Below are 72,089 nucleotides of genomic sequence, written 5' to 3'. Positions count from 1 at the left end.
ACTAATTCACAACTCTGGAGTTGTTTGCACAAAAAAACAATGGATGGTAACCGAGCAGAGCTGAGTGGCCAAACTGTGGTATTAGGCCAAAACTATTGGCTGGGCTAGATGCAGAAAAAAATTATTTTTAATTTGCAACCTGATGGAGGTCAGTATAGATGGACTAATAGAACAAGTCCCACACGCTGCTAGAAGCCCAAATATTTTTTCAGAGATAAATGAAGAAAAAAATTATTTTTAATTTGCAACCTGATGGAGGTCAGTATAGATGGACTAATAGACCAAGTCCCACACACCGCTAGAAGCCCAAATATTTTTTCAGAGCTAGATGCAGAAATTTTTTTTATTCAATTTGCAACCTGATGGAGGTCAGTATAGATGGACTAATAGACCAAGTCCCACACACTGCTAGAAGCCCAAATATTTTTTCAGAGCTAGATGCAGAAAATTTTTTTATTCAATTTGCAACCTGATGGAGGTCAGTATAGATGGACTAATAGACCAAGTCCCACACACTGCTAGAAGCCCAAATATTTTTTCAGAGCTAGATGCAGAAAAAAATTATTTTTAATTTGCAACCTGATGGAGGTCAGTATAGATGTACTAATAGACCAAGTCCCACACACTGCTAGAAGCCCAAATATTTTTTCAGAGCTACATGCAGAAAAAAAATATTTTTAATTTGCAACCTGATGGAGGTCAGTATAGATGGACTAATAGAACAAGTCCCACACGCTGCTAGAAGCCCAAATATTTTTTCAGAGATAAATGAAGAAAAAAATTATTTTTAATTTGCAACCTGATGGAGGTCAGTATAGATGGACTAATAGACCAAGTCCCACACACTGCTAGAAGCCCAAATATTTTTTCAGAGCTAGATGCAGAAAAAAATTATTTTTAATTTGCAACCTGATGGAGGTCAGTATAGATGGACTAATAGACCAAGTCCCACACACTGCTAGAAGCCCAAATATTTTTTCAGAGCTAGATGCATAAAAAAATTATTTTTAATTTGCAACCTGATGGAGGTCAGTATAGATGGACTAATAGAACAAGTCCCACACGCTGCTAGAAGCCCAAATATTTTTTCAGAGATAAATGAAGAAAAAAATTATTTTTAATTTGCAACCTGATGGAGGTCAGTATAGATGGACTAATAGACCAAGTCCCACACACTGCTAGAAGCCCAAATATTTTTTCAGAGCTAGATGCAGAAAATTTTTTTATTCAATTTGCAACCTGATGGAGGTCAGTATAGATGGACTAATAGACCAAGTCCCACACACAGCTAGAAGCCCAAATATTTTTTCAGAGCTAGATGCAGAAAAAAATTATTTTTAATTTGCAACCTGATGGAGGTCAGTATAGATGGACTAATAGACCAAGTCCCACACACTGCTAGAAGCCCAAATATTTTTTCAGAGCTACATGCAGACAAAAATTATTTTTAATTTGCAACCTGATGGAGGTCAGTATAGATGGACTAATAGAACAAGTCCCACACGCTGCTAGAAGCCCAAATATTTTTTCAGAGATAAATGAAGAAAAAAATTATTTTTAATTTGCAACCTGATGGAGGTCAGTATAGATGGACTAATAGACCAAGTCCCACACACTGCTAGAAGCCCAAATATTTTTTCAGAGCTAGATGCAGAAAAAAATTATTTTTAATTTGCAACCTGATGGAGGTCAGTATAGATGGACTAATAGACCAAGTCCCACACACTGCTAGAAGCCCAAATATTTTTTCAGAGCTAGATGCAGAAAAAAATTATTTTTAATTTGCAACCTGATGGAGGTCAGTATAGATGGACTAATAGACCAAGTCCCACACACTGCTAGAAGCCCAAATATTTTTTCAGAGCTAGATGCAGAAAAAAATTATTTTTAATTTGCAACCTGATGGAGGTCAGTATAGATGGACTAATAGACCAAGTCCCACACACCGCTAGAAGCCCAAATATTTTTTCAGAGGTAGATGCAGAAAAAAATTATATTCAGTTTGCAACCTGATGGAGGTCAGTATAGATGGACTAATAGAATGATGCTATGCCCAAAAGATTTTACTTCACTAGGTGCAGTAAAAAAATTGGTATTCTATACACAGGTGGTATATCTTGCAACACAGATAGGCTACTCCACTGACTAACACACTCTGCAATAGGCCAGAAAGGATTAGCTTTGCTAGATTCAGCCAAATGCTGTGAAAAAAACTTGCACAGCACTGGCACAGACCTGCCTGGCAAAAACTGATAGGAACTGATGTAACCTAGTCCTGAAAAGGACTCCAATTACAATTAGTCTTTACTCCCACAATCTATCTATTTAAGAGCACAGACCTGCCTGATAAAAGTCGTAGGAAATGCTGTAACCTAGTCCTTAAAAGGACTGCAATCACAACTATTCCCTACTCCCAAGCTATCTGTAGATTTGTGCGAAAATTGGCTTGAAATTAACAAGGTATAGCGCACACAGCAACAGCGGTGCCGTCTAACACGCAGCTGCAGCAGTGAGAAAATGGTGGCGACGGGGAAAATGGCTTGGTCTTATAGGGCAAGGACATGTGACATACACTGCCAATCACACATGCCCTTGCTTGTGTGAAAAAAAGCACTTCGCTCCGTGTGTGCGCTGCTGATAGGCTGACAGATTGCACCTCCCCACTGGAAATGCGGGAAAGAGAAAAAAAAATGGAGATCTTCATTGTTCCTGCAGAGATCCATCCCCTGCCCCTCCCCCCGCCCCGCTGTACACTCAAACTGCGTATTAACATTAATTTTCATCATTACTGAGAAAAAATCCAGTTATGATTTTGGTGCACGAACAGTTATCGAACATAACCTCGAACAGCCGAATTTTTCTCAAATTGTTCGTGTTCGCCGACCGGCTCGAACACCGCCCAAAACAGCTCGAATTTGAGATTGGCGAACAGTTCGAGTAGAACAACGCTCATCTCTACCAACCACTACTCTAACCGACCAGGCATCCTCAATAGGTGATCAGACAATATGTAATGAACATATATAAATATATACAATATAGATACTAGTGGGCTGAGGGGTATATATCAGAAATATTATTCAACAATCTGACCAGAAAAAAACCCTAACAAAGTCCAAGAAGAAACATATATTATATCCTTGTTAAGCAAAAAATAATCCTCGGATCATAACTGGCCGGTCAAGTGGCAGTGCAAATAATACCACAACACATCCATATACCACAGTCACGGTTCTTTGGACTATCTATCTACTGTATATATAGTGGGTACGGGAAATATTCAGACCCCTTTAAATTTTTCACTCTGTTTCATTGCAGCCATTTTGTAAATTCTAAAAAGTATTTTTTTTTTCATTAAAGTACACTCTGCACCCCATCTTGACTGAAAAAAACAGAAATGTAAAAATTTTTGCAAATTTATTAAAAAAGAAAAACTGAAATATCACATGGTCATAAGTATTCAGACCCTTTGCTCAGACACTCATATTTAAGTCACATGCTGTCCATTTCCTTGTGATCCTCCTTGAGATGGTTCTACTCCTTCATTGGAGTCCAGCTGTGTTTAATTAAACTGATAGGACTTGATTTGGAAAGGCACACACTTGTCTATATAAGACCTCACAGCTCACAGTGCATGTCAGACCAAATGAGAATCATCAGCTCAAAGGAACTGCCCAAGGAGCTCAGAGACAGAATTGTGGAAAGGCACAGATCTGGCCAAGGTTACAAAAGAACTGCATTACTCAAGGTTCCTAAAGGCCCCGTCACACTAAGCGATGCAGCAGCGATCCCGACAACGATACGACCTGTCAGGGATCGTTGCTGCTTCGCTAATACATCGCTGGTGAGCTGTCAAACAGGCAGGCTCACCAGCGATCAGGGGAGCAGCGATATCGTGGAAAGAATCGTTCCACGATGTCCTGCTCCCGTTATCAGCCTGCTGCTTAAGCAGGAGCAGGCTGGTAACTATGGTAAACATCGGGTTACTAAGTGCGCGTGTGCCCCTAGTAACCCGCTGTTTACCATGGATACCACTCTGCTACGGTGTGCGGGAGGTTACCATTCACCTTAGCAGAGTCGTATCCATGATAAACATCGGGTTACTAGGGGCATATGCGCACTTAGTAACCCGATGTTTATCATGGATACGACTCTGCTAAGGTGAATGGTAGCCTCCGCGCACCGTAGCAGAGTGGTATCCATGGTAAACAGCGGGTTACTAAGTGCGCGCGTGCCCCTAGTAACCCGATGTTTACCATGGTTACCAGCCAGATCGTTGGTCCCGCTGGTCACACACAGCAATGTGTGCTGGCCAGCGGGAGGCCAACGACCAAAACATGGTCCAGGACACTTTGCAGCGATCAGCGACCTCACAGCAGGGGCCTGATCGCTGCAAAGTGTCACATATAGCGACATCGCTGGTGAGGTCGCTGGTGAGTCACCAAAACCGTGACTCAGCAGCGATCTCGCTAGCGAGATCGCTATGTGAGACGGGGGCTTTAGAGCACAGTGACCTCCATAATCCTTAAATGGAAGAAGTGATGAGGGTTCTCACACAGTGATAACTCTCTGAGTACAGATAATGCACCCCATAGACATCCATTGTAGTATAATGCACCTGATAGACATTCACAGTAGTATAATGGACCCCATAGACATCCATAGTAGTATAATGCACCCCATAGACATCCATTGTAGCATAATGCACCTGATAGACATTCACAGTAGTATAATGGACCCCACAGACATCCATTGTAGTATAATGCAACCCATAGACATCCATAGTAGTATAATGCACCCCATAGACATCCATAGTAGTATAATGCACCCCATAGACATCCATTGTAGTATAATGCACCCCATAGACATCCACTGTAGTATAATGCACCCCATAGACATCCACTGTAGTATAATGCACCCTATAGACATCAACTGTAGTAAAATGCACCCCATAGACATCCATAGTAGTATAATGCACCCCATAGACATCCACTGTAGTATAATGCACCCTATAGACATCAATTGTAGTATAATTGTAGTATAATGCACCCCATACACCCCATCCATAGTAGTATAATGCACCCCATAGACATCCACTGTAGTATAATGCACCCTATAGACATCAATTGTAGTATAATGCACCCCATAGACATCCATAGTAGTATAATGCACCCCATAGACATCCATAGTAGTATAATGCACCCCATAGACATCCATAGTAGTATAATGAACTCCAATATTTAAAAAATAAATACTCACCATTCCTTTGCTCCTGCGCAGCGCGCTTCTTTGTAAAGCCAGCAGGACTCGGTGTGCGACGGGAGCGTGACGTCACTGCCATGTGTGAGTCACTTCAGATTTTGAACAGACGCGCCCGCCCTGTGTATGCTGGGTCCAGCACTGCCTGACGTCATTCGGCAGGGCGGGCCCAGCATCATCGAAACAGCGTGCGGCTGCGGGCCTGCGGCAGTGACAGTTTAAACAGGCGGCCGGGGCATTAAGCAGGTGGCCTGCCCCCCAGATCTTCGGGCCCCTGGTGGTAGCCCAGATTGCCCTCATCATAATTTGCCAATGACCACTGGGCTCAATGTTCTTAACTCTGATGCAATCTGTCTTCCATATGGTAAGAGAGTAGGGGAGAGGGTTGTGCAGCTGCTATGAAAGACTCCCGTATTTTAGTGGATAAAGTTAGCTGAACCCACTGGTATTGGTCAGAAGCTTAGTGTGTACGGGACCCTCCTGACTAATGGAGAGAAGTTCAGGATTTTTTTTGCCTTTCCAATCCCTTGTTCTCTGGGATGCAAATTACTGCCAGCATTGGCCAAGTATTCTGTGCATTCAGAGCTAGCGAAGATAATAATAATAATAATCTTTATATAAAGCCACTATACACATTAAATGGCTGATGGCTAAAGAGGACCTATGACCTCTACATATAACATGGTATATTAGGGTATATCACAGTAAGGAGAATGTAAATAGAAATAAATTACCTTTGGGAGAATTCCTATAAGAGAATCACAGTTATGGGAGCGGCCATCTTGGGATTGGCAGCTCAGCTGTTTGCTAGGCAGCGCCTCTGGTCATCAGCAGTGCAGTCACCCTAAGAGCTCATTTATCAAAATGGCACAGTTATAGAAAGAGGGAAAGTGTGATATTTTTCCATATATCTCTCCGTCCTCCTGATTCCTGTCCTCCTCCGTCCTTAAGTGCATTAAGACATATAATAAATTACATATCAATAATCCAATGCAAGAGATATAATCCAATTCATCATTAATTACTTACATGTTTTCTTAGTACATTACTGTGTATATTACATTTAATTGAGTGGCAAACACAGGTGTCGATAATTACCATGATTAGGCACTTAATGCACGATGAAAAACACAATAGCCCACATATTGAGATTCACACTGAGGTGGTGTGGAAAAATTGCCACTCACATCCCATATCTGTGTCGCCAACTTGAACAAAATATAAGTAGACAGGAGAAAAAACAAGTATATTGGCATACAAAAGTTTATTATTAATACATATAAAATTCCATTAATAGATGGCAAAAGGTATATATCATAAAGTGCAGACATGCAGATCAGAAAAAAAAACCACTAAAATATATAACCCAAAGGGAGGGTAATATAGATAAATACAAGAAGTGGCATAAATGTCATAAACAATACAAAAATAACAAAAATTACTAAATTTACACAGATATCCTCCTAAAAGGAGGAAATGCAGTGAGTATTGAAAAATAATGACAGAACAATAGAAGTAAAAAAGAGAGAGATAAAGCAGGACAAAAGGAGGTTGTATACATGGACAAAGAACATGGCACTTAGTGTGTGGGGATCACATATACCATAGTCCTGTACAATTAATCCATTGCCATAGTGTATATCATGTACCGGGCACTGGTGACTCACCCCAATAATTGTCACACGTGAGGAAGGGACCAAATGAGGGCAGGTGTCTGTCAAAGAGGGCAGCCTCGACGCGCGTTTCGCGGGTGCTTTTTCGAGAGGCGTAAATATGAAAAGCTCAAGGGCCTTTTTAAATACGTAGCTCCGCCCCCTCAGGTCATGTGATGATTCAAGATGGCCGTCAGTGGAATGATATGGACAGCGCATGCGCCGGGATAGTCAACACCCCCCCGGGCCCCGCACCGCCCATGACGTGGGCGCAACCCGGAAGCGTCAGAGAGACCACATCCGGGAAGCGCGCCGGCGCCATAGAGATAGACGACGCGCACAGCAGCATTCCACTGGACGTTCCCTCTATCACAGTGCAGCGAGCTGCAGCTCCATACATAGGCTGTCATGTAGTAAAAAACATAGGGAGTAACAAAGTATAATGGGCACTGTGGTGGAACAAAATAACTTATGGATGGAAATAATACAATGAAAGAAGAATATAAAAAAGAAAAAGGGGAGAAAGGGAAGGAGGAAAAAGGAATACACAAATTAATACATATAAATAGGGCAAATTTGAAAGAAAACAAATAACAACAGACTGATGAACAGACAAATATATCGTTGTGGATCACTCCTCCAAAAAATAATAATAATTGCTGTTGAGGAAACTCCGATAAATCTGATATCTGGATATCAGAATAAAAGAATAAAAGTCAGGTGGGGTTCTTGAAGAGAAATCACAGAAAAACAAATAAGAAAAATTAAAGAAACAATAAAAAAAGATTAAAAGGACAGAAAACCAAATTAGCCCCCATATGAAAAAATATTCAGCAGAGGTCACAGGAGAGCACATCAATCAGTACCATCAGGTATCCGATTGTCCAAAATAGGACATGGAATAAATGGTGGATATTGTATAAAATGCAGAACTTAGATAAGTCAAATCAAAGAAATGGCGCAAACCCCAAGCTCTTATTCAGACCCCGTGTCGCCATAGTATCCAAGGTAATGATCCACCTCGCCTCCTTTAGTGCCAGGAGGCGTTTGGCATTCCCACCCCGAGAGCCCAGACCAACCACATCAATGCCCCGTATTTTCAGTGATCGCGGATCACAATTATGAGCAGTCCTGAAATGTCGAGGCAGTGTCTTGAGCTCCCGGGGATCAGTGGCCGACCGGGCCGCACCAATGTCCCTGACGTGTTCACGGACCCTGATGCGTAACTCCCTAGATGTTAAACCAACATATATTAGCCCACACCCACATGTGGCGTAATACACCACATGTGTGGTGCTACAGGAAATATAGTGACGGATATCAAAGTGGCGGGAGCCGTCAGAGCTCGTGAACGACGTACTGCGTAGGACATTGGTGCAGGCCACACAGTGTCCACATGGAAAAGTACCCATCCTAGGGCCACGGGATCTGAAAGGATTGGATATAGGAGGAATGTAATGACTAGTGACTAGTAAGTTCCTTAGAGTGCTCGACCGTCGTGGTGTCATACACGGAGCTTCTCCAATGTATTCCCGAAGGGAAGGCTCCGCATTCAAATTGTTCCAATGCCGAGAGAGGATCCGCCGCATAGCCCCCCACTCATGATTGAATGTGGAGATGTAGCGGATCCTCTCCGGTGCCCCATGTGCGTGTCTGGGAGGGGGATGAATGAGATGGTCCCGGGAGGTATTACGGGCCCTCATATAGCCATGGCCAATGCATCGATTGCTGTAGCCACGTTGTCGGAAACGTTCAGCCAAATCAGAGGCCCGTTTCTCGAATTTAAAGTTTGTGGAGCAGATCCGCCTCATCCTGAGGAACTGTCCAACAGGAACGGCCCGAATAGTTGATGAATCATGTGCAGAGGCAGCATGTATCAGAGAATTCACTGAGGTAGGCTTTCTGAATAAATCAGTCTGGATCCGAAGTTCTGAATCCACTTCAAATGTGATATCCAGAAAATCGATCCGCTTAGGATGGTAAGTATACGTCAGCTTCACAGCACGATCATTAGAATTTAAACGTGCCATGAAGTCATCGAGCTCCTCCACCGTCCCACGCCAAAAGAATAGAATATCATCAATATACCTCATCCATGACACGACATAGTCCGCGCCCTGGGTCCCCTCATCACCAAAAATCTCCCTCTCCCACGCTCCCAGGAAGAGATCGGCGTACGAGGGGGCTCAGGCCGCCCCCATTGCCGTGCCACGGATTTGGAGGTATATTCTATCTTTAAATAAGAAGTAATTATGGCAAAGGACAAACTGGAGGAGCTCGAGGATGAATTCTCTGGAAGGGCTGCTCAAGTTGGAGCCCCCCAGGAAGAGGCGGGCCGCAGACAAACCAAGATCGTGGCTAATACAAGTGTAGAGGCTCTCGACGTCGGCCGTGACTAGTTGGGTGTCGTCCGCAACCAGGGCGCTGTCAACCCGGGTAAGGACGTCCATTGTGTCTTTGATGTAGGATGGAAGATTTCCAACTAATGGGCGTAGGTGGCTATCAATGTACTGAGAAATAGGGCCACACAAACCGTCCAATCCAGACACAATCGGACGTCCGGGCAGGTTGAGGGCGTCCTTGTGAATTTTGGGAGTAAGTAGAATGTGGCAGTTTTCGGGAAACAGACCGTCAAAGCCTCAACGGTCCGTTTATCAATAATGCCCGATTCACATGCCAGGCCCAAAATCCCCTGGAGTGCGTCAGAGAAGGAGGCCGTAGGATTAAATGATAATCTTTTATATGTCTGGGAATCTCTAAGTTGGTGTAACGCCTCTTTCTCATATTGGGAACAGGGCCACAGAACAATGTTCCCTCCCTTGTCTGCTGGTTTGATAACTGTGTCAGGCAAGGATCGTAATTGGTTAAGAGCCGTGCGCTGGGAGAAAGTGAGGTTATCAAAACGCCTCCTAGTAGGGAGACACCTTAATTCCTCAGCCACCACACGCACAAAAATCTCAATTGCAGGACATAGAGACAAGGGAGGGAATTTTGTAGACCTAGGTTTTCTTGTTTGTGGCAACCCACCTGTGGTCAATGGTTGAGCCTGCTCTTGTAAGAGGTCCTCCAGATTATCCAAGGCCTCCCTCTCTGCCGCAGTCACGGGGTCCCCCTCACCAGACACTCTAGAATGTAATTTTTTAAGAATTAGCTTACGTGCAAACAGATGGAGGTCCTTAAGGGCAGTAAAATAATCAAAAGCATTAGTGGGCGAAAAAGTCTGGGCGGTCGCGTGACCTGTCACATGACTAAATGACGTCATGGAAGGTCCTTTTACACCACCGCGAGCCACCGGGGAGCCAGGACGCACTGGAGAGAAGACCGGGGCCATCAGAAGGTGAGTATAATGTATATTTTTTATTTTAAATTCTTTTTTTTTTACAGGTACCATGGTAACGGGTCTGGATGAGAGTCTCCTCTTCTCCAGACCCGGGTACCATCCGCACATTGAATCGCTTCATATCCGCATGCGCACATGTAGTGATGCGGATATTAAGCGATTCAATGCAAGTCAATGGCGGCAATTACGCTGCGTGTCCGCAAAAAAAATGGACATGCTGCGTTTTTTTCCGCAATGATAATCCACAGTGGAAATTTCCACAGCATGTGCACAGCACATGCGGATTATCATTGGGGACCATGGGGCACGTATTACCAAGCGTTTTTTAAGTGTTTTCGCTGGAGAAATTCCGCGGCAAAAATGCATGAAAAACGTATAGTGGGCACGCAGCCTAAAAGCTGACCCCATCTCATCACCGTATGAATTTATGAAAAGGTGATACATTTGCGCATCCAATAACCGGTGAGAAGTTTATGATCAAGCATTTTTCTAACGTGTGATTCAGAATTTGTCGTTTACGTTTTACACTGTCTCTGCAAATTCCTGTACGTGGGTGAAACAACCTGGTTGAATCACCACAGGTACACCATACGCAAAAAAAAATTGGATTTGCCAGTTTCAAAGCATTTTGCAGAGGCCGGACTTAATGAGAAACAGATACAATTTATGATAATTGGTCATGTACCGCCTCTGAGGAGGGATGGTGGTCGGGTGAAACTACTCAAGATTAAAGAGTTACAATGGATATGGAGGCTAGATATGTTGAGACACCCAAGGGCCTCAACGTAGAGTACAAAATTGAATTGTCAGCTTGGTGACTGTGTTGTTCGTAGGTCCCTCTTTTGATTTTACTTCTTGTCGGATATAGTATATGATGGAAATGATTATAATGGATTTCTAATCTTTTTCTGTGTATTTTCTACTTTTATAGAGATATTGAAGCATGGATTACATGCATGATGGAACTTATCCCCACATCATCTGTCATGCTAGGTGTGGGAAAGACTTAGTGCAACACAGAGGGAAAGGGAGCCCAGACACTAGGGAAAGGGGGAAGTGGAGACCTCCTAGTCTGTTCTAGTGTCACCCTGTCTCAACTACCATCCCTATATTGGCTCTTCACGCGTGCCTCGCCCTGACTTTCCCTGGCGTATGGCTAAAGCTAGAGAAAGGAGGAAATGAGCACTAGTCGATCTCCACTAAACTCTATAGACAACAAGGGTAGACAAACAGGAGGAGAATGCTTAGCTTTAGACGACTCCAAACAAATGCCTATCGGCCTCAAGCTCCAGAGAGGACGAAGTACTGCTCTTGCTAAAGCCACACAAGTAGTAATGAATATCGCCGGCACCTCCCTCTTAGACACACCAGGTATTTATACACCCAGGCCAGGGAGCTAATTATCAAGAGGGAGGTAGCCGCTAGGTCCTAGAGACAGCCAGCCTCTAAGAAGATGTCTGTAATGCCAAACGTAGAGATCTCCTGCAACCAACTACAGGCGACTGTCACTTCTGTCACACCCGTGACATCATCATATGGAGTTTTATTATACTTATAAATTTATGTAAAATACATGTCAGTGTTGGAGCAGTGTGATAATATTTGATGGCAGCACATGGAAGTCTATGTTTCTTTTTTTTTTTATATATATATATATATATATATATATATATATATATATATATATATATATATATATGCTACTGTAAAAGTCAGAAGGCCGGTAAAACCTAGGATTTACCGGTCAATCTGGACATTTACCGAGGCCGTCGGTAAAAGCTCAAAATGAAAAGTAAAATTGGACTTTTACCTGTGAAGTCTTGGTAAATGTTAACATTTACCGTCGAGCGTGGTAGAAGTCAGAAATATCAGGTGTGAAGATGGAACATCTGACTTTAACCAAGCGCAGTTGGTAAATGTGCACATTTACCACGGATTCTTGGTAAATGTAGCTGAGAAGGGTTGTAAGCGCAGTTTTACCAACACATGCTGGAAAATGAAAAGATTTACCAATTCGCCCAGGTAAAAGTCCAAAATCGTTCGTTTATATGGAATACATCTGACTTTTACTAACGCTGTTTAGAAATGTTAAGATTTACCAAGACTTCACCGGTAAAAGTCTAATTTTACTTTTCATTTTGAGCTTTTACCAATGGCCTCGGTAAATGTCCAGATTGACCAGTAAATCCTAGGTTTTAAAGGCCTTCTGACTTTTACAGTAACATATATATATATATATATATATATACACTGCTCAAAAAATAAAGGGAACACTCAAATAACACATCCTAGATCTGAATGAATGAAATATTCTCATTGAATACTTTGTTCTGTACAAAGTTGAAAGTGCTGACAACAAAATCACACAAAAATCATCAATGGAAATCACATTTATTAACCAATGGAGGCCTGGATTTGGAGTCACCCCCAAAATTAAAGTGGAAAAACACACTACAGGCTGATCCAACTTTGATGTAATGTCCTTAAAACAAGTCAAAATGAGGCTCAGTATTGTGTGTGGCCTCCACGTGCCTGTATGACCTCCCTACAACGCCTGGGCATGCTCCTGATGAGGCTGAGTATTGTGTGTGGCCTCCACGTGCCTGTATGACCTCCCTACAATGCCTGGACATGCTCCTGATGAGGCTGAGTATTGTGTGTGACCTCCACATGCCTGTATGACCTCCCTACAACGCCTGGGCATGCTCCTGATGAGGCTGAGTATTGTGTGTGGCCTCCACGTGCCTGTATGACCTCCCTACAACGCCTGGGCATGCTCCTGATGAGGCTGAGTATTGTGTGTGGCCTCCACGTGCCTGTATGGCCTCCCTACAACGCCTGGGCATGCTCCTGATGAGGTTGCGGATGGTCTCCTGTGGGATTGTCGCAGAATGCATCTTCTTACAGTCACCACTGTACTTACGAGAGCTTCAATCAGCAAGATATCTTGAGTAAACAGTATTTACTTCATACTGGTTAAACATGAGATACAATTCAGTGTCACACAGTCCGTGTGCTGCTGACATAACACATACAGGAAAAGAAAGAAAAACACAGGAAGTAAAAACAACCAACAATTGAGAGCTTTCCTCCCACATTTTACAGCAAGCATATATCTTTAAACACTATCGCCATCTGCTGTCTGGTTAGTATAAAGTTCTCCTTTCACTTATAATAAGTCCTAATCTGTTGTACATGCCAACAGGGATCTTCTCCCAGACATGGACTAAAGCATCCGCCAACTTTTGGACAGTCTGTGGTGCAACGTGACGTTGGTGGATGGAGCAAGACATGATGTTCCAGATGTGATCAATCGGATTCAGGTCTGGGGAATGGGCGGGCCAGTCAATAGCTTCAATGCCTTCATCTTGCCGGAACTGCTGACACACTCCAGCCACATGAGATCTGGCATTGTCCTGCATTAGGAGGAACCCAGGGCCAACCGCACCAGCATATGGTCTCACAAGGGGTCTGAGGATCTCATCTCGGTACCTATTGGCACTCAGGCTACCTCTGGCGAGCACATGGAGGGCTGTGAGGCCCTCCAAAGAAATGCCACCCCACACCATTACTGACCCACTGCCAAACTGGTCATGCTGAAGGATGTTGCAGGCAGCAGATCGCTCTCCACGGCGTTTCCAGACTCGGTCACGTTTGTCGCATGTGCTCAGTGTGAACCTTTCATCTGTGAAGAGTAGTGTTGAGCCACCCCCGTAGTGTTCGAGTTCGGTTCGGTTCGTCGAACACCCATGTGTTCGCCGAACTGTTCGTCGAACTGTTCGTCGACCACCTTCGAACACCGTTAAAAACAATGGCAGGCAAACAAAAACACATAGAAACACATAGAAAACACCTTAAAAGGTGTCCAAAAGCTGACAAACTGCTCAGAAGACATAACTAACACATGGAAAAGTGACAAGTACATATAGTCATGCGAAAATAAAAGAGGTGGAGGAGTAAAAGGAGGGGGAGACACAGATATAGGCATGTCATGCCCTTCTAAAATCCAAAAAGTGAGAAGCCGACACGGCCAGTCCGCTCCTGCCCGTGCCACCTCCGTGTCGCCGGGTTTGTGCCAGAGCCGCGGTGAACCCTGACGGCCAGCCCCCCTCTCCCAATAATGGTGCCTGGCCGCTGGTGGGTCGAGCGAGCCCCCCTGTGGTGGAGGCAGCTCTAAGCTTTTTAATTTAAATTGTCTCTCTAATTTGAATGAATACACTTTAAATCCATTTACAAGGATCTATTGGAGGGCAAGTCTCATGCCAGCAGCCGCGTAATTCCAGCTCCAGTAGCGTCCACTAAAGCTGCTGCAGTTAAAAAGCTTTTATAAGGATCGAGCTCGGCTGTCCACCGCAAGGCATCCTAATGCCAGTCCCAGCCCCTATGGCTTGGGGTGCCTCCTGATGCTCTTCACTAAGTATCCCATGGTCCCGAATCATTTCCTTTGAAAAAATTAAGTGTCTAAACTACAGGTGGTGTAGCTTGCTTAACAGCCGGGAAAATCCGCTGACTAGCAGACACTGCTACTAGGTACAAAGTATTTCCTGGGCTAGATGCAGTTAAAAATTTGTAATTAGATACTCTCGTTGGATGCTGAGAAAGCATTCCATAGAGTCTCCTGGCACGCCATATATGATTCTCTTAAAAAGCTTGGGGTAGGGGTCTAGGGGACCCTTTTATAGCCAAAATCACGGCCCTGTATCGCAATACGTCACCTAGGCTGAAGATAAATGGAACTGTAGCACCCTGAGGGCTCGGTTGCTACAGACGTATTGCACCTCACCCAGAGGTGTGATATCTAACTCTCAGGTAAGGATGGAGTGTGGATCAGGACCCGACACCTGCATGCATTACATCACATTGCCGTGGGGCAGGGCGACCAATATGCCCCTGAGATGGGCACGACAGTCCCTGTCCCTGGCTGGAGTGGGGGGAGGGAACACTGAGGAAGGGGAACCCTGTAGTGCAGGAGCAGGGAGGAAGCAGTTCCTGGGTGCATTGAGAAGGGAGTATAAAAGGTGGGCACCATCTTAGTTCAGTGCAGAGAAGTCTGAGCAGAAGTGGCAGGGAGCAGGGGCTCTGCATGAGCTCTGCTCCCGAGGCGGGCCTAGTAACAGAGGCCCAGGCCTGGAAGAGGGAGAAGGAAGGAAGAGGAGCGGAGAAGGCTCCAGGAACGAGGAATGAAGGGATCCCAGGGGTGCGGACGGGCGAGTCGCCACCGCACGCCTGAATCCACCTGCGTGGAGGGGTCAGGCCAAAGGGGGAGACCGGTCCCCGAACTAGTGGAGGCAGGAAACGACCCTCAGCTAGAAACCGGAGGCTCTGACATTTTATGTGGCGCAGCCCCTCGCTACACCCACTAGGAAGGCACCACATAGGGTCAGGGAAACTGGCGCCAAGTTTACCAAGAGGAGGCCCGAGGCAGCCGGACAGAAGTGTTGGTAAGAAAGGCCAGACAAAGGACACACAAAGGGGGTCCTGTGAAGTGCTCCAAAGTTATCTGGGAGTTGTCTGAGCCCCTCACCTGGTGAGCACAGTACGACGTGGGCAGCCGTTACCTGCAGACATGGTCTGGATAATAAGAACTGTGAGTAAAGGCCCTGGACTGCATCACTGACTCCGTATCGTTACTGCTGCTGCCCTGCACCATCACCCCCATCCTCCGCATACACTGCCCTGAGGCTATACTCCTCCCGTGGGGAGTTATGCTACGCTCTGCTGCACCCACAACACCAGCCTCAGCGGTCTGCCCTGTAGCAGCGGTTCACTCTGACCGCAATCCACGGGTGGCGTAGTCGGACATTTAAACATCAAAACCACATAAATAGTTCCGCCACTGGTTTGACCGCCCTGAGCCACGAAGACTACAACCACCAGCATCCACCAAAAAGGGTCCGGCTCCGGGTGTCCCAAGGCCCAGGGGGTGCGTCAGAACATTTTCATCACCTTTCACAATCACCAATGGGACAAGGCAGGGATGTCCTCTGTCCCCTCTCTTATACATCCTAGTGACGGAGCACCTGCTCTCATCAATTCGCCATAACCCCAATATTAGGTGGATTGAGGTGGGAGGCACCGAGTACAAGTGCTCTCTATTTGCTGATGATGTCCTAGTATATATCACTCAATCACATATATCCATCCCTGCTGTTATGGCTGAAATAGATCACTTTGTTACATGGTCAAATTTTAAAATCAATGCAGCGAAGTCTGAGGCCCTCGATGTCTCCCTCCCCAAATCCATATAGGATTCCATCCAGTCCAACTTTCCCTTTGCCTGTCCCTCACAGGGTATCAAATACTTAGGAATTCCTATTCATAGAGACCTCTCCCATCTATGTTATCTTAATTTTGGGCCCTTTATTGAACAACTCCATACAGACCACGGTTGGCAAGTTAGAACTGTAAGATTCACTACGTGAACCGCTGGTGTTTTGTGGAAAAGCACATGTACACTGCGTTCCAAATTATTATGCAAAAAGTGTTTAGGAATGATAAGGGAAGAATTTGTTTGTTTGTCAGTTAAACTCATTGATGGTGATGTGTGTCAGGGCTCTTTATATCACTGTAAGCAATTGCAGACACCTGTGCTAATTAGTTTGGCAGGTGTGTCCAATGAAAGGCAAGACTACTTAAGAAGGCTCTCTCACATTATTAAGCAGCCTACATTTTCTGCCAAAATGGGAAAGAAAAAGGATGTGTCGGCTGCTGAGAAGCAACAAATTGTGGAGTGTTTAGGTCAAGGCATGACTACAATCAACATTGTGCGATGATCAGGATGAAGTGTCTTGGCAATCAAGAAGTATGTAGCTGATTCACAGTACACACGTGTGCGTGCTGATAAGGGAATATTGAGGACTCTTTCCTACAGGCAATTACGTCAGGTTGAAAGAGCAGCGGCCAAAAAGCCTTGTCATAGCAGCAGACAAGTTTTTGAAGCTGCTTGTGCCTCCAACGTCCCCCGAACAACAAGATGCAGGGTCCTTCAGAGGTTTGCAGCTGTGCATACGCCATCCTGTCGACCTCCTCTATCCACTTCACACAAGCAGAAACGGCTCCAGTGGGCCAAACATTACATGAAGACTGATTTCAAAACAGTTTTGTTCACGGATGAGTGCCGTGCAGCGCTCGATGGTCCAGATGGATGGAGTGGAGGATGGCTGGTTGATGGACACCCCACGCAAACACGGCTACAGCGCCAACAAGGAGGAGGTGGAGTAATGTTTTGGGCTGGAATCATGGGGAGAGAGATTGTCGGCCCCTTTAGGATCCCTGAAGGCGCTAAAGATGAACTCCATAATGTATGTGGATTTTCTCAAACAGCACTTCCTGCCATGGTTCAAGAAGAAGAACCGTGTATTTCACAGCAAGATCATTTTTCTGCATGATAATGCACCATCTCATGCTGCACATAAAACATCTGCATCTCTGGCTGATATGGGCATAAAAGGGGACAAACTTATGGTGTGACCCCCATGCTCCCCTGACCTCTACCCCATTCAGAACCTTTGGAGCATCATTAAAAGGAGTGTCTATGATGGCGGGAGGCAGTTCACATCTAAGCAACAGCTCTGGGAGGGTATTCTGTCCTCATGCAAAACAATTGAAGCAGAAACCATCCAAAACCTGACAAATTCAATGGACGAGAGAGTTCAGAAGCTCCTTTCGAACAAGGGGTCCTATGTGAAAATGTAACATCACCTAGAATAAAGTTTTGAGTTGAAAACTGTTTGATTTCAGTTTCTAACAACCTGCTAATGCTTATAATTTCAAAAATGACCATTTTTTTGGTCTTTATTAAAATGAAAAGGTTGATCGAAAAGTTTGGGGGATCTAAGAGTGTGGCAACCCAGTAGTCATGATTACTTCGAATTCTGACAATATGAGGGTCATGCTGCAGGTAGTGCAGCAAGAAGGCACTTATGTGTCTTGCGCATCTCGGAGCCCCAAAATTATTTTCCGGGCTAGATGCAGCTAAAAATTATTTTTAATTTTAAATCTGGTGAAGCTTTAGTATAGATGGCCTAATAGGATCAGTGCTGCACACTGCTACAAAGCCCAAATTATTTTCCAGTCAAGATACAGATAAACATGATTAGTAATTTGAAAGCTTAAAATGGTTGGTAGGGTGATTTTAACCAATCATCAAGCTTTTACTCTCCCCAGGATGACACAGGGGTAGAAAAGTCGTTTCGGATCCATGATTTGTTCATCTTTATGAACGTGAGTCTGTCTACATTATCAGTGGAGAGCCGCGTGCGCTTATCTGTCAGCACACCACCAGCAGCGCTGAACACACGTTCAGACAGAACGCTGGCTGCGGGGCATGACAAGATCTCCAAGGCGTAAGTGGCTAGCTCCGGCCATTTATCCAGATTGGAAGCCCAAAAAGAGCAAGGGTCCAGTGACACAGTCGTGGCTTCAATGTTTACTTGGAGATACTCCTGTACCATCGTCTCTAGGCGTTGACTATGTGTCAGACTTCTTGTCTCCTGTGGCCTTGCAAAGGATGGGCTAAAAAAGTGGTGAAATGATTCCGCAAAATTGATGTTACCAGCAGATACTGTGGTTCTGTTACGGTTTGAGTGCTGAACACTTGACGGTCCCACGGTTGGCAAGTTGGAACTGTGAGATTCACTACGTGCACCACTGGTATTTTGTGGAAAAGCACATGTAAGATTCTGCAACAGTCTCTGCTGATACTCCTGCATGCGTGCATCCCTTTCTATGGCAGGAATAATTTCTGCAAATTTACTTTTGTACCGGGGATCTAACAGTGTGGCAACCCAGTAGTCAGGATTATTTCTAATTCTCACAATTCGAGGGTCATGTTGCAGGTAGTGCAGCAAGAAGGCACTCATGTGTGTTGCGCATCCAGGAGCACCAAGTCCCTGTTGTGTTGGTGGCGAGGTAACAATCATGCTTCCTTCCTCTGTCCTCTCCCCCCAACCTCGCACAACAGAAATGTGATCAAGGTCTCCCTCATCTGATGAGTCTTCCATCAGTTCGTCCTCCACTTCTTCCTGGGCTCCTGCACCTTCCTCACTAGTTTGGCTGCTACCATGCGCCCTGGAAAAACCATCTCCCCCACCCTCACATGCCTGCCGCCTTGGTGCTGCCGACCATCTGGACCTTGCAGATGTTAGCCCTTCCGCATACAACTCCTCCTCCTCTACTTCCTCCACCTCCTCTTGTGCCACCACCTGACTCCGAATTCTGTTTAACATGTGCTCCAGCATGTAAATCACCGGAATAGTCATGCTGATAATGGCATTGTCAGCACTAAACATCTTCGTCGCCATTTCAAAACTGTGCAGAAGGGTGCATAGGTCCCTGATCTGAGACCACTCCTCCAGCGTGATTTGCCCCACCTCTGAATCTCGTTGGCCCAGGCTATATGTCAGAACTTATTGCACCAGGGCTTGTCGGTGCTGCCACAGTCGCTGCAACATGTGCAGAGTTGAATTCCACCGGGTAGGCACATCGCATTTTAGCCGGTGAAGTGGCAGGCCCAACGACTTCTGTAGAGATGTAAGTCGCTGAGCTGCGGGATGCGAACGGCGGAAGTGAGCACACAGCGACCGTGCCCTCTGCAGAAGGCCATCTAGTCTGGGATAGTGGGCTAAAAATTGCTGGACAACCAGGTTCAACACGTGAGCCATACAAGGCACGTGTGTGACATTGCCCCGGCGAAGGGCCGCACCCAGGTTTGCAGCATTGTCGCACACGGCCTTCCCTGGTTTCAGGTCCAGTGGAGACAACCATTCATGAAATTGGTTCTCCAGAGCTGACCACAACTCCTCAGCTGTGTGACTCACATTTCCCAGACATTTCAATGTAAAAACCGCCTGATAACGTTGAGCCCTACTGCCAGCATAGTAAGGAGGTGTGCAGGATCCCTTCTGCGCAGTTAGAAAGCTTGTGGCATGACCAGACAGGCTTTGGGTGCAGGTGGAAGACCAAGAGGAGGTTGAGGAGGCAGAAGCAGTGGAGGAACTTTGACATAAAGAGGATTGACGCACAACTCGTGGGGACGGCAAGACTTGGACAGCAGCCCCTTGTCCTGCTGTCACCATAGTTACCCAGTGCCCAGTCAGCGACATGTAACGCCCCTGTCCATGCCTACTCGTCCAAGTGTCTGTGGTGAAATGCACCCTGTCACACACAGAGTTTCTCAAAGAAGCGGTGATGTTGTGTGCGACATGCTGGTGGAGCGCAGGCACACCTTTCTTTGAGAAGTAGTGCCGACTGGGCATCTACTACTGGGGCACTGCGACGGACATAAGGTCTCGAAAATCCTCTGTGTCCACCAGGCGGAAAGGCAGCATTTCTGTAGCCAAGAGCTTGCAGATGGTGAAATTCAACCTCTTAGCTTTCTCATGGCTAGGAGGAAATGGTCTTTTACTTGTCCACATCTGAGGGACCGAGGGCTGGCTATTGTGCTTAGACGGGGTTGATAAGGGTGTCCCCGGCAAACTGCCGGTCTGTGAGGAAAATGCAGGCGGACATGTTAGGTTGCCTTGATCCAAAGGTGGTGCTATCGATGTCGGACAGCGCTCAACACCAGCTGGTGTTCCCACCTCCAAAGAAAATGATGACCTGCCAATCACGCTGGCTGTTGCGGGTAAAGAGGTGGCAGGTCTGCGCCCCAAAACAGGTGTGACTGCTGTCCCCCCAGTCACAGAGGATGAAGAGGCCGCGGATGCACAAGATATGGCAGACGGTGGTTGGCCCGGCCGGCTAGGCCGCATTGTAGCACACTGAGCTTCCCACTGCAACTTATGCTTCATGTCCATGTGCCGGTTCATGCATGAAGTACTCAAACTCTGTATTTTTTGGCCTCTACTTAGCTTTTGCTGACAAATGTTACAGATAACACGAGTTGGGTCATCTTTATCGATCTGAAAAAATGCCCAGGCTATGCAAGGCTTAGCACCCATGCGACCTGAAGAGCCACCACGACTTGTGGTGAGAGGCAGAGTTGTGTTTGAGGATGCAGTTGTTGACGTGCTTCCAGTACTACGTCTCTGTCCAGGAAGGCGCAACCTGACCTCGTCGTCACTAGCATCTTCCTCCACCTCCTCTGCTGACCTCATCTCTTGGCTGACTGTGGGTTGACAGTAAGTGGGATCTCCAACCTCATCATCATCACCCTGTGCGTTATCACACCCGTCGTCCTCAGAGCCAACCTGTTCCTGCCCTGACAAAAAACTAAAGTTGTCGCTCCAATCAGGTATTTGAGTCTCATCATCGTCTTCCTCATTGTCTCCACCAACAGGAGTTACAGTTTGGGAATGAGGGTCTACATTATGGTCAGAACCTTCTGCGTCTGGTTCTGGATCCGACTCCTAAAGATTCTGGGCATCAGTGCAGATCATTGAGTAAACAGCTCTGCAGACTCAACCATCTGTTCTACCTCATACTCAGACGGGCAGCTGGAGATTTGGGAGCTGTGAGGAAGCAAGTGCGATTTGGGTGACACCTTTGAGGACTGGAGTATTTGTGATGTTGAAGTTGATGTGGAGGAGAGCCCACTTAAAGGAGCACTTGATATCCGTTGAAGCACCTGCTGTTTTTGTGCCTCATCTGGAATTTGTAGCGATTGGCGTAGCCGTAAGAAAGGGATCTTATCACATTGTCCGCTAAAAGAAGTAGACATTTTAGTTTGGCTGGAAGATGGTCTTTCTTCTGCAGATGTTACTGTTGCTTTAACACCTACCCCACGGACACAACCTTTTTTCCCCTTCCCAACACGCCTATTCCCCTTTCCACCAGCAGCAGGCCTTTTTCCACTCATTTTGGTGGTTAACTAATTCACAACTCTGGAGTTGTTTGCACAAAAAAACAATGGATGGTAACCGAGCAGAGCTGAGTGGCCAAACTGTGGTATTAGGCCAAAACTATTGGCTGGGTTAGATGCAGAAAAAAATTATATTCAATTTGCAACCTGATGGAGGTCAGTATAGATGGACTAATACAACAAGTCCCACACACAGCTAGAAGCCCAATATTTTTTCAGAGGTAGATGCAGAAAAAAATATATTCAGTTTGCAACCTGATGGAGGTCAGTATAGGTGGACTAATAGAACAAGTCCCACACACTGCTAGAAGGCCCAATATTTTTTCAGAGCTAGATGCAGAAAAAAATTATATTCAGTTTGCAACCTGATGGAGGTCAGTATAGATGGATTAATAGAACAAGACCCACACACAGCTAGAAGCCCAATATTTTTTCAGAGCTAGATGCAGAAAAAAATTATATTCAGTTTGCAACCTGATGGAGGTCAGTATAGATGGATTAATAGAACAAGACCCACACACAGCTAGAAGCCCAATATTTTTTCAGAGCTAGATGCAGAAAAAAATTATATTCAGTTTGCAACCTGATGGAGGTCAGTATAGATGGATTAATAGAACAAGACCCACACACAGCTAGAAGCCCAATATTTTTTCAGAGCTAGATGCACAAAAAAATTATATTCAGTTTTCAACCTGATGGAGGTCAGTATAGATGGACTAATACAACAAGTCCCACACACAGCTAGAAGCCCAATATTTTTTCAGAGGTAGATGCAGAAAAAAATATATTCAGTTTGCAACCTGATGGAGGTCAGTATAGGTGGACTAATAGAACAAGTCCCACACACTGCTAGAAGGCCCAATATTTTTTCAGAGCTAGATGCAGAAAAAAATTATATTCAGTTTGCAACCTGATGGAGGTCAGTATAGATGGATTAATAGAACAAGACCCACACACAGCTAGAAGCCCAATATTTTTTCAGAGCTAGATGCAGAAAAAAATTATATTCAGTTTGCAACCTGATGGAGGTCAGTATAGATGGATTAATAGAACAAGACCCACACACAGCTAGAAGCCCAATATTTTTTCAGAGCTAGATGCAGAAAAAAATTATATTCAGTTTGCAACCTGATGGAGGTCAGTATAGATGGATTAATAGAACAAGACCCACACACAGCTAGAAGCCCAATATTTTTTCAGAGCTAGATGCAGAAAAAAATTATATTCAGTTTTCAACCTGATGGAGGTCAGTATAGATGGACTAATACAACAAGTCCCACACACAGCTAGAAGCCCAATATTTTTTCAGAGGTAGATGCAGAAAAAAATATATTCAGTTTGCAACCTGATGGAGGTCAGTATAGATGGACTAATAGAACAAGTCCCACACACAGCTAGAAGCCCAATATTTTTTCAGAGCTAGATGCAGAAAAAAATTATATTCAGTTTGCAACCTGATGGAGGTCAGTATAGATGGATTAATAGAACAAGACCCACACACAGCTAGAAGCCCAATAGTTTTTCAGAGGTAGATGCAGAAAAAAATATATTCAGTTTGCAACCTGATGGAGGTCAGTATAGGTGGACTAATAGAACAAGTCCCACACACTGCTAGAAGGCCAAATATTTTTTCAGAGCTAGATGCAGAAAAAAATTAGATTCAGTTTGCAACCTGATGGAGGTCAGTATAGATGGACTAATAGAATGATGCTATGCCCAAAAGATTTTACTTCTCTAGGTGCAGTAAAAAATTGGTATTCTATACACAGGTGGTATATCTTGCAACACAGATAGGCTACTCCACTGACTAACACACTCTGCAATAGGCCAAAAAAGGATTAGCTTTGCTAGATTCAGCCAAATGCTGTGAAAAAAACTTCCACAGCACTGGCACAGACCTGCCTGGCAAAAACTGATAGGAACTCATGTAACCTAGTCCTGAAAAGGACTCCAATTACAATTAGTCTTTACTCCCACAACCTATCTATTTAAGAGCACAGACCTGCCTGATAAAAGTCGTAGGAAATGCTGTAACCTAGTCCTTAAAAGGACTGCAATCACAACTATTCCCTACTCCCAAGCTATCTGTATATTTGTGCGAAAATTGGCTTGAAATTAACAAGATATAGCGCACACAGCAACAGCGGTGCCGTCTAACACGCAGCTGCAGCAGTGAGAAAATGGTGGCGACGGGGAAAATGGCTTGGTCTTATAGGGCAAGGACATGTGACATACACTACCAATGGCACATGCCCTTGCTTGTGTGAAAAAAAGCACTTCGCTCCGTGTGTGCGCTGCTGATAGGCTGACAGATTGCACCTCCCCACTGCAAATGCGGGAAAGAGAAAAAAAAATGGAGATCTTCATTGTTCCTGCAGAGATCCATCCCCTGCCCCTCCCCCCACCCCGCTGTACACTCAAACTGCGTATTAACATTAATTTTCATCATTACTGAGAAAAAATCCAGTTATGATTTTGGTGCACGAACAGTTATCGAACATAACCTCAAACAGCCGAATTTTTCTCAAATTGTTCGTGTTCGCCGAACGGCTCGAACACCGCCCAAAACAGCTCGAATTTGAGATTGGCAAACAGTTCGAGTAGAACAACGCTCATCTCTAGTGAAGAGCACAGGGCGCCAGTGGCGACTTTGCTAATCCTGGTGTTCTGTGGCAAATGCCAAGCGTCCTGCATTGTGTTGGGCTGTGAGCAAAACCCCCATCTGTGGACGTTGGGCCCTCATACCACTCTCATGGAGACTGTTTCTAACCGTTTGTGCAGACACATGCACATTTGTGGCCTGCTGGAGGTCATTTTGCAGGGCTCTGGCAGTGCTCCTCCTCTTCCTCCTTGTACAAAGGTGGAGGTAGCGGTCCTGCTGCTGGGATGTTGCCCTCCTACAGCCCCCTCCACTTCTCCTGGTGTACTGGCCTGTCTACTGGTAGCACCTCCAGCCTCTGGACACTACGCTGACCGACACAGCAAACCTTCATGCCACAGCTCGCATTGGTGTGCTATCCTGGATGAGCAGCACTACCTGAGCAACTTCTGTGGGTTGTAGACTCCATCTCATACTACCACGAGTGTGAAAGCACAACCAACATTCAAAAATGACCAAAACATCAGCCAGAAAGCATTGGTACTGAGATGTGGTCTGTGGTCCCCACCTGCAGAACCACTCCTTTATTGAGGGTGTCTTGATAATTGCCATTAATTTCTATCTATTGTCTGTTCCTTTTGAACAACAGCATGTGAAATTGATTGTCAGTGTTGCTTCCTAAGTGGACAGTTTGATTTCACAGAAGTTTGACTTACTTGGAGTTATATTCTGTTTAAGTGTTCCCTTTATTTTTTTGAGCAATATATATATACACACACACACACACACACACCAAAAAACTCTGCTCATTTGCCACCACCACTTGAGCAGGAGAATTTTCCCACGCTGTCAGTTACGTGCATGAGGCGAGGAGAGTTAATTGGACATGAACTCTGCTCATCCGGATGCCGTCACAGCGAGACACTAAGGAGCTTCTCAGTGTCTGCGGGATGACAGGCTGGATGGCAGCGTTCTGCTGTGGTCCAGCCTGTCATGTCAATGTAGCAGAGCTGAAGCAGTCCTGGGAACTATGGAAAGTTAAGGATGAGGTTGATTTAACTTATTGCAGGAGCTCGTTGGCTTCAGCTGGAATGGGCGTGATGGTAAGTATGGTTTAATTTAGAACAATAAAGAATTGTGTGTTTATTTCAATTAAAGGACTTTATTCTGGGTGTTTGTGTTTTTTTGTAACTTTGACTATGGGGTTAGAAATGGGGGGGTGTCTTAGACACCTCTCCATTACTAACCTGGGCTTGATGTCAGCTTATAATGCCAACTGACATAAACCCCAACCCTATTACCCCACTGCCACTGCTACAGGGCAGTGGGAAGAGCGAGGCCAAGTGCCAGAATTGGCACATCCTATGGATGCGCCATTTCTGGGGTGGCTGATGTTTCTAGCCTGGGAGGGGGCCAATATTCATGGCACCCTTCCTGGGTTATTAATATCAGCCCAAAGCTGTCTGCCTAGCCTTTGCTAGCTATTAAAATAAAATGGGGGACCCAAAAAAAAAAATAAAAAAATATGATGTGGGGTCCCCCTATTTTAATAGCTAGCAGAGGCTAGGTATTCAGCTGGGGGCTGATATTAGTAGCCTGGGAAGCTCCATGGGTATTACCCCCTTCCCAGGCTTCAAACATCTGCCCCAGCTGTCTGCTTAACCTCCGCTAGAGATTAAAATTACAGGGGATCCCCACACCAATTTTTTTTTTTTTTACTAAATCCTTTATTTTAACACTAAATGACAAGTACAGTAATGACTGTCACTGTACTTATTATAAGTGTGACTGACATGTTTCTATCTAATCTATGTGTGATGTTCTATTCTTTCTGTTCTAAATTGTTTGCCGCTGATGAATTGCTGGCCAGCTTTTTTTAAAGAGATGGGTGCATGAAAATTGGAGGGCACTAGTGTGTTCCAAGTGCCCTGCTATGTTTTTCATGCACCTCCCATATACCCTGCCTGTCTGGCTATATATTCTGCCTGACATTTAATTGAGCACTGTTCTCATTGATTTGGGCTATTTTTGACCTTCTGCAGACCGCCAGAAAAATGCTAGAGTTTCCCCATAGACTTACATTGGGCTCATTGCTTGACCCAAGCAACAAGTACCTGAGCATTTTAGTGCTCGCTCATCACTAATTCAGATCTAGGATGTGTTATTTCAGTGTTCCGTGTACACACATACCTGTAGCTTTACATTTAGCATAACTTTATGTAACTGCACAACATCTAGCCATTTACAGCTGCCCACAGTGACAGTTCTGGTCGTAACAGACCTTTAACCCCTTCATGACCAGGCCATTTTTTTTTTTTTTTTTTTTTTTCCCTTCTTCTTCTTCAGGGGTGGGGAGCCCCCCCTTCCTAGAGCCATAAACTTTATTTTTCCATCAATATGACCTATGTGAGGGCTTATTTTTTGTGGGACAAGTTGTACTTTTGAACGACGCCATTGGTTTTACTATATCTTGTACTGGAAAACAAAAATTAAAGTGCGGTGAAATTGAAAAAAAAAACAAAACCACTTAATTATCTTGTGCACCAAATGCCAAAACTGACCTGCCATTACGATATGACTCTAAGTCATTAGAAGTTCTTAGATACCAAACATGTACAGGTTATCTCAGCACCAAGGCAGGGACCAGACGCGTGTTGTATTAAGACACATTGGAAAGGGGTTAAATAGCTTATTTGAGAGTGGTACTACGTATTAGAAGCAACTGTAAAACGCAGTAAATCAGCTCCAAAAGTGAATGTTACAATGAGAAACAAGGACGCCTTAGACAGTTGAGTATCAGAAAACTTTATTGACCTTTGCAAACAATTGAAGGAAGATGTGACAATTTATTGGGTAGGATTTTCCACTAAAACCACCTTACATACATATCCATTTCTTAGTCCCAACATATTGACTATGTTGCAGCTCCCAAGTCACGGTTCGTCATACAATGCAAGTCTCATACTCCGGCAGTGACTTTATTCCAGGTATTAAACTTTAATAATTGGTAAGATTATGTACAGCATCCTTCATAAAATTTTCGTCTAGAACTTATTTCGACTTTGTGGTTCAGGCATTACTAAAAAAAAAAATAAATAAAGAATTAGCAAAATGTTATCATGAGCATGTCATTTGAGTTACATTTTTGCTTCTGAGGAGGTTTTATGAAGTTTGTGCTTCCATCATCTGGTAACAGACATGTCTTGAATCTTCTGCCTGGTATCCTAGCACTTTCATCCACCATTATGTTGGTTGGAAGTCTTCCACCCACATTACCTTAGTTGTTTTGAGTCTATTGTCAACCCAGAGCTTTGGAGTCACTTCAAGGAGAAGTCTACATCCATAATTGCGCCATCTCATCTTGATTAGTTATGGACAACTTTTCAACATTGCTATTCTTGCGTGGATTTTATCTATGTGAACCACCTTTATATGCTCCTATATTAGCTGACCTCCATTGCCAAACTGCAACTACCTTGGGAAAGTTTCAGATGAAATCTCATCTATAGTTTTCAGGAACATGCTGGAGTCAGTTACACTAACCCTTTTATTACAAGAGGTCCTATTGGTCAAAGAAAGCACTTACCAGCTAGTGAAGTCCAGAGCTTTCCAAGAGGTTATGAGCTGTACGACATTAGTGACCGACTTTCCATCTGGAGACTTGAGGTCATCAGTAAGGTCTCCATTAAAGTTTCCACAAGTTCCACAGACTGCCTCGGACAATTTATCAGAGACACGCAGTACAATACTGCCAGTAGTGGTCCATTCGATCCTAAAATCAACATTAACCTGGACAGAAATTAAGTTATCTACAACACTGGCTGATAAAGTACCAGCAGCAACAGGGAAGCTAGCCAAGCGTCCATTGATCTACACAAAAGGAGAAATAAAAGGATGTTTTAGATCTCAGGTCAAGTGCATCCTGTAATGCCAATACTACCTTCATAAAGATTACTCACCCATACATCCTTGTCTTTAGAAATGGTCACCAGGGAACTACCAAGGAAGATATGAAGTCTTGACAATATTGTTGTAGACTTTCCACAATTTTCAAAGTTAGCAATAACACGGAACCATCCAGAAGCCCCATCATCACATAGACGTGCAAGCTCTACTGGGCCATTTCCAGTAGGACCTCCTGAGAGACCATCAAAAGTCACCAACTTCTGAGAATTCATGGAGCATTCACCTTCCACCTTGTAGCAACCGCGTACTCCGTTCACTAAGCCGCATCGTTCCTTGTCACTACATTTTACAGCGGTACAGGTTACACCTCCAGCCTGGCATTTACATGCTCCGGTACAATCGTCTGTGATAAAGGAATCTCCATCCTAAACAAAAAAAAATAAAATTTTAGAGTGGTTACCAACTTTTGGAAAGTGGATGGCATTACTGGTGAAAGGCCATGATAATTAGCTTAGTTTATGACCATATCCCATAATTTATTATATGATTAGATCTAGTCAGATCCATAGAGCTACTAAATAAAAGTAATCTTCATGTGTTTGATATGTGGGCAGCTCTGAAGTCCTGGGTTTAAATCCCACCATGGGCACCATCTACAAGGATCTTGCATGTTCTCCCTGGGTTTCTTCCCACACTCCAAAGACCATAAATTAGGAATTTACTGTATAGCGAGTCCCAATGGGACAATTATGACAGAAGCATAGTAGATACTAGACATCAAAGCTTCATCATGGTAGACTTGATCTCATATTATGGTAAAGACTACTTAATCTTTATAGTAGACCAATACTCACACTGAAGTATTTTCCATTGAAGAAACATCCACATTTGTCAGCCGTGATGCATTTATCATCATCCAGCACATATCCGGCGTTGCATTCACAACCTTCAAAGCATCGGCCTGTACATCTCATTGGTGCCGTCAGTCCAGTACATGTTTGTTCACATGTTTTGGTGCAAAGTTCATAATGACTGTTTGCCGGGCAAGTCATGGCTACAGAAAAGTCACACAAGTTTAGGTCATCATTGAAAAGCTTTAATAGAGTCTTAATATTTTTTCACTATACTTACGACAGAATGCTGGGGTTCTCCAAGTGCCAATAGTGACCCCAATAGTTTGACAAGCAGCTGTATAAGCCTGAAGGTTCTTGCACAGAATGTCGTCTTTTCCGTTAACTGCACAGGAGTCAAAGATGCAGTTTTCGAAATACTCAGTTGGGCTGATCAGGGATTGACATGCCTTGAATGGCCCTGATGGGTTTGTGATCATACCACAGGAGGAGATGGCCTTGAATGGCTGGAGCTTTGCATCCTCGCATACTGGGCACTCTCCCGCATTACAACCATCACTGCACTTAGCCCCGGCAATGCCAACCTTCCAGGAGAGACCAAACTCATTCACATTCTTGACGACCTGTTTGTTGGGAAGCTGGAATTCATCACTCTTGTCACCATTAAAGTTGCCACACAGGCCACCCATCTTGCCACGATAGGTACTTGGAATACTTAGGAGCACATAGTACACAGTGTCATAAAGAATCTTCATCCCAAAGTCTGTCTGCAGGACAACGTTGTTTCCTTCTTGATTCACGAATATGTTGTCATCACCAATCACCAGAGGAAGCTTCATGAGTTCACCGTTAACCTAAGCCACATAAAGAAACCATGATGAAGATCAAACTCAAGAACATTGAGGTTGCATCACAAATTTTTGGAAACTATACCAACCTTTACTTTTGATCTCATGTTTCTTTCAATGGCTATTGTGTAACCATTGACTGACACCACCACGAGCCTTGTCACAGCGACTTTACCATTGCCATAGCTCTCATTCTCCACAGTGACTGAGAAGGTTACCAGACGAGGATCATTTTCAACGACCTTTGCAAGAGTGTAAGTGCAAGTACCTTGGAAGTCGAATTTAAGGCCATCAAAGGAAGTGTAGTGTGGATCTCCAGAAGCAACGCATCTGCCACATTCTTTTGCTTGACATCCCCAAACACCATTGACTAACTTGCATTCTTCCTCAAGTCCACAGGCTTCAGATTTACACTGGACAGTGCCATCAGCACCACACTGGCACCTCTCACTGCACTGGCCTTTGGGATAGAAGACTTCGTTTTTCTGGTAATATTTATCTTGATACACACAACCGCAGTCGGCAATAGGAACACATTTGTGGCCACTCAGGATATATCCATTGTTACAGTAGCAGGCTTCCTTACATGGGGTGTCACAGCCAGCTGGTGAGGACAACCCACGGCAAGTGACCGAACAGGAGTCTCCACACAATTCATAGTGGGTGTTTAAAGGGCAGGATAGACCTAGGTGGAAAGTCAATGACAACCAGGGGTCACTACCAGACAAGTCTATAACGAACATTTCATGATATAAGAAAAGAACTTACTGCAGAAAGAGGATGATCTCCATTCCTTTAATGGGACATTAGCTGCCTGGCAAGCTGCCACGTAAAGACTGATGGCATTACAGAAAGATGATGGGTGTCCCTTGTATTGGCAAGCATCGAAGATACAATCATTGAGGTATGGAGTTGGGTCCACAACTGAGTAACATTGGCTGAATGGCCCATTGGGTTTGTTGATCAGCCCGCAGTATTTCTCATTCTTGTACTGTTGTTTCTGGGCTTCAGAACATAGAGGACAACTACCTGTACACTCTGGAGAACAGCCAGGGACATCACCAACTTTCCAGCTGTTACCAAACTGAACAGCATTGGTGGTGGATTTTCCATCCTTCGTGATAAAGTCATCATTGGGATTTTTGTTAAAGTTGCCGCACAAGCCACCAACAACGTTCTCAAAGGTGCTAGGTATGGTCACTTCTACATAACTGTTCCAGTCAAATTTGATGGTGGCTTCAAAGTCTGTTTTTATTATTCCTTGGGAGCCACTAATGTAGGCAATGACCTTGTTAGTTTGAAAGTAGAATGGAAGAGCAGTAACTTCTCCATTGACCTGAAAAACAAAACCAAGGCAAGAAAAAAGACAAAAAACTTTATAGTCTTAAGCAAGCCAAGTCTTAGAAGGTTAAGAGATTAGAGTAAGATCATTTTAAAAGGGAGTCTATTGGGTTCCTCTAAAGATTAAAACATTCAACCAGTACATACCAAGATACGGCGAGGGTAGTCCATGCTAAGAGTCAAAACCATATCGTAGACCTCCAAGGTAACCACTTTGGTGTAAGATACAGCTGTGTTGCCACCACGGTTGTTGTTCTGGACTTTGACATTAAATTGTGGAATAGATGGGCTGTTGGAGGTCACCCCAACAAGTTGGTAGATGCAGGTACCCATGAAGTCAAATCTTTTGCCATCGAAAGTTTTATAATGTGGATCTCCAGAGCCTGTACATGTGGAGAAACTGAAGGGTTGGCAGCTCCTCACACCATTGTTTACCATGCACCTTTCACTAGCTTTACAGCTGCTCTCCTTGCAGACCACCATGCCAACATTCGGATCACATTTACAGAGTGAGCGGCAGCTGTCATCAGCCCAGTATTCTTCATTAGGTTGGTAGTAAGCACCATTGTAAGTGCAGCCACAGCCCGATGTGGGAACACATTTGTCTCCGCTAAGTACAAAGCCATCGTTACACTGGCAGGTCTCCACACAGGCATCCGTGCATCGGGAGGGAGCGGTGCGGTCTGTACAAGTGGCTGGGCAGGCGTTTCCACAGAACTCATAATGGCTGTTTGCTGGACACGGCAAAACTGTAGAGAAAGATCACATTGAGGTGTAAATATAAGTAAGAACTAATACCATCCATTTACCCCTTACGCAATGCTGTAGGCTTCAATGGAAAGGGTCACTCCATAGGCCAAGGAAGCTGATGCTATTAACTTGTATTGACAGGTGCACTCTCAGTCTTACTTACCACATCCTGATGGTGTTCTCCAGTCATATATTTTAACTCCTTCTTTCCTGCAGGTACTGGCATAGGCATTGAGAGCTTGGCACAGGAACTGATTAGCACCACCATTAATGCAGACATCATACAAGCAGTTATCAAAGAAAGTGTCTGGGCTAACTTTCGAGAAACACTCCCTGAAAGGTCCATCACCAGCTTTACTAATAAGACCACACTTCTTGTCTCCTCCATATTGGGTCTTCTTGGCATCATCACACGTTGGACAGTTGAGTCCAGGACAGGAGTCAAAACAGAAAGGATCTCTATCGTTAACTTTCCAGCTCTTTGCCCATTCTATAAGGGAGGTGACAGCTCTGTTGTCTGCAGTTATCAGCTCATCCCCCTTATTTTGATTGAAGTTTCCACAGAGACCTTGTGTAAGGCCATAGTAGCTGCTTGACAGAGTTACCACCACGTGCCAGTTGTATTCATAAGTCACCTGGAGGCCAAAGTCTGTGCGAACCACGGCATTCAACCCACTGATACTGGCCGAGATCTTCCCATTTAGCAATGTCACTGGTAGGTTAGTGATGACATCATTGACCTGTTGGGAGTGAATTGGGAAATACAGGCTATGACCAACTTAGATTTCGGCTGCATTCACAATTCTACAAGCTTCAGAGCTGAAATTTTATCTAGATGCTGAACAAGCAAGGAAAAAATTATATCTTAATGAAATTTATATAATCTATTGGTGTACAGAGGTTCTATAAAATGTGTAAAGAGATCCAACACTCACCCGAACTTTGCCGAATTCACCCTTCATAATAGTGATCTTGTACCCATACATGTAAATGGCCACCGATCTGACGTAAGACACAGCCTGACTTCCTCGATTATCATTCTTCTCTTCAATTTTAAATGGAACTAGTCCATCATCCCCACCATCATATTTAGACAGGATGTAGGTGCAAGTTCCCTGGAAGTCATAGGTGTATTTATCGAAAGTGCTGTAATGGGGGTCTCCCCATCCCCAGCAGGTGTCTGAGAAATTTGGAACACAGATGGGCTTTCCATCTTGTATCTTGCAAGTTTCTTTGATCCTACAGTTCATTGACTTGCATGGATCTGTAGTTAGAAAAGGAAATGTAGTAAATAGAGAATATAAAAAAGATTGCACGTGTATATTTTCATTAATACTTGTACACCAAGGTCAATGGTGCACCAGGGGTTGAAGCATTTTTTTTTTTTTTTTTTTTTTTTTTAAGCCAAGAAGATGACATTTCCTCCCAAAATTGTAACATTACCTTTATTAACACAAGCAACAATGCCATCTTTGATCTGGCACAGTTCGTCGGCCTTACATCCGGTATTCTCACAGATAAGTCCTCCCATTGGGCTACAGGTGCAGGCTTGGGAACAGTCACTGGATAGGACTTTTTCACTGGGCTGTTGAGATGGAAGCCAATGTAAATTTTAGATAAAATTTGTTAGTTTTTTTAATGAAGGGTTTACCATTTAGCTATAAAAAGGTGTGCCCAAAGTGTTTTTTCCTTGCTTCATTTAAGAATTTTATATTGTGCAAGTGGGCCGCCTAGCTGCAAAGATCCACCATAAGTACATACTACTTTAGGTTAACCATTAGAATTGTCAACTATGAATAAGTCCATGAACTGGTGGTTAAGTAATTCCACCCACCTGATAATATCTTCCATCCTCAAAGCAACCACATTTGTCAATGGACACACAGATGTTCCCATCAAAGAAGAAGCCATCATTGCATTCACAGCCCTCGGAGCAGGTTTCGGGACACTTGGCCGGATCGGTAAGACCAGCGCACGTTACAGAGCAGATGTCGGCACACACTTTGTATTTGCTGTTAGCCGGACAGGTCATGGCTAAAAGAAAAAAAAAAAATATATATATATATATATTTTCTTCTCTCAAGAGTTACATGCAACTCACAGAAGTTTCAATAGTGCCACTAAAAACTAGACTTACGGCAGAAAGCTTCAGTCCTCCATGGTTGGACAGTGACCCCAGCTGCCTGGCATGCGGCCACATAGCTATGAATGCTATCGCAAAGGATTTTTCCATCACCCACAGCAGCGCACAGATCATAGACACAGTTGTTGAAGTAGGTATCAGGACTGATTGTGGCATAGCAAGCACTCAGTGGTCCATCAGCCTTCTTCAGGAATCCACAGTAATTGTCAGTTTTGAAGATCTCCTTTTTCTTGTCATCACATGTAGGACAAGCATTTCCACTACCTCCGCAACCATCATCACAAGATACACCAGGAATCGGGACCTTCCAGGAGGCTCCAAATATGGTGGCATCTGAGGTCAACTTCTTGTCAGGTTGCAAGAACTCATCTTTTCTATCACCATTATAGTTACCACACAGGCCACCCAACTGCTCCTTGTAGTTTCCGGGAACTGTGACAATGACATGGTAGACAAGATCGTAGTTGACCTGAACACCAAAGTCGGTGTCGATCAGGACCCTTACTCCATGCTGATAACAGCGGACCTTTCCACCTTCCAAGCTTAGGGGGAGGTTAAAGTATACCCCATTGACCTGCATTAGAATAAAAAAACACTAGAATTTACCCGACAGCAGTGTGTGAAGAAATTAAAGTCCAACCTTAAAGGAAGTTCTCCCCCACTGGACATTTACCTATATGATACTGTACTTTGCACAAGCTCAACTTTTTTTTGACTTTCTACTGTTGGAAACGCCATTCGAGAGTTATTGGAGGACGTTAATATGTTTGTGGGGCTGTGTTCTTGCCTGAGGATTGAAGCCTCAAACAGGACATTTAAGTCCAAAGGGCTGGAAAGTGTGACAGACTAGGTGGCAAGTCACTTAATGGTTGTTTGAAGATCATGACCACTAGATTTGGAACCAAGTATAACTAGATGGGGAACGGAGGTTCTGAATTGAGACTTAAGTTTCAAATCAGTGTGAAGAGCAATGTCTTAGCCAATCTTATCTCCCTTTAAAGAAGCTGCCACAGTGTGGCAGATTACTGTACGGACCCCTTTTTGACATACCCTCTAACACATGTTTTAGTTTGGAATAAGCCCTCAATTTCCAAGGACACCATTTAAGAACATTCTAGTCACGTTTTAGTTCTAAAATGTTTTGAACTACTTATCTATAGTTTTGCCCTGAAGGTATGACCTCAATCTTGGGTAACGATCACTTACCATGATTTTACCACGAACTTCATATTGGAGAACGAGGTTGTATCCGTAGACTTCAAAAGAGACCAGTTTGGTGACTGCAACTTTTCCATTACCCCACTTCTCGTTTTTAACATTGACTGCAAAGGGTACTAAGTTGTCCTTCTTGGTGATAGTCTTTGTGAGGGTGTAGGTGCAGGTACCTTGGAAGTCAAAGGCCAGACCATCGAATGACATGTAGTGAGGATCACCTGCAGCAGAGCACTGAGCAGACCCAACTGGTTGGCATTTCTGAACTCCATCTATGACTTTGCATTCTTCATTGGATCCACAGCTGAAGGCCTTACATTCAACAACACCACTGGCTGTGCATACACACTGCTGGTTACATAAGCCACTGGGGAAAAAGAAGTCACCGGCCTTGTAATATTTATCGTTGTATCTGCAGCCACATTGGGCGATTGGAACACAATCGCCACCACTTAGAATGAAGCCATCATCACAATCGCATCCCTCTGTGCAACCAGCTTTGCATCCCAATGGAGGTGCAAGTGATAGGCATGTTGGAGCACATCCGGAAGCACATATTTCATAGTGGCTGTTCTTTGGACAAATGGGACCTGTGGATAAAAACCATGAAGAATAAGTTTTGAACCCACAGAATTGGTTCATATTTTGGTAGGGTGTTTTGACATGCTTAATCATTTGTTGTAACAAGAATTATTCAACAGTGACATATGCCACATCTTGGAATGCAACTTGAAACAATATCTATTGAAGGTATATGGCCATGTAGACTAGTAAATATTTTGAGGTCAACTTACTGCAGAATTTGGGAGTTCTCCATTGGTATATGGTGACTCCAGCCTCTTGACACAATATGGCATAGCTGGCTATTATCTTGCAGAGGACATCTTGTCTTCCTTCGTAGAAGCATGCATCATATACACAACTCTTGAAGTAGCTGTCCGGATCGATCTTGGCATGACACTCACGGAAAGGTCCACTCTTATCTTTAATTATGCCACATCCTTCTTTGTTATTAGTGTGAAGAAGTTCTAGCTGTGCTAGTTTTGAGCAATCTCCCTTGTCTTCTTCATAGCACCCAGGTACATTTTGCACTTTCCAGCTGTTTCCAAAGAGGACTGGTTTTGTGGCCAATTGGTTGTTTTTCATGAGGAAATCGTTATTTTTGTTATTATCAAAGTTGCCACAGAGACCACAGACTGCTCCGGCGTAGCTGCTTGGAAGGGTGACGGCAATTCGACTGTCCCAGTCGTAGGTGACACGTAGACCAAAGCTTGTCTGTACTACTGCAGAATTGCCTTGTTTGTAGATTGACAGTTTGCCATTATCAACGACGAACGGAAGATTTGTTAAGACTCCATCAAGCTAGAAAGAAAGGGTGGATAATTATGGTCAGGAAGAACTGAAACAGAGGCCAAGAAAACTCTTCTCATAGGGCATTTGTAGACTTACCAAAATTTTGTTCTTGTACTTCCTGTCGATGACGATGTCAAAGCTACAAAGCTTCACTTGGACAGCCGAGACATAGGACACAACTTTGCTTCCTCTGTTATCATTTTGTACGTTGACCTGGAAATCCACCAGATCATTTATCTTCTGGCAGAGTGCTGCAAACTGGTAAATGCATGTGCCCTGGAAGTCATATTTCACACCATCAAAGGTGATGTAATGTGGGTCTCCTGCTGCTGAGCAGGTGCTGTAAGATAAGGGGTAGCAGTTCTGGATTCCATTTATAACTGAACATTGCTCTGAGGACTTGCACTTGGTGGCTTTGCATTCAACCTTCTTGGTGGAAGGGTTGCAGACACATGCCTGCTCACACTTGTTATCTCCCCAGAACTTCTCGTTGGGTGCATATAATCTGCCTTGGTAGATACATCCACAGCTGGCCTTGGATATGCATTTTCCTTCATCAAGGACATAGCCAGCCTTACACTGACATGACTCCACGCATGATTCAGAACATGTAGAAGGGGTGGCATCATCATTGCAGGTGGATGGGCATGCTTGGGCACATAGCTTGTACTCGCTGTTCTCAGGACACTGCATTGCTGTGGAGACAGTCTCAATAAATATTTTGTACAGTTTTAGATTTGATTTTCAGTTAGTCAATGCACACTGAGAAGAAATTAATATGCAGGAGAGGTTTTTCTGCAGTTTCACCAACAGACCTCACCCGTCATAGCTAATGGACAATGATGGTGCCATTTCTGGAATTAACACTTGTTGACCCTTGGGCAAGCATAGCTCTATCAATATCCGACATCCCTTCCCATGATTAATGAGCCCTTCTGGAATATTAGCAGCATTGGAGCCTGTAGGTGAGGATAGAGCACTTTCCCAGGGCTACTTCTGGTAATATTCCAAATACCAGACCCATTTTCTAGATTAAAAGGGTATCCCTACCACTTTTCCCTTAATTTCATAAATTTATAGCAAGACTTCAGTTTTACTTACGACATCCAGAAAGTTGGCGCCATTCTGCAATTGAGACATTGTTTCTTTGACAGATGTCGGCATAGGTTTTCAAGCTCTGGCACAGAATTTGCTTGGAGCCTCCATTCATGCACAGATCATAAACGCAGTTGTCCAGGTATGGCTTAGGATCAATGACCGAGTAACACTGACGGAATGGACCATCTACTTTGGAGATCAAGCCACAGTTTAGGTCACTTGAGTAGGTTTTTTGAGTATCAAGAGGACATGTCTTGCATTCCCCATTACAGTTGTGCCAGCAGAACCTGTCACCATCTTCAACCTTCCAACTCTTGCCAAATTCAACTAAATTAGGAGCTTGGGTACCAGTTGGTGTCATCTGGTCATCTGAAGGGTTTCCATTATAGTTTCCACACAAGCCACAAACACTACTGTAGAAGCTACTAGAAATATAAACCTTTAGGATGGAGTTCCAGTCATAGTAAACCTTTAAGGTAAAGTCTGTGTCAATGATAACAGAGCTACCAGACTGATACAAGCGAACTTGGCCATCATTCAGATTAATTGGGAGACGTTGGCGTTGGTTGTTGACCTGGATAGATGCAAAATGCAAGTGAATTATTGTAGATTGCGATTATAAAAGGTTTCATAGAACAAGTAGCATCTACATTTATCAAAAAAAACTTACCCTGACAAATCCATTCTCATATCTCACCAAGGATATGGAATATGTATAGACTTGTACGGTAACATAGCTGATGTAGGAAACGCGAGTATTTCCCCGATTTTCATTCTTAGCTTCTATGTTGAAGACTGGGAGGCTGCTATCACTGCCACAGGTCTTGGCAATGGTGTAAGTGCAGGTTCCTTGGAAGTCATAGTATCGGCCATCAAAGGTGCGGAAGTGAGGGTCACCAGTTCCTTGGCAATAGGCATTAGAATCCGGCACACATATAGGCTTCCCGTTGGACATCTGGCATTTCTCCTTTGCTCTGCATTTTACAGAGCTACATGATGGACCCGAGTCAGCTGAAACCGTAACAAATTGGTTAACATTAGGAAATATCCTTCAATACCCCCATTGATATACTTCGAAAACTCACCATTGATGCACACAGCTGGGGATCCATAGCTGTTCAGCTTCACAAATCCAAAGGACAACAACATGAATGGTGAAGATGGGTTCTCCATAAGTTGGAAGCTAAATCCTTTCCCTAAACTCTTAGTTGACCAAGAATAATCTGTTCCGGGAATCGCAATCCATGTCAGGTCAATAACTGGATTTTTATTGTAGCTGACTCTTGACACATCTGCAGTTTTTACAACCAGGCTGCCATAGTTGTCAAATTCTTGCTGACCGTAGATGTAGTATGAGGAACAGTAGCTGCTGATTGGAGGAATGGTCATGAGAATAGGGTCAAATTGTGTCAAAAGCCTGTCTTGCCAACCAGTACAGTAGTAAATTACTTGGATTCCAGCACTGGCAGTGAGATAAATGGGGGTTCTGATGGAGACTTCTATCTGGATTACTTGACCTGCCTTTAAGTTCTGGCTTGACTTTTTGGATTCAATTTGATAGTCAATTTTTGTAGTCTCAGCAGCTGTGATAAATATAGTATCGGTCTTAAGCTGTAAGGATATTGGAGGTATGATAAAACTACTGCCCCAGCTGGTGACTGGTCTAAGCTGCTCGTAGACATGGTTGCACTTTGTGTTCTTCCATGTACATGTGTGACCACTCAATACTGCTACGGGTTTCTGAGACACCACATGAGTACCGGACAAGTTATCAGCACTCAGGAGCTGAAGAGCATTGAAGGGATCTAGGGAGACAGTGAGTTTGCTACCAGCTGAATAGGTCTTCTCTTGGTAGGTAACTGCTCCAGTCAAGAAGATGTCAACATTGGTGGATTCTTCATAACTGACTACGGAGAACTCTTTGTAACCATCATTGGGTCCATCCAAAGGTGTCACCACATAATAGTCTGTACCAAGGTCTTCAATGGGATACACAATACTAGTATCAGCACTTTGAGACTTGTAATTCAGAGAAACAACAGAGATGGGCTTATCAGCCTTGATGCCAATGACATTGCATGACTTGGTAGAACCAGGTAACTCTGCATTTGCAGGAATCTGGACAGAAAGCGTTGAGCGTTCATTCACTGTCAAGACCTGACTGAAGCTAGACTGACTCATCCAAATTTTAACAGAGGTAGAAGGACTGTACCCGGCGATGAAGAGCTGGAAGTCTGCTTTGCTATAAGATAGCAGATAGTTTTGCATGAAGACCGTAACAAATTCCTTGCCCAGCGGACCAGCTGAACAAATTCCTATGGAAAAAAAACAAAAAACAGACATTATAACATGTTAAGTAAGAGTGTTTGCAGTAGAAGACCGCATGCTTTTGTGAGGCTCATTTAGGTCACAAGTCAAGTTTTCATGAATGAGTGCACTTGCTCATCCGGTGAGCTAGTAGACAAAAAGGTGGTACATACTTTCCATATAAAGTCTACACTTTTGCAAGTCTAAATTTTGACCAAATACCATGGCTCAAATAGGTCTTTGTGCCAGAGAAATTTCTTTCTAAAGTATCAGCTACCCAAGATCTGTGGTGGTCAATATAACCCTGCATCAAGTTTGGTGGCTGGTGGAAAGCAGAGGTGTAGTGATCATGGTTGCAGAGGGAGAGAGGACAACAGAGCTCATGCTGGAAGGGGGCCTGCTGACACCAATTTCACCAGGTTGAGTGTATTGCGGGACAGATACATGTTGGCGGCCAGAGGCTAGCAGCTGATGTTGGCATGTGCTGCCCATGCCGGCACACTTGAAGTCAGCTGTGCTACAGAAGATTATGATGTTGCATGGTCAGATGGAAGGCAAGAATCATTTGTTTCTTTTTTTTAAAAAAGGTGCTAGTGAAGAACAGAAGGGTTCCAGAATGGCAACCATTATTACAAGAACCCAGGACATTACTATACGAGGGTCAAACATGTTTTTTATAGAATGCTAAAAGGTCCCATACTTTTGGCCAACATGCAGGCAAGAGCCCAGGTACAAGTTTTGCACTGAGGTCCAGGGGACTAGAGTTTTGCCACTGGTGGAAGACATTGTTTAATGTAAAGTATGGGCCAAAATGCATCCGTGACACCCAATATCGTTGCACCATTTTGGCACAAAGTAAGCCATCTAATAGTTTGCCATTTCTGTAAATATTTGTCCGAGACTGAAGTCTGTTGCATTTTAGCCTTACAGACTGGGCAGCTCTTCATTTGCTTCTGCTTTTTAGAGCCATAGCTTACTTCTCCCAATAGACATGGGCTTTCATGTGGTACAAGTTGTAGTTCACTACTTGGAATTATCACCTGTGCAATACTAAGGAAATCCTAAAAAACATGATGTTGGTGGCTCTTGAGGACTAGAGCTGTAGGAAAACCCTGGTCCCATTCTAGACCTTTGATAACTGGAACCATAGATGAAGACTTTTAGGACCATCTCATCAGTAGACTCAAGCATTAATAGGGTTTACTGACCCAACACTGAAGATTCCTCAAATGAAAAAAAAAGTCTTCTCTTAACTATGGAATACAAGACCCTCGATGGAGAACCTCACTCATGTCAGAGATCATTAACTTGTCCACAATTTCCATTTCCTATGAGAAATAAGTTACTATATAACGAATGGGATGACTAGAAACTACCCAAGTCTCAGGTTTGGGGTGCGGTTGCGTACTTGGACGTTAAGTGTACAGTAAACACAACTTTAGCTTAGATTTAAAGTCAAATCCCTTTGGTTTAGTGTAGCACATTGTGGGACAACCCTGAGTCTACAGAGTAATGTGTTCACGTATACTGTGGAATGAAGACCATGCAGATTAAACAAACACGATAACTCAGATTCTTGGTCATTTAAAGCTACAGATCACGCAAGTTCATGCATTACATTTCTAGAGATCTCACTCATTCAACGATTGAAAGGGCTTAGAAGATTTCGGTACATACAATGGAGTCGATGTTGGGAAACTGGTATTCAGAAAACAACGATGGGTTTGATCATGACAAACCTGACCGAAGGCAGGAAATTCATGTATGCTCATTAGCCCAGGTCATCTTCAAGTTTTGGCCACTGAATAATGGCTGTGAGGGTTGTTGTCCAAATTGAAGAGGTGCAAGAGGTACATAACTTATGGTCAAGCTAGAGAGTCAACTTCAAGGGATGTTGGAGGTACCAAGAAACAGGAGAAGTAGGGTATAGGCAACAGACTGGAATTTGGTATTATGGGAGGGTATGATTTCAGGTAAGGGTCTTGCTTTTCATTTAAGCAATATGGGGACCTCTATGGAAAAGAAAGAACAAAGTCCATACACTTTAGTGATGGACAATTCATGACACCCAATTACCCAGAGGGTAAATTATATCACAAGGGATGCCAAATCATGACTTATCAATTTGAAATTGACTGTCGGTCAATGATGGTATAATACAGGACCATTCTAGCAATTTTAAATTGAGTTTATTCAAAGAATTGGAGACAATTTCCTAAGCAACTGCTCTCCTTATTACTCCAACCTATATATCACAGCTGCAGGCCATGATCATGTATTATGGATTAGATCTCAATGCCGTTTCTATACATCGGGGTTATTCAACAGTTAAAACATTCATAGCCATCCCAACAAGTTTCACCTTAACAGGCTTCTTCAGGGGGCAGAGGCTATAATGAATCAGAATATGGTAAACTGGACCAGTTAAACCTTTGTCCCAATCTCATTTTGCCCTTAGATTATATCCATGACCAAAGGACAAATGAGATTGGGAAAAAAGGTTTTAAACGGTCCAGTTTACCATATTCTGATTCATTATAGCCTCTGCCCCCTGAAGAAGCCTGTTAAGGCAAAACTTGTTGGGGTGGCCATGACTGTTTTAGCTGCTGAATAATCCTAATGTATAGCAACAGCAGTTACTAATACATGATCATGGACTGCAGCTGTGACATAGGTTGGAGTAATAAGGAGAGCAGACGCTTTGGAAATTGAATTTATTAAAAGAATGAGATTATTAAAATAATTGCTAGAAAGGTCCTGAATTACACAGTCATTGCACTGACCAGTTTTAAATTTGAAATGAATAAAAAAGTCATGTTATGATGGGATTTATACCCTCTGGGTAACTAAGAAAATGCTGCAGATCTGGTGTCTCATTTCCAAATACCAGGATATTAGGGGAGAGATCTAGAGAGATCTAGAGAGATCTAGAGAGATCTAGAGAGATCTAGAGAGATCTAGAGAGATCTAGAGAGATCTAGAGAGATCTAGAGAGATCTAGAGAGATCTAGAGAGATCTAGAGAGATCTAGAGAGATCTAGAGAGATCTAGAGAGATCTAGAGAGATCTAGAGAGATCAACTCATACACAATGGGTGCCGGCTGTGTTATACAGCCAGCACCCACTAAGCTGCTCTGATCAGGTTATTAACTGGAGCCATTGTATCATGTGCCACCATATTGCACACCCATGAAGCCCAGCATCATATATACCCTGCAATACTATTAGAGATTGTGAAGACTAGCGAGTCGTATTGCAGTATATAGAAAACGCAACAAGATGGTTGAAGGATCGAATCCAAGGAGACAAGAGTTACATGTAGTTAAAATCATTTTCTATACTAAATAGTTAACAAGTCTAAGCAGTAATTCAGATTTACAGCTTCATCCTTCTGGACACATTGTAGCAAAAGCTACAAAGCAATTCTAATGGTAAAGTAAACCCACGATAGGTGATCATTAAGACGTCTATGAAGTGTGGCCAACTGTACAGATAAGAACTTCCCTGGAAGTCCAGATACTACATTCAGAATTAAAGTGGTATTCCCATGTCCAAGATCCTATCCAAATACGTAGCAAGTGCAATATTAGCAATTGCCTCCAATTACAAATTTAGTATAGTTCTTCTGATTAACCAAGTCAGTTACATCACGTGCAGGGCATTATAGTTGCTTAGGTATCCATGTTACAACCACTGAGTAATAGTTAATGGTTGTAACCAGGTCTACTACAATGCTCTGCACACAGTAATTGACATAGCTAATCAGAAGAACTACACTACATTTCTAATTTGAGGCATTTACTATTACACATTGCGACATGGGAATTATTCTTTAATAGAACAAGTGTAGTGTTGACAGGGGAGCTTATACTACGGCACAAGACAAGTTATATACATGGTACTGTTGCATCAGTGGTGGCTGATAGGTAGAAGTATGAGTGTTACCAGCCATATTATACACAGTAGTACCATTTATATCTTTATCCAGTAGCTCATCCATACAACAGGACCAGCAGTCATTGCCCATACACATGATACAGCATTAATAGCCACATATAGATGGTACTATTGTATCAGTGACTGCTGGGACCGTACTATAGACAGTGATGAATGATCCCACTGTATATAGACACTGATGAAAGATCCTGCTGTATATAGACACTGGTACTATAGACAGGGATGAACGATCCCGCTGTATATAGACACTGGTACTATAGACAGGGATGAACGATTCTGCTGTGTACACACTGGTACTATAGACAGTGATGAATGATCCTGCTGTATATAGACAGTGATGAATGACCCTGCTGTATATAGACACTGGTACTATAGACAGTGATGAATGATCCCGCTGTATAGTCACTGGTACTATAGACAGTGATGAATGACCCTGCTGTATATAGACACTGGTACTATAGACAGTGATGAATGATCCTGCTGTATATAGACACTGGTACTATAGACAGTGATGAATGATCCCGCTGTATAGTCACTGGTACTATAGACAGTGATTAATGACCCTGCTGTATATAGACACTGGTACTATAGACAGTGATGAATGATCCTGCTGTATATAGACACTGGTACTATAGACAGTGATGAATGATCCTGCTGTATATAGACACTGGTACTATAGACAGTGATGAATGATCCTGCTGTATATAGACACTGGTACTATAGACAGTGATGAATGATCCCGCTGTATATAGACACTGGTACTATAGACAGGGATGAACGATTCTGCTGTGTACACACTGGTACTATAGACAGTGATGAATGACCCTGCTGTATATAGACACTGGTACTATAGACAGTGATGAATGACCCTGCTGTATATAGACACTGGTACTATAGACCGTGATGAATGACCCTGCTGTATATAGACACTGGTACTATAGACAGTGATGAATGACCCTGCTGTATATAGACACTGGTACTATAGACAGTGATGAACGATCCTGCTGTATATAGACACTGGTACTATAGACAGTGATGAACGATCCTGCTGTATATAGACACTGGTACTATAGACAGTGATGAACGATCCTGCTGTATATAGACACTGGTACTATAGACAGTGATGAACGATCCTGCTGTATATAGACACTGGTACTATAGACAGTGATGAACGATCCTGCTGTATATAGACACTGGTACTATAGACTGATGAATGATCCTGCTGTATATAGACACTGGTACTATAGACAGTGATGAATGATCCTGCTGTATATAGACACTGGTACTATAGACTGATGAACGATCCCGCTGTATAGACAGTGATGAATGATCCTGCTGTATATAGACACTGGTACTATAGACAGTGATGAATGATCCTGCTGTATAGTCACTCGTACTATAGACAGTGATAAATGACCCTGCTGTATAGTCACTGGTGTTATTGTATAGAATGATGAATGATGGTATAATTAGAGAATGGACGGCTTTCTTACATGGGGCAGGTACAAGGTCTGTGGTCAGAGGGAGGATTGAGCTCAGACTAATATTTGGCCGCACACACTGGATGGCAGGTTTATTGCCGCAGGCCGATATCGAATAGTCATTAGCCCCATGGGTGTGATATGGCGGCACTATGTACAAGTTGGCGGCTGTCCGCACTGCCCCTGGTGACTGGTACAAGTCGCAGCATTGTGTAAGTGACGGCTCTAACGTACAGAGGATATTGACTCTCATCAGAGCAGGCACAATGGAAGGAGGATTGGTGGACAGCGAGTAGTCATCAGGCCGTGTACTCACCGCTCAGGAGGGCCAGGAGCCCCAGGACGGTCACCGTACCCATGGCTGTGGAGAGAGCAAGACAAGGCGCTGGTTAGAAGTGTGAACTGCATAGAGATTTTCTCATTTTTTCCCACTCCAATCACAACCAAAGCTGCATCCAAAAATATTTTAAGCATTGCCCAGAATTAGTGATCGGATAGATATGCGACATAACAGACGAGGGACAAGCTGCCACAATGACTTGTGAACCTGCAGCAGAGGAAGTGAAAGAGGAAAGAGTCAAAAACGACACATTTGTAGCATTTATCAAGGTACCTGATCCGGGGCCCCCGGCGCTTGTTCTGGACCAGGGACCCCTCCACTCATTTTGCCTCTGTAGACCCCAATCAATATAGATGCAAAGTATCAGTTGCATCGTCATCCATTCCCAGTGCAGCAGAGCTGTGTTTGCAAGGTTTCTATTGGAGCCCTAGTGACCATTATTAGGGCAGTATCTGGACTGGACAAACCCTTGGAGATCAGCGGCTGCCGACTGATCAGCTTTGCAGGGGTATGAGTAGCCAGTGCCAGATAGTAAGGGGTCCGGGTAAGACCTTTAATTTAGATTATCGCCTTTAGACTATTGCCTTTAATTTAGATTATCGGATTCACAACCAAAATTCCTCGTCTTCAACCTGATGGTGACAGATCAGGACGGGGCATTGATCGTCTCAAAGCTGAACTCATCCATAACTTCCTGCGGCACACAGCAGGTTAATGATTGAGAGGAGTCAACGTTTCACATTCATCTCACTGCACTCAAATCTGAAAGGATCGATCCGATCATGGAGCAGCATCGATCAGAGTCCCTGAGAAAGCCCAGTATAGACATTGCCCCTAGTGGCAGCAGTGGGGTACTGACTGTTGATACAGGACATTCTTTTGTTGCCAAACTGCTGTCGCTTTACATAATATATATATTTAACCGCTATATTCCTGAGTCTGGTGAGATATGATGACCCCCTGTATGTAAATTAGGTCTTCAGCCAAGGGGGTGTGGTCCCAAATACATCAGATTACAGAACCACACCCAGTTGGCTAAACAGACTAGACTGTCACAGGGAAGTGTAGGCACATCTCCAGAACCCCTCAAAAAATAAATGCAATACCACATGCATCCTGTGGCCTGGGGTGGTGCCATTTTTGAAAGAAGTGGTTCTAAACCAGTGCAACCCATGGAAGGAACATGCTTCATATTGTTATTATTGGAATGAATGACTTCCTTAAATACGACCAGTTACTGAAAGAAAACCTAATCTAACAGGTCATATTTAGAACCATAATATGAGGGATGTTCATTCCATGGATTACACTGGTTTTTGAACCACCTTTTCTTGCAAGAATAGCACCACCCCTAGCCACAGGATGCATGTGGTATTGCAGCTTCGCCCCATTTACATCCATAGAGCTGCGCTTGATCATATATAACCTATAGAGGGGGGGGGGGGGGGTAGTTTTTTTTTGGAAGAAAGCAGCCATGTTTTACTTACCCTAGCTAAGCCTTTAAGGGCTGCACTTATTTAAAGGGAAAGTCCATCCAAAATGCACCCTGGTATAGAAGGTGGAGTTCAGACTCTTCATACCCAAAAACTAATGTCAAAATGAAGTTTCCAGCACTATGTTCTACTCAAAAGCTACTGCAGTTAGGAAAAGGACTACAAGTAGAAGCCAGTAAGAATGCCACCCCCCCCCCCCTCAACTAGTTTTAATAAACCTGATAAGTGATAGTTTCCCCTTAACTAATACATCTATGTATGACCTGACTTTAAGAGGGGTGGGGGGCTGCAAAGAATATAATCTGGCCTCAATTTTTGGGAGATTAGTAAAATCTGATGGGATCAGTAACAGATCAGGCAAGCCTAGTAGTGCAATAGTTAACATTTCTGATAATACATAGTGTAACCTATAAGAGAACAAAGCAGAAAAGTGACAAACTGAAGATAAGGCAACAAAAGTAACAGTCAGGAAAGTGGAGAGAGAGTTTTATTTAAAGGGCCAGTGTCCAATTAGGTTTATTCTTACTTTCTGGTTTCTGTTAAGGACTGATCATTTAAAAGTTTGAGTTTAGTAGTAGGGAGAAGAGTTGTAACCCAATCATTTTTTATTTTTTATTTTATTTTGCCTAAATTGGGAGTTACAAGAGTTAATGTTTAGGCAAAGTAAATCAGTTCGTTTGCAGATAAAAAATTTTAGCCTTTACAGGAAAGAAAACCACCCCAATAAATGCAAAATAATATATATATATATAGTTAATACTTTTATCAGTATTTATAGCTATAGTGAAAATAAGCAGAATCCATTAAGAATTAGATGTATCAATGGTAAATGTAACAGTTTGTTTCTTGCATACATAAAATATAGGGTAACCCTATACACCCACATATCCCACCACACATCACATACCTGCAGGCTGCCCTGGATATAGCACACTGACGAGGGCAGCGCTTTATATACTTTCCTGCGAGGGGAGAAGCCAATGGGTAAGGAGCTGTATACCTGCAGAACAGGTGTAGCGGGCACATCATTACTGCACTGAGAATGGTACACACGGGAGGGTGCGGTGCTGCGAGGAATTACACAGAAAACAAACTGCACGGAAATAATGCAGATATTACACCAGCGAAGAACTAAAGCAGCCAAATTGTGAAATTCGAATGTCCGGTTTTAATGAGGATTTCGGGGATTATAGGGCTACTTTATCCCTATTGTAAGTGAGCGAGGAGCGCTGTGATAGGGGAGGAGGAGCAGGTGGGAGATTTATCCCTTTAAAAAAAAAAAATTTAAACCCCCATCATTTTTGCTGTTTGTTTCTTTGTTATTCTGAGACTCTTTCGACGACTGTGATTGTGTTTGCGACAATAATATTTTTTATAAAGGATAAAGGTCGCTCTATAAAACACCGAGACGAAAGCCCGAAGCCTCATTATGTCGCCAAGTGTGATTTGGAACAGATCTAATTGTATGGGCACACACGGATTTGTGGAACAGGGCAGCTCCGAAAAAAAATGCTTAAACGATTATTTGTTGTATGTATTTCTATGGTAAAACCACTTTATTGTTCGTCTGTTCGGTCTTTTAAGGCTACGTTCGCTCGGTGAGGTTTTTATTTTTTACGCTGCGAATTTTCCAATTTAATGGGTGAAGACTCTGAAACATCAAAAAACTCACCGAAACTCATTGAGGGAACGTAGCCTAAGGGTTTGTGCAGGCGACAATGGATCTCGGACCGGTCACAGGTTTCCAGATCCGGGCGTGACAGCCCCATAGGAATACATGAAGCTGTCATGCTGCGGTCAGTCCAGCGCATTAGCCGACCAATTGGGATTAGCCCTTAGGCTACGTTCACCTGATGAGCTTTTAATGAGTTTTTCATGTTGCAGATTTTCTTGCACTTTTTCTAAAATTTGCAGCATAAACAACTCATTAAATATTAATCGTGGGAACATAGCCTAAGTGTTTATTTTTCTGCTGCAGATCTTTAACCCCTTTATGACGTGGTACATAATAGTACGCGCCACGTCGTAACCCCTGGCTCAGCGCAGCCTCCGGCACTGAGCCCACACTGGAAGCGGGCATGTCAGCTGATTTATACAGCTGACATGTGCCCGCAACAGCCACGGGTGGAATCGCGATCCACCCGCGGCTGTTAACTAGTTAAATGCCGCTGTCAATCTCTAACAGCGTCGCGCCGGAAGCGTGTCACTTACCCCACCCATCGGTGACCCCGTCATGTGATCGCGGGTCACCGATGCATGGGCATGACAACCCGGGATCTGCAGCAGACCCCAGTGGTTGTCATGTCCAGATTGCTATGAGCACCGCCCAGTGGTCGGTGCTCATAGCAAGTGAGCAAATCTGCTACATAGAGGTGATCTGCTCATCCCCTGTATGTAGCAGAGCCGATCAGGTAATTGCTACTTCTAGTCTCCTATGGAAACCATAGAAGCAAGCAAAAACTAAAAAAAAAAAATAATTTTAAATCACCCCCCTTTTTCCCCATTCAAAATAAAACAATAAAAAAAATAACAAAACACATACACATATTTGGTATCGCCGCGTTCAGAACCGCCCGATCTATCAATATAAAAAAAGAATTAATCCGATCTGTAAATGGCGTAACAAGAAAAAAATTCTAAACGCCAGAATTATGGGGTTTTTTTTTGAAAATGTTTATTTTGAAAAATTAAAATGTTATGGCTCTGGGAAGAAAGAGAGGAAAAAAAACAGAAAATGCTCCGGTCATTAAGGGGTTAAACACAGTAGACTTGAGTTTTAATGAAATCACATGCTTGAACTGTTAGTTCATGTTCACACATGGTCTAATTGCAGCAGATTTCCCTGCATCAAAAGTTGGCAGGAGAAATTACAATCCGTGCATTTTTCCCTTTTCTTTTTTTCCTGTACTTTACAATTCAAGTCAATGGGAAAGCTGGAAAGATGTCCAGATCAGGATCTTGCGAAATGTTCGGTGATGGCCCCCGGAGAGAAGAACCCAAGAGGTTTATTCTCTGAGTTATTTTGATTGAAGGGTCCAATTCCAAAGTTTCCAAGTCTTCTCCAAGCAAGGTAACAACCCCTGGTGGTCCTGTGGCTTCATAATATCATCACTGGTGGTCCTGTAATCACCAGGGATGATATTATAAAGCCACAAGACCACTAGGGATGATATTATAAAGCCACAGGACCACCAGGGATGATATTATGAAGCCACAGGACCACCAGGGATGATATTATAAAGCCACAGGACCACCAGGGATGATATTATAAAGCCACAGGATCACCAGGGATGATATTATTAAGCCACAGGACCACCAGGGATGATATTATTAAGCCACAGGAACACCAGGGATGATATTATAAAGCCACAGGATCACCAGGGATGATATTATTAAGCCACCGGACCACCAGGGATGATATTATTAAGCCACATGACCACCAGGGATGATATTATAAAGCAACTGGAACCCAGGGATGATATTTTAAAGCCACAGGACCACCAGGGATGATATTATTAATCCACATGACCACCAGGGATGATATTATAAAGCCACTGGAACCCAGGGATGATATTATAAAGCCACAGGACCACCAGGGATGATATTATTAAGCCACAGGACCACCAGGGATGATATTATAAAGCCACAGGACCACCAGGGATGATATTATTAAGCCACAAGACCACCAGGGATGGTATTATTAAGCTGCAGGACCACCAGGGATGATATTATAAAGCCACAGGATCACCAGGGATGATTTTACTGAACCACTTGACTACCAGGGATGATATTATAGAACCACAGGATCAATGATAATATCAAACAACATGACCACCAGGGATAATATTATGATGATACAACATAATTAGCAGGGATGATATTGTTAAACCACAGAACTGCCGAGGATGATATTGATCAACCAAAGGACCACGAAAAGAATATGTAATCAAACATCTAGACCATCAAAGTATAATATTATCAAACTACAGGACCAACAGGGAAGATACTATTAAACCACAGGACCACAATGCATAATGGAATTAAACCACAGGACAGCAAGGTATGATATTATCAAACCACAGGACCACCAGGGATAATATTATCAAATCACATGACCAACAATGATAATAGTATCAAACCACAGGACCACCAGAGATGATATTATGAAACCATAAGATCACTATGAAATGTTATTACCAAACCACAGGACCACCAGGGATGATATGATGCCACCGAACCAACAGGCATGATATTATTAAACCACAGGACCACCAAGAATTATATTATGAAACCACAAGACCACCAGGGATTATAGTATCAAGCCACAGGACCACCAGGGATTATTTAATCAAACCACAGGACCACCAGGGATTATATAATCAAACCACAGGACCACCAAGGGTGTAAGGATGTCATTATTTTAAAAATATAACTTCAGGACCCATTGGTAATCACATTTTTGACGTCCAGCTTCAGTGATATGTGTCGTTCTCCAGGCAAGAAGGATCAGGGGAATAGGGACCTGCACATTGGATTTCAACTATGCACATATAATGCGGTGCTCCAGTTTACCTGCTCTTGGGACCTACAAAGAGTCACCTGGGTCTCACTCCCCATAGTCTATAGATGCCCATGCCAGTCATAGACATCTGCCCACACATTTCTCAGGAATACGGCGCGCCGCCCAAACTATGAGTATAAATCATCACTTGTTATACATTTTTTAACTATGAGACTCTAGAAATGAACTTCCTAGCCTGAAGCAGCTGGAAACGCGTCTAACCGGTGAGCGCCGCCTGTACAGTGCAATCACTAACCTTTGACTTAGCCTCAATAAGAAGAAGCTTTGACCCGATCATTAAGAAGCCTTGACCTGAAGCATTTCTTGATAATGAACATTGTCAATTTTTTTCATAATTGTTCCCCATGAAAGCTCTAATAATCCAGAAGATTGACAGGTCTGCCGCACAGGAAGGGTCAGCAGGATGGATGTCAACGCAGCCCGGGTTATCATTGGATCGTCCCTTTATTTAACCCCTTTAAGCACCATATGTATGTTACGGACCCGATTCATTACTGCATTTGCAGCTATTTTTTTTCTAGTTTTTCCTGTTTTCGGCTGTTTTTCTTTCTTTTAAATTACAGTTTGTTTTCAACTTGTTTATGATTTTTTTTTTTTTTTGTCTCTAGGCGTAATTTTTGTAATGGAGATATCTGTAACCTATTCATTATATAGACATTTTTAAAAAAAAAAATATTTTTTTTTGCGCAATTGTACTCCCATTCTTCCCACCCCCAGGGTGTTTATTTCTTTACCAGAACTTTTTGTGCCAATGTTAAAGTTGCATGAATAATGAGATTTTTTTTTTCTAAAAAAAAAGTTCATCTAAGGTAAAGGACAAAAAAAAGAGAACATTTATTATTGTGCGGAAAATGCAATTTTTGAAAAATTTGGAGCAAAAAAAAAATATATAAATGAATAAACGATTGAGAAAAGGTCATTAAAAAAAAAAGTACAAATGATGAGTGTCATATACAGACCTTAACCCCTTACTGACAATAAGTCGCCCCAGCATTTCAATAAAATGCAATAAGACGCGATGAAAACATCGTATATACCATAGTATGGTATCAATAAAAATGTCAGCTCAGGGCGCAAAAAATAAGCCCTCACCCGGCCCTATATCCCAAGAATTGAAAAAATGGCAACATAAGCAAAACTTCTTTATTTACAATTTTCCAATTTTTTTTTCACCACTTAAATAAATAAAAAAACATCCATGTTTGGTATCTGTGAACTCGTACTGACCTAGAGAATCATAATGCAAGGTTAGTTTTACCATATAGTGAACAAGGGAAATAAAAAATCCCAAAAACCATTGTGGAATTGAACTTTTATTGCAATTTCAATGCACTTGGATTTTTTTTTCTCACTTTCCAGTGCGGTAAAATCAATGGTGCTGTTCCAATGTAGAACTCGTCCTGCAAAAAACAAGCACTTGTATGTCTGAGGACAGAAAAATGAACAAAAATTATGGCGCTTGGAAGAAGGGGAGGAAAAAGCTAAAATGAAAACATGGAAATTAGCCCCTTCAGAAAGGGGATTCAGTGGTGAACATGGACATAGCTACTGAAGAAAGTAAAAAATTGGAAGAAAGTAAAGTATTGGAAGAAAGCAAAGAAAGTAAAGTATTGGAAGAGAGTGAAGAAAGTAAATTATTGGAAGAGAATGAAGAAAGTAAATTATTGGAAGAAAGTCAAGAAAGTAAAGTATTGGAAGAGAACAAAGAAAGTAAAGTATTGGAAGAAAGTGAAGCTAGTAAAGTATTGGAAGAAAATGGAGAAAGTAAAGTATTGGAAGAGAGTGAAGAAAGTAAAGTATTGGAAGAAAGTAAAGAAAGTAAAGCATTGGAAGAGAACAAAGGAAGTAAAGCATTGGAAGAAAATGGAGAAAGTAAAGTATTGGAAGAGAGTGAAGAAAGTAAAGTATTGGAAGAAAGTAAAGAAAGTAAAGCATTGGAAGAGAACAAAGGAAGTAAAGCATTGGAAGAAAGTGAAGACAGTAAAGTATTGGAAGAAAATGGAGAAAGTAAAGTATTGGAAGAGAGTGAAGAAAGTAAAGTATTGGAAGAAAGTAAAGAAAGTAAAGTATTGGAAGAGAGTGAAGAAAGTAAAGTATTGGAAGAGAATGAAGAAAGTAAAGTATTGGAAGAGAACAAAGAAAGTAAAGTATTGGAAGAAGGCGAAGACAGTAACGTATTGGAAGAAAATGAAGAAAGTAAAGTATTGGAAGAAAACAAAAAATTAAAGCATTGGAAGAAAGTAAAGACAGTAAAGTATTGGAAGAGAGTGAAGAAAGTAAAGTATTGGAAGAAAGCGAAGAAAGTAAAGCATTGGAAGAGAGTGAAGAAAGTAAAGTATTGGAAGAAAGTCAAGAAAGTAAAGTATTGGAAGAGAACAAAGAAAGTAAAGTATTGGAAGAAAGCGAAGAAAGTAAAGCATTGGAAGAGAGTGAAGAAAGTAAACTATTGGAAGAAAGTCAAGAAAGTAAAGTATTGGAAGAGAACAAAGAAAGTAAAGTATTGGAAGAAAGCAAAGAAAGTAAAGTAGTGGAAGAAAGCGAAGAAAGTAAAGTATTGGAAGAAAGCAAAGAAAGTAAAGTACTGGAAGAGAGTGAAGAAAGTAAAGTATTGGAAGAAATTGAAGAAAGTAAAGTATTGGAAGAGAGTGAAGAAAGTAAAGTATTGGAAGAGAGTGAAGAAAGTAAACTATTGGAAGAAAGCAAAGAAAGTAAAGTATTGGAAGAAAGCGAAGACAGTAAAGTATTGGAAGAAAATGAAGAAAGTAAAGTATTGGAAGAGAGCAAAGAAAGTAAAGTATTGGAAGAAAGCAAAGAAAGTAAAGTATTGGAAGAGAGTGAAGAAAGTAAAGTATTGGAAGAAAGTAAAGTATTGGAAGAAAACAAAAAATTAAAGCATTGGAAGAAAGTGAAGACAGTAAAGTATCATATCAAAGTGAAGAAAGTAAAGTATTGGAAGAAAACAAAGAAAGTAAAGTATTGGAAGAGAGTGAAGAAAGTAAAGTATTGGAAGAAAGTAAAGAAAGTAAAGTATTGGAAGAGAGTGAAGAAAGTAAAGTATTGGAAGAGAATGAAGAAAGTAAAGTATTGGAAGAAAGTAAAGTATTGGAAGAGAACAAAGAAAGTAAAGTATTGGAAGAAGGCGAAGACAGTAACGTATTGGAAGAAAATGAAGAAAGTAAAGTATTGGAAGAAAACAAAAAATTAAAGCATTGGAAGAAAGTAAAGACAGTAAAGTATTGGAAGAGAGTGAAGAAAGTAAAGTATTGGAAGAAAGCGAAGAAAGTAAAGCATTGGAAGAGAGTGAAGAAAGTAAAGTATTGGAAGAAAGCAAAGAAAGTAAAGTCCTGGAAGAGAGTGAAGAAAGTAAACTATTGGAAGAAAGTCAAGAAAGTAAAGTATTGGAAGAGAACAAAGAAAGTAAAGTATTGGAAGAAAGCAAAGAAAGTAAAGTAGTGGAAGAAAGCGAAGAAAGTAAAGTATTGGAAGAAAGCAAAGAAAGTAAAGTACTGGAAGAGAGTGAAGAAAATAAAGTATTGGAAGAAATTGAAGAAAGTAAAGTACTGGAAGAGAGTGAAGAAAGTAAACTATTGGAAGAAAGCAAATAAAGTAAAGTATTGGAAGAAAGCGAAGACAGTAAAGTATTGGAAGAAAATGAAGAAAGTAAAGTATTGGAAGAGAGCAAAGAAAGTAAAGTATTGGAAGAAAGTAAAGTATTGGAAGAAAGCAAAGAAAGTAAAGTATTGGAAGAGAGTGAAGAAAGTAAAGTATTGGAAGAAAGTAAAGTATTGGAAGAAAACAAAAAATTAAAGCATTGGAAGAAAGTGAAGACAGTAAAGTATCATATCAAAGTGAAGAAAGTAAAGTATTGGAAGAAAACAAAGAAAGTAAAGTATTGGAAGAAAGTAAAGTATTGGAAGAAAGCAAAGAAAGTAAAGTATTGGAAGAGAGTGAAGAAAGTAAAGTATTGGAAGAAAGTAAAGTATTGGAAGAAAGTAAAGTATTGGAAAAAAACAAAAAATTAAAGCGTTGGAAGAGAGTGAAGAAAGTAAAGTATCGTATCAAAGGGAAGAAAGTAAAGTATTGGAAGAAAGAAAAGTATTAGAAGAAAAAGAAGAAAGTAAAGTATTTGAAGAAAGCGAAGAAAGTAAAGTATTGGATCAAAGTGAAGAAAGTAAATTATTGGAAGAAAGCGAAAAAAGTAAAGTATTGGAAAGTTTCAGCTCAGTACTGTCTCCATCATACAGAGTTGTCCCCATAATCATCCAAAACCCTTTACCTGTTTTGCGCGGAGAGGGGGTCATTAAACATCACGTCACCCTCCAGGGCATCTTATGTGCTCAAATTATTCCTGAAGATATCAGGCTAATGTGTGTGCAAATAATAATAAAAAAAATGAGATAAAAATGTTTATTTTAAAATAACAAAAGAAAATAGAAGCATAAAACAAAAAAGCTACAAAAAAAATGTTCACTCCTTGCTGTCCAATCAGAAGCCTGCAAAAAACACTTCGGAAAAAAAAATGCTCCAAAAACTCCTCAGTAAATAAAAACTCCCCCAAACAATGAACTTTTACTAAAGTGGTTTCCAATTGAAATATTGTTGTCTTTAACTGCTGCAAAAACTCTGTGTGCACACAGCCTTAGGCTATGTACGCACGATGCGGATTTGAAGCAGAAATTTCCTGAGCATTTTTGCCTCTCCCTGGCAGAAAAAATGCAGATTTTACATGCATTATTGACGCGTTTTTGCTGATTTTTTTTTGCGAGGTTTTTGAAGCATTTTTTGAAACGTTTTTGCACATCAATGAATTATTTTTGGAGCTAAATAAAGTTATTTGGTGGGACATTGCTTATACTCTTGGATTACCATAGAACTGGGGTGAGTATAAAATCATTTAAATGGTTAAAGAATGTGTCTGCTGTAATTCAAATAAAGTGTTTAGTCTGTGTCTGTGTGCTTATTTAACTCTTTACTTTACTTTAAATAAATTTGGTCATGAAAAGGTCTGATTGACACCTTGTCATCACCAAACAAAAGAGCTGGGTGTCAGCTAATCCCATTCCCCCAATCTTCATTAGCATTTCTATTCATGTAATTTTTGCAGCAGCTGTGAGCTGCTATTTTTAACCTGGGAAGGTGCCATTAGGCAAACATGGTCCCTGGCCATAATTAACATCTTACAGCTGTTTCGTTAGCTGCTAAGTCCCCCTGATCAGCACTCAGCAGCGCTTTGGACGCAGCATATTTTTGTCCAAAACGCGGTGTTCTAATGCTGCACTTTTGTTGTTGGAACATGTGAATCCACCCCATATAATGACACTTAAATCGGTCAAAATCTGCAGCGGAGACTAGCGTGTCCGCTACAGAAATTGACATGCTGCAAGTGAGTTTGGGTACGTGGCCACGGTCAGGAGCCGCTGCAGGTTTGACGCTGCATGTTTATACTGCATCAAACCTGCAGCGTCCAGTTGTTACAGCATAATGGATGGGATCTCTAGAAATCCCATGTCCGTTATGTGTGCATCTGAGGCTGCGGATCACCCGTGGACACTGACGTGCGGTGCATCTTTCAGGACCACAGCATGTCAAATTCTCTTGTGGAGTGGCTAGTCTCCGCAACAGAAATTTGACCACTAGAATGTATAGAATGCATTAAATACGCATGGTTCAGTGAACACATGGGGATTTACCTGCATTCAATAGAATACAATGTTTTGGACGCAGAAAAAAATTGCGCTCAAAGTGCTGCTACGTCTGAATTATGGGCACAGAGCCTAAAATTAAAAAAAAAAGGCGTGGCTCCCGCGTCTTTTTTATAAACAGCACAGGGATTGCCGACCGCTGGGAGCTGATATTAGTAGCCAGGGAAGGGGCTATTAGCCAACTATGTTCCCTGGCTATTAATATCAGCCCACAGTTGTTTGTTTAGCCTTTACTGACTAGATGACAGGGGGACCCCAAAAAAAAATTGACGTGGGTTCCCCGTATAAAATCTAACCAGCAAAGGCTAAACTAGACACTTTTTTCCCCCTTTCTTTTCATTACCGCGAGAAAGCGGGCTGTGCAGAGCAGACCGCTGCTCCTCCCATCCACGCAGCTCTCACTGTTATCAGCCAGAGCCGCGGTCGGATGAGAGGAGTAATAGCCTCCTCTCCTGACCCGGGTACCACCCGCAGCGCGTTTCCGGTGCGATTTTGCGCCTATTGATTTTCATTGAAATACAGCAATTCTGCAGATATAGATATTCTACCTGCAGGTTTGCTGCGATTCAATGCAAGTCAATGGGCGCGAATTTGCTGCGGAATCGTGCAATAAATGGTAATGGTGCTTTTTTTTAACGCAATGCCAATCCGAAGCGGACATTTCCGCATCATGTGCACAGCACATCCAGATTGCCATTGCTATACATGGCAGACCTATTAACAAGCAGTTTTAATGCTTTTTCGCCGCGGAAAAACTGCTTCGGAAACGCATTAAAACCGCATCATGTGCACATAGCCTTAGTCATTTAAAAGTCAAGCCATCAAGAGCAAAGCACTCCAAGTAATGATTTTAAATCGTGACAGTGTGAAACTATTATTTCCTAGAATGGTGTTCATATATTTGTTTTAATTAACAATCTATGGTAATTGCCCCTTATGGAATTAATGAGAAAAAAAGAAGTACTGGTTAAGAGCTCATTCAGATAAGCGTAAAAAAATCAGATCCCATAAGGACCGATTTTTATGGATATATTGTATTTATTAGCAAAGGAAACTTTTGTCTTGTGTCGATCGATGTGGATGTAAAAAGTGGCCACATGGATGACAATTAAGATGAAAATCGTTTATTTTTCTAGATGAAAATTGGATGATTTTTTTCATACACTCGTCTGATCTCGGCGCAAAATCGAAATAATAATATTGATATTGCCCAGAGGGCCCCATTGTCTGAATCTTATAGGTGGTGATGACCTTTTGTCGTTCACATGCCCCTCTTGTATGACCCGTTGGATGGAATGACGAAGTCCGGATAATAATTGGTATAATTAAGATTGACATCTCGTGCCTTCAACTTGTTCATCTTGGAGAACAACTGAAAGTTTTGTAAAAACTGACCATACTGCAGGTCATACTAAATTGGATCAAGAGTGAAGCAGCTCTGGAGGGGAGGAGGTAATAGAAAAACAAGGTAATAAGTACAGCAATAAATAATCCTCCAGTCAGTGATTTCATACTAATCCAGTCCAGATATCGCAAGTCATTTTGTGACAAGGACCTAAAGAATTTTTCTTTTTTTTATTTGAACGGTCATTACTTTTAACTTTAGGACACTATATGGTATCCAAATATGATTAATTCAAGTTGATTAATTTTTGGGGGCACAACATTTTAAAAACAAATCATATTGAACAATGCAGTTGATTTTGAGAACAGGTTATCATGGGGAAACACAATATATTTATTTCATTTGGTACTTTGTAGCGGTTAGTTTTTTTGTTGCGGTGGTTTTACTGTTCATTTTATAACTTTTCTGATACTTAATATTTTTATTACATTTTTTTTTATTAATTTCCTCCAGGAGGAGAAGTATTGAGCAATGTAGAGACAGAGGACATGTCTAGAAGGAGATGAGCGCAGCAGAGGAAACTTAGATTGTGCGCCCAAGGGGCTAAAGTGATATTAACGTATGTAAAGTGCCGTGAATTATAAAAAGCATAATACATTCATATAAATTATAAAAGTCTCAGAAATGATCCAGAGAGACAAGCACAGATTAATGCAGAAGGCAGAGGACAGGTCTAAGAGGAGGAGCAAAGAGTAATGTAGAAGGCAGAGGACAGGTCTAGGAGGAGGAGCACAGGGTAATGTAGAAGGCAGAGGACAGGTCTAGGAGGAGGAGCACAGGGTAATGTAGAAGGCAGAGGACAGGTCTAGGAGGATGAGCACAGAGTAATGTAGAAGGTAGAGGATAGGTCTAGGGGGAGGAGCACAGAGTAATGTAGGAGGCAGAGGATAGGTGTAGGGGGAGGAGTACAGACTAATGTAGAAGGCAGAGGACAAGTCTAGGAGAAGGAGCACAGAGTAATGTAGAAGGCAGAGGACAGGTCTAGGAGGAGGAGCACAGAGAAATTTAAAAGGCAGAGGACAGGTCTAGGGGGAGGAGCACAGAGTAATGTAGAAGGCAGAGGACAGGTCTAGGGGGAGGAGTACAGAGTAATGTAGAAGGCAGAGGGCAGGTCTAGGAGAAGGAGCACAGACTAATGTAGAAGGCAGAGGACAGGTCTAGGAGGAGGAGCACAGAGTAATGTAGAAGGCAGAGGACAGGTCTAGGGGGAGGAGTACAGACTAATGTAGAAGGCAGAGGACAAGTCTAGGAGAAGGAGCACAGAGTAATGTAGAAGGCAGAGGACAGGTCTAGGAGGAGGAGCACAGAGAAATTTAAAAGGCAGAGGACAGGTCTAGGGGGAGGAGTATAGAGTAATGTAGAAGGCAGATGACAGGTCTAGGGGGAGGAGTACAGAGTAATGTAGAAGGCAGAGAGCAGGTCTAGGAGAAGGAGCACAGACTAATGTAGAAGGCAGAGGACAGGTCTAGGAGGAGGAGCACAGAGTAAAGTAGAAGGCAGAGGACAGGTCTAGGGGGAGGAGCACAGAGTAATGTAGAAGGCAGAGGATAGGTCTAGGGGGAGGAGCACAGACTAATGTAGGGAGAGGAGGACAGGTCTAGGAGGAGGACTACAGAGTAATGTAGAAGGCAGAGGACAGGTCTAGGGGGAGGAGCACAGAGTAATGCAGAAGGCAGAGGACCGGTCTAGCGGGAGGAGCACAAAGTAATTTAGGAGGCAGAGGACAGGTCTAGGGGGAGGAGCACAGACTAATGTAGATGGTAGAGGATAAGTCTAGGGTGAGGAGTACAGAGTAATATAGAAGGAAAAGAACAGGTCTAGGAGGAGGAGCACAGAGTAATGTAGAAGGTAGAGGACAGGTCTAGGAGGAGGAGCACAGAGTAATGTAGAAAACAGAGGACAGGTCTAGGAGGAGGCGAACAGAGTAATGTAAAGGACAGAGGACAGATCTAGGAGGAGGAGCGCAGAGTAATGTAGAAGACAGAGGACAGGTCTAGGAGGATGAGCACTTAGTAATGTAGAAGGAAAAGGACAGGTCTAGGAGGAGGAGTACAGAGTAATGTAGAAGACAGAGGACAGGTCTAGGAGGAGGAGCACAGAGTAATGGAGAAGACAGAGGACAATCTAGGACGAGGAGCACAGAGTAATGTAGAAGGAAGAGGACAGGTCTAGGAGGAGGAGCACAGAGTAATGTAGAAGGCAGAGGACAGGTCTAGGGGGAGGAGCACAGAGTAATGTAGAAGGCAGAGGAAAGGTCTATGAGAAGGAGCACAGCCTAATGTAGGGAGAGGAGGACAGGTCTAGGAGGAGGAGCACAGAGTAATGTAGAAGGCAGAGGACAGGTCTAGGGGGAGGAGCACAGAGTAATGCAGAAGCCAGAGGACTGGTCTAGCGGGAGGAGCACAAAGTAATTTAGGAGGCAGAGGACAGGTCTAGGGGGAGGAGCACAGACTAATGTAGATGGTAGAGGATAAGTCTAGGGTGAGGAGTACAGAGTAATGTAGAAGGTAGAGGACAGGTCTAGGGGGAGGAGTACAGACTAATGTAGAAGGCAGAGGACAGGTCTATGAGGAGGAGCACAGAGTAATGTAGAAGGCAGAGGACAGGTCTAGGAGGAGGAGAACAGAGTAATGTAGAAGGCAGAGGACAGGTCTAGGAGAAGGAGAACACTGTAATGTAGAAGGCAGAGGACAGGTCTAGGAGGAGGAGCACAGAGTAATGTAGAAGGTAGAGGACAGGTCTAGGAGGAGGAGCACAGAGTAATGTAGAAGGCAGTGGACAAGTCTAGTAGGAGGAGCACAGACTAATGTAGAAAGCAGAGGACAGGTCTACGAGGAGGAGCACAGAGTAATGTAGAAGGCAGAGGACATGTCTAGGAGGAGGAGCACAGAGTAATTTATGAGGCTTAGGACAGGTCTAGGGGGAGGAGCACAGAGTAATGTAGAAGGTAGAGGACAGGTCTAAGAGGAGGAGCACAGAGTAATGTAGAAGGCAGAGGACAGGTCTAGGAGGAGAAGCACAGAGTAATGTAGAAGGCAGAGGACAGGTCTAGGAGGAGGAGCACAAAGTAATGTAGAAGGCAGAGGACAGGTCTAGGAGGAGGAGCACAGACTAATGTAGAAGGCAGAGGACAGGTCTAGGAGAAGAAGCAGAAGCACAGAGTAATGTAGAAGGCAGAGGACAGGTCTAGGAGGAGGAGCACAGACTAATGTAGAAGGCAGAGGACAGGTCTAGGAGAAGGAGAACAGAGTAATGTAGAAGGCAGAGGACAGGTCTAGAAGGAGGAGTACAGAGTAATGTAGAAGGTAGAGAACAGGTCTAGGAGGAGGAGAATAGACTAATGTAGAAGGCAGAGGACGTGTCTAGGAGGAGGAGTACAGAGTAATATAGAAGGAAAAGGACAGGTCTAGGAGGAGGAGCACAGAGTAATGTAGAAGGTAGAGGACAGGTCTAGGGGGAGGTGCACAGAGTAATGTAGAAGGTAGAGGACAGGTCTAAGAGGAGGAGCACAGAGTAATGTAGAAGTCAGAGGACAGGTCTAGGAGGAGAAGCACAGAGTAATGTAGAAGGCAGAGGACAGGTCTAGGAGGAGGAGCACACAGTAATGTAGAAGGCAGAGGACAGGTCTAGGAGGAGGAGCACAGACTAATGTAGAAGGTAGAGGACAGGTCTAGGAGAAGAAGCAGAAGCACAGAGTAATGTAGAAGGCAGAGGACAGGTCTAGGAGGAGGAGCACAGACTAATGTAGAAGGCAGAGGACAGGTCTAGGAGAAGGAGAACAGAGTAATGTAGAAGGCAGAGGACAGGTCTAGAAGGAGGAGTACAGAGTAATGTAGAAGGTAGAGAACAGGTCTAGGAGGAGGAGAATAGACTAATGTAGAAGGCAGAAGACGTGTCTAGGAGGAGGAGTACAGAGTAATATAGAAGGAAAAGGACAGGTCTAGGAGGAGGAGCACAGAGTAATGTAGAAGGTAGAGGACAGGTCTAGGAGGAGGAGCACAAAGTAATGTAGAAAACAGAGGACAGGTCTAGGAGGAGGCGCACAAAGTAATGTAAAGGACAGAGGCCAGATCTAGGAGGAGGAGCGCAGAGTAATGTAGAAGACAGAGGACAGGTCTAGGAGGATGAGCACTTAGTAATGTAGAAGGAAAAGGACAGGTCTAGGAGGAGGAGTACAGAGTAATGTAGAAGACAGAGGACAGGTCTAGGAGGAGGAGCACAGAGTAATGGAGAAGACAGAGGACAATCTAGGACGAGGAGCACAGAGTAACGTAGAAGGAAGAGTACAGGTCTAGGAGGAGGAGCACAGAGTAATGTAGAAGGCAGAGGACAGGTCTAGGGGGAGGAGCACAGAGTAATGTAGAAGGCAGAGGATAGGTCTATGAGGAGGAGCACAAACTAATGTAGGGAGAGGAGGACAGGTCTAGGAGGAGGACCACAGAGTAATGTAGAAGGCAGAGGACAGGTCTAGGGGGAGGAGCACAGAGTAATGCAGAAGGCAGAGGACTGGTCTAGCGGGAGGAGCTCAAAGTAATTTAGGAGGCAGAGGACAGGTCTAGGGGGAGGAGCACAGACTAATGTAGATGGTAGAGGATAATTCTAGGGTGAGGAGTACAGAGCAATGTAGAAGGCAGAGGACAGGTCTAGGGGGAGGAGTACAGACTAATGTAGAAGGCAGAGGACAGGTCTATGAGGAGGAGCACAGAGTAATGTAGAAGGCAGAGGACAGGTCTAGGAGGAGGAGAACAGAGTAATGTAGAAGGCAGAGGACAGGTCTAGGAGAAGGAGAACACTGTAATGTAGAATGCAGAGGACAGGTCTAGGAGGAGGAGCACAGAGTAATGTAGAAGGTAGAGGACAGGTCTAGGAGGAGGAGCACAGAGTAATGTAGAAGGCAGTGGACAAGTCTAGTAGGAGGAGCACAGACTAATGTAGAAAGCAGAGGACAGGTCTACGAGGAGGAGCACAGAGTAATGTAGAAGGCAGAGGACAGGTCTAGGAGGAGGAGCACAGAGTAATTTATGAGGCTTAGAACAGGTCTAGGGGGAGGAGCACAGAGTAATGTAGAAGGTAGAGGACAGGTCTAAGAGGAGGAGCACAGAGTAATGTAGAAGGCAGAGGACAGGTCTAGGAGGAGAAGCACAGAGTAATGTAGAAGGCAGAGGACAGGTCTAGGAGGAGGAGCACAAAGTAATGTAGAAGGCAGAGGACAGTTCTAGGAGGAGGAGCACAGACTAATGTAGAAGGCAGAGGACAGGTCTAGGAGAAGAAGCAGAAGCACAGAGTAATGTAGAAGGCAGAGGACAGGTCTAGGAGGAGGAGCACAGACTAATGTAGAAGGGAGAGGACACGTCTAGGAGAAGGAGAACAGAGTAATGTAGAAGGCAGAGGACAGGTCTAGGAGGAGGAGTACAGAGTATTGTAGAAGGTAGAGAACAGGTCTATTGTAGAAGGTAGAGAACAGGTCTAGGAGGAGGAGCACAGAGTAATGTAGAAGACAGAGGACAGGTCTAGGAGGAGGAGTACAGAGTAATATAGAAGGAAAAGGACAGGTCTAGGAGGAGGAGCACAGAGTAATGTAGAAGGTAGAGGACAGGTCTAGGAGGAGACGCACAAATTAATGTAGAGGATAGAGGACAGATCTAGGAGGAGGAGCGCAGAGTAATGTAGAAGACAGAGGACAGGTCTAGGAGGATGAGCACTTATTAATGTAGAAGGAAAAGGACAGGTCTAGGAGGAGGAGTACAGAGTGATGTAGAAGACAGAGGACAGGTCTAGGAGGAGGAGCACAGAGTAATGGAGAAGACAGAGGATAATCTAGGACGAGGAGCACAGAGTAATGTAGAAGGAAGAGGACAGGTCTAGGAGGAGGAGCACAGAGTAATGTAGAAGGCAGAGGACAGGCCTAGGAGGAGAAGCTCAGAGTAATGTAGAAGGCAGAGGAAAGGTCTAGGAGGAAGAGCTCAGACTAATGTACGGAGAAGAGGACAGGTCTAGGAGTAGGAGCACAGAGTAATGTAGAAGGCAGAGAACAAGTCAAGAAGGGGGAGCAGAAAAGAATGTAGAAGAAAGAGGAGAGGCCTAGGAGAAGCTCAGAGTAATGTAGAAGGCAGAGGACAGGTCTAGGAGGAAGAGCACAGACTAATGTAGAGAGAAGAGGACAGGTCTAGGAGGAGGAGCATAGAGTATGTAGATTATGCGTCCCCTGGGCTGTGGGGTACTCGCAGCTGGGCCTCTGTGGATGCCGGTGCGGGATATCACGGTGGCTATGTCCGTCCGTGACCCAGGGCGGTCAGTAAAAGGGGGATATTTATAGGGGATTTAGGAAAGTTTGTGACGCCACCTGTGGAATGTGGCTAGAGGGTGCCACCGCTGTGGAGCAGTCCTCTGGAGCTGGTGTTATGACAGCAGGGATGGTGTGGCTTTACACAGGTAGAGCTAGCTCCAGGGCAGTGTTGGGGTAGATGGTGGATGCTGGGGAGAGAGACGGTAGGACGGTCCCGGAGGAAAGACAGACACTCACACGGGGGTAAGCTTCAGTACCTTTACTGGTGATGATGTCGGCACGGTCCAGGGTACTCCGGACGAAGGGCGCACTTTTGGACTCTCCCCAGTGAGCGGGTATAGGGCCTCCTGATCCGTTGCTTTACTCGCTAAGCTTCTGACCTGCCTGGAGCTAGGCCTAGCTTGGTTACTGTCTCTCTCTCCCTTGCACCTGCTGACCTGGTGGTAGGGCCTTTTCTTAGAGATCACTCTCCCTGGACACTGGGGCCTCCGTGACTCCTAGCCCTGGTACTGTAGTCAGCATTTGGTAAGCCTGGGACCTGTAGCCCTCCAGGGGTTCCGGTGGTCCCTACTGGGTATAAAGGGTCCCTGTAGGCGCGGACCCGGTATCCGTTGTATATTTCGGGGTGAGCCTGGTATGCTTCTCTGCCCCCTCGCTACTTCTTTCTTCTTCTCTCGCCTTCGGCCACACTCGGGGCCCTCACTAGGCTTCAGTGCGTGCTGTAGGCCTCAACTTGCCTCACACAGCAGCCTGCGTGCTGCTCTCTCACTGAGCACACTAAACTCTAAACTAGACTAAAACTGAGCTTCCTGACTCCACCCTCTGTATATATATCCCTAACGGGCTCCCTCTGCTGGTCTGAGGTGGTAGGGTGGAGCTGTGTGAATGTAGTGACGGCCTCTTGTGGAGAAGTCCATCCATGCACCCATCTGGGTTCTGTGGCACCAATGCGCAGCAGGGTGCCACATCGAAGGCAGAGGACAGGTCTAGGAGGAAGAGCACAGAGTAATGTAGAAGGCAGAGAACAGGTCTAGAGGGAAGAGCACAGACAAAAGTTGGAAGAAAAGGACATGTTTAGGAGGAGGAACACAGAGTAATGTAGCAAACATAGAAAAGTTCAAGAAGGAGGAGCACAGTATAATGTAGAAGGCAGAGGACAGGTCTAACAGGAAGACCATAGAGTAATGTAGGGAGGAGAGGACAGGTCTAGGAGGAGGAGAACTGAGTAATGTAGAAGGAAGAGGACAGGTCCAGGAGGAGCACAGAGTAATGTAGAAGGAAAAGGATAGGTCTAGGAGGAGGAGCACAGAGTAATTTAGAGAACAGGGGATATGTCTACGAGGAGGAGCACAGAGTTGAAGGCAGAGGAATTATCCAGAATAAACAGCACCAAGTAATGTTGTGAGGCGTTGGCAGATTACAGATCATTAGTGACTGCGGCAGGTTACAGGCTGCGTTATTTGGGAGGAAAGTTTTATTGTGTAAGCGAGATAAGTATGTAGAATGAAGCAGAGAGCTAGATACTGCTTTGCTAGTTTTATGGGGTTGAAGAATTATTAGGGTTGAAATTCAAGGGAAGGGACACATTTGATGATGAAATAAAACATTTCACATGTTCATTGTTTGGAATTGGACTTATAGGAAATCTGCCCCAAATATTTTTGTACCCCATCTGAGAGGCGGAGACTCTCATTTCATTGATGTGCTACTTACTGGGCTGCTTGCTACAATTTTGATAAAATCCCTGTTTTATCTGCTACAGATCTAGCAGTTCTCTGAATGCTGAGCTCTGTATAGCCCCATCCAGACGACTGATTGGCAGCTCTCTTGTGTACATGGTGCATAGACAGAAATCTGCATTTCAGTGGTGAGGAAAGGGTTATACAGAGCTCATGAATATGGAGTCCTGAATAGTCCTCTAGTGACAATCTCCTGCTGAGAAAACTGCAGCTTTCTGCCTATGCACTGGGTGCGCAGAAAACTGTCAATCAGTAGATTGGGTTGGGTTATACAGATGCTACTCTTAGATTAGATGGCAAAAACCTGGAGACAGGGTCCCTTTAAGAGCAGAGAATGTTTTCCAGGTCAGTAATGAGTGAGCATGTTCGCTACTGCTCGGTGCTCGCCCGAGCATCTCACTGCTCGAGATGCTCGGCGCCCGCCGAGTGTCTCCGGGGTTGCTCGGCGAGAGCTCGGGTCCCCTCCCTGCATGTTTGGTGCTCTTTAGAGAGCCTATGAACATGCAGGGATTGCCTGCCACTCACTGTAATGCCGTAGCCATGTTGGTTGTGGCATTACAGTGATTGGCTGGCCGCACAGCGTCATCAGGTCTATATCAGACCTGGCGCCGCCATGCTCGTCACAGAGAGATTTGCTTGTTTATTAATAATAATAATAATTTTTATTTATATAGCGACAACATATTCCGCAGCACTTTACAATTAAGCGGGGACATGTACAGACAATAAATTCAATACAATTTAAGGACAGTTTAAACAGTTACATTAGGAGTGAGGATCCGGCTGCTCGCTGCTTACATTCTACAAGGAAATGGGGGGACACAATAGGTGGAAAGTACTTGTTATTTCTGGTCTGGCAATTATAATAAGTAGGGATTTTCATATAAAGCTGTATGATCCGGTCATCAGCCCGTATGTTTAAGTGCAATACTCGAGTACCGAGTGCAGTTATCTTGTGCATGGAGGGTGTGGAGGTAGATGACGAGTAGGGAGCAGATTCTGAATGATATTTAGAGGGAGGGAACAGGGGAAAGTTAGGTTACTGAGCAGTTGAGGTGGTAGGCTTGTTTAAAGAGATGGGTTTTTAAAGCGCGCTTAAAGATATGGGGGCTAGGCATCAGTCGGATCACCTGGGGTAGTGCATTCCAGAGAACTGGCGCAGCACGAGATAAGTCTTGGAGACGGAGGTGCGAGGTTCGGATTATGGGGGATGTTAGTCTTAGGTCATTTGTGGAACGGAGGGCATGTGTAGGATGATAGACTGAGATGAGAGAGGAGATATAAGGTGGTGCAGAACTGTGGAGAGCTTTGTGGGTGACAGCAATGAGTTTATATTGGACCCTGTAGTGAATGGGTAACCAGTGTAATGACTGGCACAAGGTGGAGGCATCGGTGAAGCGGCTGGACAGAAATGCGACCCTGGCTGCCGCATTCAGGACAGATTGGAGAGGAGAAAGTTTGGTAAGAGGGAGACCGATCAGAAGAGAGTTGCAGTAATCCAGACGAGAGTGAATAAGAGCGACAGTAAGAGTTTTAGCAGTTTCAAAGGTGAGAAAAAGTCAGATTCTGGAGATGTTTTAAAGATGCAGGTGACAAGAGTGAGTGAGTGATCGGATATAGGGAGTAAAGGAAAGGTTACTGTCGAATATGACCCCCAGGCAGCGGGCGTGCTGCTTGGGAGTTATGGTTGAACCCTCCAAGGTAATTTCGTTGTTAGGTACAGTTGGGTTAGGAGAGGGGGGAAACACAAGAAGTTCAGTTTTAGAGAGATTCAGTTTAAGATAGAGGGAGGACATGATGCTAGACACAGCAGACATACAATCCTTGGTATTTTGTATTAGGGTAGGGGTGATGTCAGGTGAAGAGGTGTATAGTTGGGTGTTATCAGCATAGAGATGATACTGGAACCCAAATCTGCTGACTGTTTGTCCAATAGGGGCAGTGTATAGAGAGAAGAGGAGGGGGCCTAGGACTGAGCCCTGCGGAACCCCGATAGTAAGGTAAGATACAGTGAAGGAGCGGTCAGAGAGGTAGGAGGAGAACCAGGAGAGAACAGTGTAGTTGAGACCGATAGAGCGGAGCATAGTGAGAAGGAGCTGGTGATCCACAGCGTCAAATGCTGCAGAGAGATCCAGGAGAATCAGCAGGGAGCAGTGACCATTAGATTTACCTGTTAGTAGATTATTAGAGAGTCTAGTGAGGGCAGTTTCAGTGGAGTGTTAGGCTGTGTGCCCACGATGCGTTTTTTAAGTGTTTCCGCAGTGGCAAAAGCGCTGCAGAAACGCTTAAAAAACGCATGGTAGAAGGCCTGCCATGTCCCCCAATGATAATCCGCATGTGCTGTGTGTAGCGCCCCGAGGGTTTGGCCACTACAGGGGTATTGCACCTCTGTCAGAGGTGAGATATCCCACTCCCGGGTAAGGATGGAGTATGGACCAGGGCTCAGTTAGCTGCATGTGTAGCACCCTGAGGATTCGGCTGCTACAGGGGTATTACACCTCAAGCCAGAGGTGTGGTATTCCACTCCCGGGTAAGGATGGAGTGTGGAACTGAGCTCAGTAGGCTGCATGCACTACATACATCCCATTTCCGGGGGACAGGCCAACGGTACTCCCACCAGTTTATGTGCAGGTACGACAGCGTCTGTCCCTGGCTGGAGTGGGAGGGGGGTGGAACATCCCAGTAGTGTAGGGACAGATAGGGGGAGCAGTCTGGGTAATGCTAGGAGCTCATTGGGTGCTGGTCACCTGAGCTTACACATAGAGGGAGTATATAAGGTGGGAACCATCTTAGAACAGGGTCTTTTGTAGAGGTTTGGTCCGACAAGCAGAGCAGCTCAGCCAGCTCCAAGGCCAAGAGAGTGAGAGAGAGGAGAAAAGAAGGACCCAGAGGGGGAGAAGAGGGAACTCCAAGAACCCAAAATTAGACCAGAGGGTGAAGAGTTGGCACAAGGGTACCGGATCCCAAGCTGGTGGAGGGCACTAATCGTTAACCAGAGACCGGAGGTCGTGGGCAGGATCTGCCACGACCACCCACTAAATCCACCCGGAAGGCAAACCAAGAATAGGGTCAGGGAACCCAGAGACAAGGGTTTTACCAACAAGAGGCCCGAGGGAGCCGGACTTAGGTGGATCCCTGGTGGGGAAGGCCAGAGAGAAGGACAAGTCAGAAAGGGAGCTCAGGAACACGCTCCAGAATCACCTGGGGGTTGGCCGAGTCCAGGACCTGGTGGACGCAGCACGGCTCGGGTGGTCACTCAAGGCCGGAGTGACCAACACAAAAGCAGTAAGTAAAAACCCTGAACTGCACAGCCCGACTCTGAGTTTCATTACCATCCTCACTGCACCTCCACAACCACCATCCTCTGCAACTGACCCCCTGAGGCTATACCCCTCCCGTTGGGGGTTATACTACCTGAGCTGCACACACACCACCAGCCTCAGCGGACCCTGCTGCAGCGGCGGCCGTAGTGACCGCAAATCAACGGGTGGCGTAGTCGACACTAAAGAACATCCAGTAACATCTGTAGGACTGCCACACACTGAGCTTGACACCCTGGGCACGGACCGGGTCACCGCCACTCGGAGACTACAACCCCCATCTGATCCGGCTCCGGGTATCTCCCAAACAACACTGGCCCAGGGGGCGCGTCAACTTTGGCGTAGTCGGCAGGATTACGTGCCCGCAACAACCGGGTACTGCGTGCCTGAAGAAAAGTTCACCGTTACCTTAAAAAGAAGTCTCCCGCCGGTTCCGGAGGGTCCCCGCCAACGGACCCCATCACAGGTCGTTTCCCGCCGGTTGTCCGCCATTTGCAGCTTTTTCCCGCCATCCATGGAGTTTCCCGCCACTGGGAGACGATTCCCGCCATTTCCAAAGATTTCCCGCCTTGGAAGAGCGGACGCCATTATGGGCGTGCCAGAGGGTGGCAAGAGGCCACCTCCCATCGTGGGCCAGGTCGAAGAATGGCGCCAAAAGCGGAAACCGCCCCCACCAACAGAGACTGTGATGCTGGAAGTGTCCATCAGCGTGAGAGAACTGCCCCTGGAACTGACAATCACAAAGTTGCCCCGGGACCACCCTCAATGTGGGCGGAGACAGAACAAGAGAACGAAGATGGGTGTCGCCTGGAGCAGTCTGGAGAGAGCGCACCCGGAGACAAGAAGTCTGGAGAGGAGTCCAGAGAGAGCCTACCCGGAGATGGAGGGAGAGTCAGGCAGCACCGACCCAGTGGTCAGGAGCCTGCTGCAAGCAACAACCCCACTAGGCTTAGTGGAGGTCCTGGCACAGCTCCCCCGAGACCGGGAGTGTGCACAGACTGCGCTGGAGGGCCTCGCACGGAGGATGGCCCGGGTGCAGCGAGAGACGTTGGCGGAGTGGAGCCGAGAGATGGCCCAGCGGACCGAAACCCGTCAGCGGAGCACGCCACCCGAGACGAGGAGACAGACCGCCTCTGAGGATGGTGCAGGAGGACTCAAGGCCGGAGACGGCGCCGAGAAGGGAGCTGAACGAATGGAGGCAGGTAAAGGGGACGTCTCTACCCCGAGCCGGGAAACCGCGTGCCTGCCCCAGCTCCCCGTCGCAGAGCCCGAAATTCCCCCTGCCGTGCCCGTCGCTGCATCGTCACCGCCGCAGACTAGGCCTC

The 72,089-nt window shown here is 44.0% G+C and overlaps 1 protein-coding gene across 1 annotated transcript; it reads right to left on the bottom strand.

The window, feature by feature from the left end:
• Nucleotides 1-27,439: 27,439 nt before the first annotated feature.
• LOC141171937 (IgGFc-binding protein-like) lies at nucleotides 27,440-48,738 on the bottom strand. The gene is made up of 21 exons (XM_073655648.1): nucleotides 48,638-48,738; nucleotides 46,214-46,258; nucleotides 39,238-40,467; nucleotides 38,823-39,163; nucleotides 38,156-38,726; nucleotides 37,151-37,749; nucleotides 36,496-37,063; nucleotides 35,696-36,291; nucleotides 34,484-35,063; nucleotides 34,181-34,380; nucleotides 33,790-33,931; nucleotides 33,282-33,610; nucleotides 32,510-33,086; nucleotides 31,744-32,345; nucleotides 31,024-31,591; nucleotides 30,345-30,940; nucleotides 29,688-30,261; nucleotides 29,411-29,610; nucleotides 28,610-28,981; nucleotides 28,237-28,520; nucleotides 27,440-27,729 (listed from the first exon to the last, which is right to left on the bottom strand). Exons 2-21 carry the CDS (start codon nucleotides 46,254-46,256, stop codon nucleotides 27,720-27,722), a joined length of 8,982 nt encoding a protein of 2,993 aa, XP_073511749.1. The 5' UTR covers nucleotides 46,257-46,258; nucleotides 48,638-48,738; the 3' UTR covers nucleotides 27,440-27,719.
• Nucleotides 48,739-72,089: the final 23,351 nt, after the last annotated feature.

Source organism: Phyllobates terribilis, unplaced genomic scaffold, assembly GCF_046119375.1.
Source record: "Phyllobates terribilis strain yellow unplaced genomic scaffold, ASM4611937v1 Scaffold_12__6_contigs__length_324123572, whole genome shotgun sequence".
NCBI classification, from domain to species: Eukaryota; Metazoa; Chordata; class Amphibia; order Anura; family Dendrobatidae; genus Phyllobates; species Phyllobates terribilis.
This window is presented reverse-complemented; position numbering and strand designations above follow the sequence as displayed.

Coding starts and splice junctions, on each gene's coding strand:
- LOC141171937 (XM_073655648.1), bottom strand. CDS start 46,256: ATGGGTACGGTGACCGTCCTGGGGCTCCTGGCCCTCCTGAGCG. Junction 39,164..39,237: donor CCCAGCTGTGTGCATCAATG/GTGAGTTTTCGA, acceptor TTACGGTTTCAG/CTGACTCGGGTCCATCATGT. Junction 30,262..30,344: donor ACATGAGATCAAAAGTAAAG/GTTGGTATAGTT, acceptor TATGTGGCTTAG/GTTAACGGTGAACTCATGAA.